Below are 72,089 nucleotides of genomic sequence, written 5' to 3'. Positions count from 1 at the left end.
CGGAAAAGGGTCAGCTTTGCCCCTTAACTATTAGATTTGATATAATATTGCCCCCCATCCACCTATTGGGCTAAATATATCTTTCTTGTTAAGGTTTTGGCTCACACATGCCCTTTAAGTTAACATCCCATTTCAGATTAAAAATCAAAATTATTTTTAATGACATGGCTTTATCCTATTGGTTGATTTAAAACCCACCCCAAATATGTCCAACCCACCCACCCGTTTGAGACCGACCCGACCCAACTCCTACATTACCCACTAAACCCTATAACCCATCAGCCAAATACACTAATACTCCCCCATACGACAGATAGTCCTCTGAAAATTAGGGTTCTTGTTGTTCTTCTTCTTCCCTCTCTCAAATCTGAAAATCAGAGTTCTTACATCTTCTCCATCTTGTTTTAGCTTCAAAATGTCTGAATCTTCTTCTGCTTCTTCTGAAATTCATACGACTGATACTCCCCTCTCTGAAAATTAAGGTTCTTTTTGTTCTTCCCTCTCCCAAATCTGAAAATCAGAGTTCTTACATCTTCTCCATCTTGTTTTAGCTTCAAAATGCCTGAATCTTCTTCTGCTTCTTCCCATGACAAAAGTGAGAACCGTACATGTTATTGTAGATTGATTGCCAACCATACTGCTACGACACCTTTGAATGGTGGTCGTAGATTCTACAAATGTTGTCGTTATGAGACTAATAGTTGTCAATATTGGGAATGGCGCGATGAAGAACTTTTACCTCATGTGTCAATGTTTATCCATAAGCAAAGAAATTCGTGGAATGCCCTTCGTCTTGAAAGAAACAAGCTGAGGAAGACAGTGGATGATATGGTTGGGAGTAAAGCTGCAGATTTGAATAACGTATCCTTGGAAAAGAAAGTTTCAAACTTGGAGCAGAAATTGAAGCGATGGAAAAGACTTGCGATATGGTCATGGGCTATTTTTGTTATTTTTGTAGCTGGCACAATGATGTATTGAAGTTGGTGGCCTCTAATGTTTTGCATTGATGATGAAAAATTCCAACATATCTGCGTATTTTTGCGTTGATGGCACAATGATGGTCTGGTTGTATTAATGATGAAAATCTGCTGATATTAGTTGTTTAAACTAGTTTGGTTTGGTTGTTAAATGAAGAAAATATGTAGATTTTAATTGTTTAGATTGGCTGTTTTGATTGTCAAATGTAAAAAATCTACAGAAGTTGATGAGAGGAAACTGATGTTTGTTAAGTATGTAAGGACTGTTGGTCTATTTTGTTTGTTAAGATTTATGTTGGTTTATTTTGTTGGTCTAATAGAATGGTTCACAATTTGCAATAAACAAATTCAAACAACACAAAAGTGGCAATGGAGAGAATACGTGTTTTTGTTACCCTTTTAATAGTGTTGATTGTAGTAGGAAAAGAAATGCATAATGTTAGTGCAAACAACCCTTATGCTTGTTGGGGTGGTTGTTACAATCAATCTGGTATTATACCAAATAGCAATAATCCTTGTTATGTGCAGTGTCTAAGCAAGTGCATTCCTCGTTTTGCTGCTGAATATCAGAACTACTGCATGCGATATTTTGTAACCTACTAGCAAGAAAATACTAGCAATGATACCCATTACACTGTAGTTTACCAGAATTATACTTAACAATTTCAATATTTGAACTTTACAGCCATTACACTGAACTTAAGTCATTACACTTAACAGTTTTAATATTTTACCAGAAATGACTACATATAACAGTCATTACACTTTACAGTCACTACACAATAATGACTGTAATAACCAAAACAGTCATTACACAACTAATTCACCACTTAAACAACAAAAAACAAGGTCTGAATCAATCAGTACATAACAGTCAGATTACACAAAAATCATTTAACTACATAAACTACTCTAATGCTTGTCCTTTTTAGTCTTTAGTTTTCCAAAAAAATTTTCCTTTTTTGCTACCAACTGATTTGCGGACATAGCTGATTTGCCTCTCCAAGTGAGCTTCTTTGGTGAATAGGGCAGATTAGTAGGCACGTTAACACCATCTACATCTCCTTTGAAGCCAATCTTCCTAGTACCAATAGGTTCTTGATGCAACTTTCGTTGTTCAAGCCTAGTCTTAGCTTCAGATATCACCTTAGGCATCACATCCGGCTCTTCATCTTCATTTTCATCTTCACCCTCATATTCATCATCAACTATTGTTGAAGGTGCAACAGATACCTTCCCTTGAGCTATGTTTGAAGGTCCATCACATTGACTCACTCTAGGAGTAGGCATGAAAATAAATTCTGAAATTTGACTGTCTTGTGGTGCCGTTAAGGGCACATCTTGTACTGTTCGGGAGGTTCCTTCACCATTAGCCTGTAAGAGTTGTTCATTAAATGGTGTTTATAAATTAAAATTTGTTATCAGGTAAGAAAATATGTGAAAAAGACTATTACCAAAGGGCATTTTCTTATGTTGTGGCCTGTTGTATCACAGAACCCACATGTCATTACAAGTCCTTTTCTTAAAGCTGACCAACCCCCCCCCCTTCATAGCCTCATCTTTTCTCTTTTTATCTTTACCTTTGGTCTACCCACCATTTTATGTATTTCTGGTGGCTCCATTGCATGTTGTGACTCAACTTTTCAAAATTTCTCACCTATCACTGGCTGTAACTTATGCATGTATGCCAACATATAAGCTTTCTTTGAATACCACCAATGCACCTTGTTTGATGGATCTTGTTTGTCGTGTATTAAAGCTTTGATAGCATGAGGATATGGTATTCCTGTCAAATTCCATGCCCTGCAAGTACACTTCTTCAATTTCAGGTTCACTGTATGCTTGTCTTTGTCCTCAACCACTTCATATCCATAATCTCCATTAAAGATAACTTTACACTCTAATGCAATCACTCTGTAATCATGGTAAAGCTCATATGGGCTAATTTCTTCCCTCCAATTCCTGCATTCCTCCTCACGGTTCTTCAATAAATTCATTACCTACCATAAAAAGGAAGATCATAGTATAGTAATAAACAATTATAAAAAATTTAACATAAGGAAAAAAATTACCTTTAATCTAATATCTTCCAACATCTTGATTATAGGTTTAATTCTTGCTTCAAGAATCCATTTGTTGAATGATTCGGTAAAGTTATTGTCAACCATCTGGTTCTTGCATGTAGTGTCAAAGTAAGCCCTACACCAGTTTTGAGGAGGGTAGTGTAATAGTTCCCTAGCAGCATCTTCATGAATATCACCTAGAGTTTTCAATTGATCTTTGAATTCTTATTCATAGGTACTCCAAGCACACCACCACATTAACTTTTTCATCTTTATACCTCTCCAGTTTTTGCTCCAATTAGCTTCAATGTGCCTAGCACACCACCTGTGATTTGCTTTTGGAAGGACAGTGGAAACAGCCTCCAACAACCCCTACAACAATGGAAAATCATTTACAAATAAAGTATAAATTAAACATATAGTTGGAAAAAAAATTGACAAACAATTACCTTTTGCATATCCGACATAAATATCACTTTTTCACCATCTTCAAGCTCTAAAGAATTTCTCAGTAACTCCATAAACCACTTTCAGGTTCTACCAGTTTTTTTATCCACTACTGCCCATGCAAGAGGATAAAAATATTTCACTGAATCTTGTGCCATGGCCACCAGTATAATTCCCTTACATTTTCCTTTTAGAAATGTGCCATCTAGGCCTATAAGAGGTCTCAAACCTGCTTTCCAGCTTGTTTTCAAAGCTTGAAAGCAAATATACATCCTAAGGAACCTCCTTTTTCCTGCCAAAGCATCTTTAGAAATGTTTATCACCACATCAGAACCATAGTTATTGTCCCTCAATTCTTGAGCATAGGCCTCTAACCTATTGTAATCATCAATGAAGCTACCTTCCAATTTCTCTAGCACAAGCCTCTTTACTCTTTTCATCTTTGAATAGCTAACATTAAGTTTGAATTGATCCTCTAGGTCCAACCTCATGTCTTTCACCTTTTATTTAGGATTATTTTGGACTTTGTTCTTGAAATAGTGTGCTAAAGCTTGGGGAGTAGCTTTTCCATTCTTGTATGCGCGTTTACAAATATGCTTTGTTTTCAAAGTTTTTTTAAATCCTTGATCTCTATTATCCTGAGATATCAATAACTCAAAGGGACAACCTACAACACATATATATCTAACTCTACCAGTGTCACTCTTCTTAACCTTAAGGCCCTTCCCATTAGCAATTGCATAATACCCCACAATTCTTTTAGCTTCGGCCAAATTCCCAAAACTCATATCCTTTTCCAATTCTTTATACTTGTCTAGTTTGTCATTGACTTCTTTAGTCCTTTCTTTACAAAAGAGATCCAATTGATCATTATCATACTCACTAGAGTCATATTCATATGCTTCCTCTTCCTCACATGACTCACAATCAGTCCCAACATCTATAGTGACACTGTGAGGTTCATTGTGGTGACTTATGCTAGGAGCTGACACATGTTCTTCACCCTCATCAGTAGCAAAGAATTGAAGTACACTTAACTGGTTAGTTAAGAGTTGTTGTAGTGTTCTGATTCCTGAATCCCCTTCAACCAGAAAGTACCTACCTGAAGGCCCATTACTAGAAGTTGTTCAACCTTCTTAAAACCCACATTTTCAAAGTATTCCGAACAAATATCTATATAAGACAGCAAATCCACATCATAAGCTTGTAACAAGTGATTTAATTTTTTAATGTACACTATTTGAGGTTTCAAGACCTATCTGCCCCCATAATTCAAGATCAAGTCCACCTTTTGAACCATTCTTCGTTGAAGTCACGTGCAAGCCATAAAAAAGGGGAAATGGACCCATCAGACATATTCAAACAGAAAAATAAGGTCCAATTAATAAATTTCCAAGAACCCTAACCATATTTATTCAACAAAATCGGTAAAATCTTACTTGAAGAGAAGAGACTTTAAAAATTGATCTTCAACTTGAATTTTTCGAAAACCAGTTGCAGCGAGCAGCCATCGTAAGAACTCTGATTTTCAGATTTGGGAGAGGGAAGAACAAAAAGAACCTTAATTTTCAGTGAGGGGAGTATTAGTCGTATAAATTTCGGAAGAAGCAGAAGAAGATTCAGATATTTTGAAGCTAAAACAAGATGGAGAAGATGTAAGAACTCTGATTTTCAGATTTGAGAGAGGGAAGAAGAAGAACAACAAGAACCCTAATTTTCAGAGGACTATCAGTCGTATGGGGGAGTATTAGTGTATTTGGCTGATGGGTTATAGGGTTTAGTGGGTAATGTAGGAGTTGGGTTGGGTCGGTCTCAAACGGGTGGGTGGGTTGGACATATTTGGAGTGGGTTTTAAATCAACCAATAAGATAAAGCCACGTCATTAAAAATAATTTTGATTTTTAATCTGAAATGGGTTGTTAACTTAAAGGGCATGTGTGAGCCAAAACCTTGACGGGAAGGATATATTTAGCCCAATAGGTGGATGGGGGGCAATATTAGACCAAATCTACTAGTTCAGGGGTAAAACTGGCTCTTTTCCGTAATAATAATGACTGGCTTTGATGAAGGTTCTGCATATACAGGATTAACAAGTTTGTTTGTTTGGTATTGTTAGGTATTTTTGATAGTTTTTAGAACTTATGGATATCAGTCATCTTTCATGTTTTTTCAAAAAAAAAAAGTGAAATATGTTTTGAAAAATGATGTCCAAATAAATTTTCATATTCAAACCAAACTTCACCCAAATCAGATTTTTTAAAACGAATTTGAAAATCTATGCCGAAACACTAGCTTAGATTCTAAAGAAATTTAACCCAATAAGTTGGTGTGATAACTCGATGTGAGATGGCCTTTTCCTGTCTTGACATAGGAAAAAGAGGAGGTAGCTTTTTCTTTTCTTAATGTAAAATTGAAGATGGAGAAAAGTGAGCCACTTGGGATATTGTAGTTTCTTATTTTGCTGTATGTGAATTGAAGCGTGAAAATGAAGAATTTTTTTTTTAGGTATGAAATTGAAGATGGATATGAAATTGAAGATGGATTTTTTATTAGAATTCTTCAGTTATAATTAATGTATTCACACTGTATTACTGTGTATAACGACCTAGATATATTATTTATACATGGTTATATGGTGCAGATTTATTATTTAAATGTTATATATAGTATATATGTGATGTATAATAAGATATAATGATATATATGTAATGTATAATGGTATATAAAAGTGTATATATATACTTGTATACAACATATTATACATATTTTAAAAATAAAAAATAAAAAAATGAAGAGGGTTCTATGGTAGCTTGGGGAAAAGGGTGAAAAAATAACATCAAATTCAATATAAACATATATTGGCTAATCTAAGTGTAAATAATTATAGGGCTATGCGGGATGTAAATTATTTGTTTGGGTTGTATAATTGCATATAATAACACCAAAAAACTACCAATACTAGCCCAACTCATAAAATGCTATCAATATTAGCCTAACTAACTATTTGTATGTTTTTCACTCTTTCTTCTATCTCCTCTCTCTTCCCTCTTTCTCACTCACGTCATGAAATTAATTTACAAGTGAATATTAGTTAATAAACTCATATACTCATAAAGTTGAGAATAAAATTACTTTTGGATATTGGACTAATATTGTATATCTTCTACTAACTTCACAAACTTGTCTTCTGAAAAGGAAATATTTCTTGTAAACTACCAAAAAAGGGTCACGTGCAAGCATACATTGCAATTAAGTTAATCAAAATTTGTAAACGAATGCCGCTTTAAAAAACTCTCTAAGAAAACTCATTAATCATAAGAACTAGTATATACTACCATTTTTCCCTGGCATTCATTTGAGCGCATGTCACGATCCAAAACCAAACCCGTCGTGATGGCGCCTATCATAGTACTAGGCAAGCCGACTATTCAGACATTTCCAACACTCTAAATCTTTGAAAGATGCGAACAACAGTTTAATTAAAAGAAAATCTTTTAAAAGCAGGATAGGAAGTCATAACTCAATACATAATCTCTCCCAACATCGGGGTGTCGCCGAGTACATGAGCATCTACATAAAGATAGAATCTGGTACACCGTCTAGAAAATAAAACTGAAAGATAAGGGAGAAGAGTCAAGGTTTGCGAACGCCAAGCAGCTACCTCGATGATCTCCGAAGGTCTGGACTCCGCAACTCAGCAACCGCCGTGACCGAAAGCACCTGGATCTGCACACGAGGTGCAGAGTGTAGCGTGAGTACAACCCACTCAATAAGTAACAAATCTAACCTTTGGACTGAAAGTAATGACGAACTCGGAAGGTACAGTTCAATATAGAAATAACAGTACAGAAATGTAGGCATGTTTTCAAGTTCATCAAGTAAACGCTCAATACAAGTAAAATAGATCAATTCCGAACGATATGAGGGATATGACATTTCTATACCTACATGCCAGTGTGCATGCTGTATGTGATACACTACAATGGAAGCCTCGCGCATTCACACTCTCAGAGTACTCAATCACTCAGTACATTACAGGGCAGGTTCAGCCCGGGGAACTCCATCCCAAGGATAAATGTATAAGGCAACTCCATGCCCGGGGTGCTCCATCCCAAATATGAATATATAGGGCAACTCCATGCCAGGGAACTCCATCCCAAGTATAATATCCACTGCGCCCACTATAGGGGTGCAGGCTCCGAAGGGTCTCCTTCAGCCCAAGTGCTATAATAAGCCAGATCCACGCATAAGAAAATAAAAATATGTTGCGGCATGCAGCCCGATTCCTTAATTATCACTCACAATCAGGCCTTCGGCCTCACTCAGTCATTAATCTCTCCATTCTCTCGGGCTCACAACGCTCATACTAAGCAACCCTAATCAATAATACGAGATGTAATAATGTATAGTAACAGAGACTGAGATATGATATGAATGATGAATACGACTGAGTACATGACTGCAATTAAACAAATAACTCAACAGCAAGAAACGACCACTGTGGGTCCCAACAGTACTGGCATATAGCCTAAATATGATTTCTAGCATAAATTACAGCTCAAGTTCTCTAACACATGGAGTACGGTAAAAGTATTCTGTTAAGGAAGCTACAAAATTCTGTGAAATCGAATAATTCACAGTTTACACGGTGCACGCCCACATGACCGTCACCTAGCATGCGCGTCACCTCAACATCAATCGCATAACATGTAATTCGGGGTTTCATACCCTCGGAACCAAGTTTAGAAGTATTACTTACCTCAAACCGTGCAAATCTCTACTCCAACATGCCCTTGCCTCGCGAAACGGCCTCAGAATGGCTCGAATCTAGCCACAAACAATTCAATACGATCAACTCAAGCTATAGGAATTAATTCCATATAAAAATGCTAAGTTCTTAATCAAAATTCAGAAAGTCAACTCAAAAGTCAACCCCCAGACCCAGATCTCGAAATCCGGTAAAAGTCAGAAAATCCGAACACACATTCAACCACGAGTCCACCCAAACCAAAATTACTCAAATCCGATACCAAAATCCCGATCAAAACCTCAAAATTTGCCCTAAGAACTTTCATCCATTTCCCCCCAATTTTCCACCCCATATCACTAAGTAAGAATCACTTACCCCAATCACCCACTTGAAAATCTCTCCAAGGATCGCCTCCCTCCGAGCTTCCAAAATTAAATTTGTGTCATGAACTCAAACCCTCGTTTTTGAAATATTTAAGTCTCCCCAGGTGACCCTTCTTCGCGAACGCGACCCTCTTCTTGCGTTCGCGCATCAAAAATCAATCTGCTGCCCAAAAGCTTTCTACGCGAACGCGAGGCTCTACCTACGAACGTGATGCCAACCGACCCCAAGCTTCGTGAACGCGATCCCCATTATGCGAACAAGTAGACCAAACGCGTGGGGTCCCAGTTGCCTCCTCTCCTCTTCGCGAACGTGGCCCCCTTCTCGTGTTCGCGGAGCACCACCTACCCGGACCTTCGCGAACGCGGCTTCCCCTTTACGAACGTGAATAACAAATCTTCACATGACTCTAGATACCCTTCGCGAACGCGGGACTCGCATCGCGAACGTGAAGAAGGAAACCAGACACCAGAAATCTGTAGCTTCAGCCATCTTCCAAGTCTAAATTCCAATCCGTTAACCATATGAAACTCACCCGAGGCCCTCGGAACCTCAACCAAACATACCAACAAGTCCCAAAACATCATACAAACTTAGTCGAGCCTTCAAATCACATCAAACAATTAAAACGACGAATCGCGCATCGATTCAAGCCTAATGAACTTTTAAACTTCTAACTTCTACATTCACCCAAATAGCATCGAACTTCCTCAAAGTTCGTGGGAGCCCAACTACAAAATCCATGGTGATACGCTCCCATTTCCACTCCGGGATCTCAAGCCTATGAAGCAATCCACCCGGTCTTTGATGCTCATACTTCACGTGCTGATAGATTAGGCACCGAGCTACAAACCCCACTATGTCCTTTTTCATTCTCATCCACCAATAATGTTGCCGCAAGTCCGGATACATCTTCGCGGCACCTGGATGAATGGAATACCGCGAACTGTGGGCCTCCTCAAGAATCAGCTCACGTAGCCCATCTACATTAAGCACACAAATCCGACCTTGCATCCTCAACACCCCATCATCCCCAATAGTAACATCCCGGGCATCACCGTGTTGAACCATGTCCTTAAGGACAAGCAAATGAGGATCATCATAATGGCGCTCTCTTATGCGATCGTATAAGGAAGACCGAGAAACCATACAAACTAGAACCCGACTGGGCTCCGAAACATCTAACCTCACAAAATGGTTGGCCAAGTCCTGAACATCAACTGCAAGAGGTCTCTCCCCAATAAGAATGAATGTGAGGCTACCCATACTTACCGCCTTTCTACTCAAGGCATCGGCCACCACATTAGCCTTCCCCGGATGATACAGAATAGTAATATCATAGTCCTTTAGCAGCTCCAACCACCTCCGTTGCCTCAAATTTAGATCCTTTTATTTGAACAAGTGTTGGAGGCTCCGATGATCCGTAAATACCTCACAAGACACACCGTAGAGATAATGTCTCCAAATATTCAATGCATGAACGGTGGCAGCCAACTCCAGATCATGAACAAGGTAGTTCTTCTCATGAGGTTTCAACCGACGCGAAGCATAAGCAATCATTCTACCCTCCTGCATCAAGACACACCCAATACCGATCAGAGAAGCATCACAATACAATGTATAAGAGCCCGAAGCTGAAGGCAAAACTAGAACGAGAGTTGTGGTCAAGGCAGTCTTGAGCTTCTGAAAGCTGTCTTCACACTCATCCGACCACCTGAAAGTAGCACCCTTTTGGGTCAATTTAGTCAAAGGCGATGCAATAGACGAGAAACCCTCCACGAAGCGATGATAATAACCGGCCAAGCCAAGAATGCTCAGAATTTTCGTAGCTCAGGACGGTCTGGGCCAACTCTGAACCGCCTCTATCTTCTTCGAATCCACCTGAATCCCCTCACTGGACAACACGTGCCCTAAGAACGCCATTGAACTAAGCCAAAACTCACACTTGGAGAACTTGGCATAAAGTTTCTCCACCCTCAATCGCTGCAACACAATCCTCAAATGCTGGACATGCTCCTCCTGGCTACGAGAGTACACCAAGATATCATCAATAAATACTATGACAAACGAGTCGATATAAGGCTGAAATACACTGTTCAGCAGATGCATGAATGTTGCTGGGGCATTGGTCAGCCCAAAAGACATCACAAGGAACTCATAATGACCATAACGGGTCCCGAATACTGTCTTTAGAATATTCGAGTCCCGAATTTTCAACTGGTGATACCCAGACCTCAAATCAATCTTATAGAACACCCTCGCTCCCTGAAGCTGGTCAAATAGATCACCAATGCGCGACAAAGGATACTTGTTCTTGATAGTGACTTTGTTCAACTGCCTATAATCGATGCACATCCGCATAGTACCATCCTTCTTCTTCACAAATAGAACCGGTGCACCCCAAGGCGACACACTAGGCCTAATAAATCCCCTATCAAGAAGTTCCCGAAGCTGTGCTTTCAATTCCTTCAACTCAGCTGGTGCCATACGATATAGAGGAATAGAAATGGGCTGAGTGCCCGGTATCAAGTCAATACCAAAGTCAATATCCCTGTCGGGCGGCATGCCCGATAGGTCTACAGGAAATACATCCGAAAAGTCTTGCACCACCAGAACATAATCAATAGTAGGAGTATCAGAACCAACATCCATCACAAAGGCTAAATAAGATAAGCACCCCTTCCCAACCATCCGTTGGGCCTTCAAATATGAAATCACTTTGCTGTGAACATAGCCTAGAGAACCTTTCCACTCAATCCTTGGTAACCCCGGCATCGCCAACGTTACAGTCATAGCGTGACAATCCAGAATATCATGACATGGAGACAACCAATCCATACCAAAGATCAGGTCGAATTCAACCATATTGAGCAACAAAAGATCAACTCTAGTCTCCAATCCCCCAATAGTCACTACACACAACTGATATACACGTTCCACAATAATAGTATCGCCTACTGGCGTAGATACATGAACATATGAAACTAAGGACTCACGGGCATATCCAAATAATGAGCAAAATATGATAATACATACGAATAAGTGGAACCAGTGTCAAATAATACAAAAGCATCTTTGTGGCATACTGAGACAATACATGTGATCACTGTGTCCGAAGCAACATCATCTGGTTTGGCAGGAAGAGCATAGAATCGGGCCTGGCTGCCACCTGATTAACCTTCCCCCTCTAGGGCAACCCCTAACTGCCTGAGCCCCACCCCGAGCTGGCTGGACGGGTGGTGAAGTAACTGGCGTTGAAGTCGTAGTCTGACTCATCTGCTGAGCTGGACCTCCCGAAAGGCGGGGGCAATATCTCTTTATGTGACCCCGAATCTCCACACTCAAAACAACCTCGCTCGAACAATGACGGCAGTTACTAAGGCGGACCCCAAGAACCAAAATACCCGCTAGAAGAACCCGATGCAAATGAACCCTGAACTGAAGGAGCACGGGATGAACTCTGAGCTGGAAGAGCGCTGCGAGATGACTAACCCGGATGGGCACTTTATGAACCATGGCCAGATGATGCACCATGATGAGCTGGACGAGTCATCTGAGCAGGCCTATAAGGACGACCCTTGCTGTGGTAGGACTGCCCCTAGAAGGAACACCACCGAAACTACCCGAACCTCGAGGCCTCTTGGCCTCCCTCCCTAACACTCCTGACTACGGACCGTCTCTATCTGCTGAGCAATATCAACCACCTCGTCGAAAGTAGCACCAGATACCATCTCCCGAGTCATAAGAAACTGCAACTGATATGTGAGGCCATCAATGAACCTCCTAATCCTCGCTCTATCAATAGGAACCAATCAAACTGTATGACGAGCCAACTCTGAAAAACTCATCTCGTACTGGGTCACAGACATGCCATCCTGGCGTAGCTGCTCAAACTGTCTGCGCAACTCCTCCCTACGAGACTGCGGCACGAACTTCTCCAAGAAGAGAACGGAAAACTCATGCCATGCAAGTGGTGGTGCACTGACTGGCCTGCGCCTCTCATAAGCCTCTCACCATCTGAAGGCGTCCCCAGTAAACTAAAAAGTAGTGAACGAGACCCCACTGGTCTCCAAAATACCCGCCGTGCGAAAAATTTGTTGGCACCTATCCAAGAAGCCCTGGGCATCCTCTGACTCAGACCCACTAAATGATGGAGTTTGAAGCCTCCCAAATCTCTCTAGCCTCTTCTGCTCACCATTAGTCATAACGGGACCCACCTGGGCCTGAGCAGTTACGACCGGCTGGGCTGGTGGTACCCCCGGTGTCTGAAGTCCCTACATCACCTGCTCTGGAGTACGGGCAGCGGAAGTCTGAGTACCTCTCCCATCCCTCCCTCCCCCGCGCTTGAGAAGTAGTTACTGCGACCGGAACAGAAACTGCCTGAGCAAGGCTGATGCATACAGTCAAAATCTGAGCCAAAGCCTCCTGAAGGAATGGAATCACAATGGGCACAACTGGTGCCTGAGCTAGCCCCACTGGCTCAACCATATCTGGTACCTGCTCCTGAGCTGGAGCAACTAGTGGATCTGCAGGTGCTGCTCTAGCTGATGTACGAGCTGCACCTCTGCCCCTACCGCGGCCCCTACCGCGACATCGGCCTCTCATGGCGCTAGCCGGTGGTATTAGTGGATGTCCATCCTATCCGGTAGTACGTGTTCTCACCATCTGTGAGAAAATAGAATAACAGTAGTTTAGTTACCGTAATCAACAAATCTGCACGACAAGAATACAAGAATGTGAAGTTTCCTAAGGGTTCGGCAGCCTCTCGAAGATAAGTACAGACGTCTCCATACCGATCCGTAAGACTCTGCTAAACCTGCTCATGACTCATGAGACCTATGTAACCTAGACTCTGATACCAACTTGTCACGACCCAAAACTAACCCGTTGTGATGGCGCCTATCATAGTACTAGGCAAGCCGACTATTAAGACATTTCCAACACTCTAAATCGTTGAAAGATACGAACAACAGTTTAATTAAAGGAAAATCTTTTAAAAGAAGGATAGGAAGTCATAACTCAATACATAATCTCTCCCAAAACCGGGGTCCAGACTCCGCAACTCAGCAACCGCCGTGATCGGAAATACCTGGATCTACACATGAGGTGCAGGGTGTAGCGTGAGTACAATCAACTCAATAAGTAATAAATCTAATCTTTGGACTGAAAGTAGTGACGAACTCAGCAGGTACAGTTCAATATAGAAATAACAGTACAGAAATGTAGGTATGTTTTCAAGTTCATCAAGTAAACGCTCAATACAAGTGAAATAGATCAACTCCGAACGATATGAGGGATATGACATTTCTATACCTACATGCCAGTGTGCATGTTGTATGTGATACACTACAATTAAAGCCTCGCGTACTCACAACTCTTAGAGTACTCAATCACTCAGTACAATATGGGGAAGGTTCAGCCCAGGGAACTCCATCCCAAGTATAAATGTATAGGGCAACTCCATGCGTGGAGAACTCCATCCCAAATGTGAATATATAGGGCAACTCCATGCCAGGGAACTCCATCCTAAGTATAATATCCACTGCGCTCACTGTGGGGGTGCAGACTCCGGAGGGGCTCCTTCAGCCCAAGCGCTATAATAAGCCAAATCCATGCATAAGTAAATAAAACACATGTTGCGGCGTGCAGCTCATTCCATTAATTTATCACTCACAATCAGGCCTTCGGCCTCACTCAGTCATTAATCTCTCCAGTCTCTCGGGCTCACAACGCTCATACTAAGCAGCCTTAATCAATAATATGAGATGTAACAATGTACAGTAACAGAGACTGAGATATGATATGAATGATGAATACTACTGAGTATATGACTGCAATTAAACAAATAACTCAACAGCAAGGAACGACCACTGTGGGTCCCAACAGTACCGGCATATAGCCTAAATATGATTTCTAGCATAAATTACAGCTCAAGTGCTCTAACACATGGAGTACGGTAAAAGTGTTCTGTTAAGGAAGCTACAAAATTATGTGAAATCGAATAATTCACAGTTACGGTGCACGCCCACATGACCGTCACCTAGCATGCGCGTCACCTCAACATCAATCGCATAACATGTAATTCGGGGTTTCATACCCTCGAAACCAAGTTTAGAAGTGTTACTTACCTCAAACCGTGCAAATCTCTACTCCAACATGCCCTTGCCTCGCGAAACGGCCCCTGAGTGGCTCGAATCTAGCCACAAACAATTCTATATGATCAATTCAAGCTATAGGAATCAATTCCATATAAAAATACTTAGTTCTTAATTAAAATTCAAAAAGTCACCCCCCCGGGCCCACATCTCGAAATCCGGTAAAAGTCACAAAATCTGAAGACCCATTCAACCACGAGTCCACCCATACCAAAATTACTCAAATCCGATACCAAAATCTCGATCAAAACCTCAAAATTTGGCCTAAGAACACTTTCCTCCATTTCCCCCCAATTTTTTTACCCCAACTCACTAATTTAATGATGAAATCAAAGACATAAATATGGAATTTAACCAAAATTAAGTAAGAATCACTTACCCCAATCACCCACTTAAAAATCTCTCCAAGAATCGCCTCCCACCGAGCTCCCAAAATCAAATTTGTGTTATGAACTCAAACCCTCGTTTTTGAAATATTTAAGTCTGCCCAGGTGACCCTCTTCTCGCGTTCGCGTAGCACAAATCAATCTGCTGCCCAAAAGCCTTCTAGGCGAACGAGAGGCTCCACCTGCGAACGCGATGCCTAACTGACCCCAAGCTTCGCGAACGCGATCCCCATTACGTGCGTAGACCAAACGCGTGGGGTCCCAGCTGCCTCCTCTCCTCTTTGCGAACGCGACCCCCTTCTCGTGTTCCCGATGCACCACCTACCCAGACCTTCATAAACGCAGCTCCCCCTTCGCGAACGTGAAGAACAAATCTTCACCTGCCTCCAGACACCCTTCGCGAACATAGGACTCCCATCGCGAACGCGAAGATGGAAACCAGACACCAAAAATCTGTAGCTTCAGCCATATTTCAAGTCCAAATTCCAATCCGTTAACAATCTCAAACTCACACCAGGCCCACGGGACCTCAACTAAATAAACTAACAAGTCCCAAAACATCATACAAACTTAGTCGAGCCTTCAAATCACATCAAACAATGTTAAATCCTCGAATCGCGCATCAATTCAAGCCTAATGAACTTTTGAACTTCTAACTTCTACATTCGATGTCGAAACCTATCAAATATCCGATTGACCTCAAATTTTGCATACAAGTCACAAATGACACCACAGACCTACTCCAACTCCCGGAACCCCATTCCGAGCCCGGTAACCATAAAGTCCACTCTCGATCAAACTTTCAAATTTTCAACTTTCGTCATTTCAAGTCTAATTCAACTACGAACCTTCAAATCACAATCCGAACACACTCCTAAGTCCAAAATCACCCGACGGAGCTAATGGAACCATTAAAACTCCATTCCGGAGTCGTTTACACATAAGTCAATATCCTGTCAACCATTTCAACTTAAGCTCTCAACCTTAAGGCTAAGTGTCTCAATTCATTCTGAAACCTTTCCGAACCCGAACCAACTACCCCGACAAGTCACATAACAACTATAAAGCATAAAATAAATAGTAAATGAGGGAACAGGACTACAACTCTTAAAATTACCGATCGGATCGTTACAACGCATCTCTTAGTTGAGAAGCTCCTCAATCTTCATGACTTTGTGCCATTAGAAAGTGCGCTATTAGAAGCTCGTCTATAGATAATTTCTTGCATAAAATATTGCCGGTTGCTTGAAAGTGAAGAAAATGAGCGAAGAAACTTTGAGCTTGAGTTAAAATGTTTGAAAATTTATAATTGTGCTTTGTTTTGATTGAGTATTGTCGGATTATACTAAAAATATTAAGAAGGTCAGAAATCTCAAATTTGGGACGATTTGGTAGAGATAGTTTAAAGGAAGAAGATGAAGTTTCTGCATATATAACTATGTATCTTCCATGTATCCCATATGCATCCATTATGTATCCCATATATATCTATGTATATCCATGTATGGTTATGTGTGCGATACATGTGTCACAAAGAAACTTTTAAACTCGATTTTAATAACAAACTTTGACTCTAAACCAGTTCAAATCACCTCTAATCTTTCTCAAATTTTGTTAATTGTCTTGTCTATATTATTTCAACGACGTCCAGCCATATCCATCGAGAAAAAATATTTTTCCCTAGGTAATTTATATGTTGTATGTTATTGGTCACTTTTTGTTGGCAAAAAAAATGGTTAAATAACATTCTATGTCTAAAGTGCTGCGAAGTATTGCAAAATATGGTACATTCATGTAGTTCCTCTGCGTAATTATATCAGTATTAATAATTAACGTTGATACAAAAAATTAAATATTTTTTTGGTAATTCGAAAATCAAATATTGCATTAATTGTATAAAGTTCTATACCAAAAAATCAAATTTTGACTTAATTGTACATAGTTTTAATATTATAAATGAAACATTATATTACTTATACAAAACCTTATACGAGAATTATTTTTCTTTAGCTAACCAATCAAATGAAATCTTAGTAGTAAAAGCGAAGTCGAATGTTACCCATTGCCAAGCAAAACTTACCCCATCAAATAATAGAAATAAGGGAAAAGAGCCAAATATTCCCTTCTATTTTGATATATTATTCACATTTATCCTGCGTTATACTATCATGTCAAATCTATCCTCGCCGTTAGCAAAGTTTTCAAATTTACCCTCTAAACTAACGGAAAGCCCCAAATCCCTTCTATTTACTGCAATTCTTCCTCACAAATCAGTCATCTCTTTCGTGTGATCCACCATACAAGAAAAAATATCCATATTATAGAAATAGGAGTGTGGAGTTACAACATAATTATTCCCCTTATCTTTGATTATGCTCAAACCATAAATGAAAGGCAGAATTCACAGTTTATGGGTATGTTTCCAACGGAATAAGGATGAGTGAAATACCATAGATAATTTGGAAGAGATTTATTTGATTCTTCAGGTGGTGGAAATGCATTCGCTTATGAAGTTGTTACTAATATTTACTATTTTTATGGACTACATGCATAACAAGGTCGTAGGTATCCATGTAAATGCATTCCCTTTCAGATTTGGATGTCATTTGATGCAAATTTTGCTTGCGCATGCACTTTTGCATGAAATTTGTGACATATGATTCTTTAGTATTGTCTAAGAAATCCTAAATAAAATAATTTGTTTAAATTTATGTCCAGCTTCAGAACATCCTTTCAAAGGAATATTTACTAGTGTTCTCATGCCTGGAGGTGGCGAGTTTGTTGAGTCTTCCTGCTCAAAATAATCAAGTGGAACAAAAAATTAACTTGTAGAGGATATTTTCTTTTCTGGTAGAGCACACGTAGGGATAAGTAATTTGTGAGAAAAAATCATAGTAAATAGAAGGAATTTGGGATTTTGGGGCTTTCCGTTAGATTAGAGGATAAATTTGAAAACTTTGCTAACGGTGAGGGCAGATTTAATCAGATAATATAACGAAGGGTAAATATGAACAATATATCAAAATAGAGAGGTATATTTGGCCCTTTTTCCAAGAAATAATGGGTCGTTAAAAAACGGAACCGAAGCTTTTGGGTGAAAAACGAAACAGCCGACAAATATAAGGAGCATTTTAGCATATCACTCAAATTTACTGCCTCTCGTCGAACAATACCCTGGCAAAAGAGGGGGAAGCGCGCGAAACTAAGAAATCAAGTAGAAGTACAGAGAAAAGAAAAATATAATACACCGTCAAAAAGTAGAAACCTTTTGAGTTGGAAGCAGAAAACAATGGCGAATGAGGGTTTCGACGATGAATGGGACGCAGATTTGATCGACAAGCTCGTCCAAGCCGAAGAGCTTGCCTTATCCATCGCCACTCGGCAACATTTTCCACCTCCACCTCCTCTTCCGCCGCCGCCGCCGCAACTACAACCGCTAGGTCCGCAACCGCACACGGCAGTGTTCGCCGACGTCAGCTATTCGCCTCCCCGAGAGTTGTCTCAGAGAGTTCCAGAGTTCTCCAAGGTTTTCAATCAGTCCTCCGATGTCAACACTTTCTCCGCTGCCGCTGGCCGAGTCACTATCGCTCCTCGCGGGTCCCACACTGCTAAAGAAGAAGAAATCGATAATTTGAAGGTTAGATAATAATATCATAATACTATAATATGTTCTTTCGCCAGTCCATTTTTGTATTCTATAATGTTCTTTGAATAGATTGGTTCTGTAGTCATTTTGCTAAATGTCTTATTGCTATTCTGGTTTTTTTTAATTGCAGAAGGAGCTCGATCGAATTTCAAAACAGCGGAATTTTCTGGTAAGCCATATGTGTGGTGGGTTTATGATTTAGGTTGTGCTCAAATACATTTCTGATGAAAATTCCCGGTAGGTAATGATCTTTTGCACCCATTCAGGAGCAAGAGTGCATTGAGTTAAGAAAGGAAAAAGAGAAGAAAGAGAAGGAGCACAAGCTTGCTCTTTCGAAGAGTGTGAACGTGTAAGTGCTTAGTAGAATTTGTGTTTGACAGTTAGTTGCAAAATTTGAATGCGGTGCTTCTTCTTCTAGAGCAAACCTGTATCTGACACATAATAAAAAGCTGACCATAATTCCTCGAGGTTAATGTGTGTACCACATAAGATAATAAGGTGATAGCCTGATCTGACAAGCAATAAGTAGACATATTTTTTATTACTCGAGTTAACAAGATTCCTTTTCTTTGAAAATTACATGAAAAATCTTACAAGTTCTTCTTAGCCTATATTTTTCATAATGCTATTGCTTAAAACTATCCTTTTAGTCTAATTTTCATTGCAAGTTATGTTAACTTTTTTGTTTCTATGTTACTTAGACTTTAGCTAGTTAATCTGTACTACTGCCATAGTACCTAAACGGAGGTGAATTCAGACTACAAAAGAAGTTACTTTTAATAACTTTTTTAGCTTTGTAAAATGAAAATTTGTCATTTCCTCTCCCCTTTTCGTCCTGCAAACAACCTCTTATCGTTTTGACAATATTCCAATCTCTTTACCACATTTGATGGGGTACGTGACAAAGAAGTATAATGCATGGATGTATTTCAGAAGGCAGAAATTTACGTATTATCTCAAAATTTTAATGTAATAATAAAGATGTTAAAAGCAAAAAATATAAGAAATATACACATTAAGGGTACAATATATCTTGAAGAACAGAATACATAAATTTTTAAATTTCTTTTACAAATGTTTTGGAAGAAAAGATATCAAATTTATTTATCAGAATCAGTAACATCTTTCTCTAAGAATTTTTTGATCAAATGGTACAAAGATTCTTTTTTTTTTTTAAACAAACCATGTTCACATGTGTACGACCTACTGCTAGTTGACGATTTGAGTGCCAAACCTTTTGCAACTATACTGGTCCTTTTGAAATTTTTGGGGAAAAAATGCATATATTGCGTGTTCAGGGAACTCTGTGATGCAACATCATGCTCTTTCTCATGCTTTTTGGTGAAATTTTTAACTTCTCAGTTAGACTCTAAAAGGAAAATAGAAGAGTTTCAGTGAAGTTTGCTTCTTGCTGTGTGTAAAAGTTGAAGACGTCATAACATTGAAGAAGTTCTTGTCTTTGCTGATATGCCTCCTTTTGAGTTGTATATTTGTTTGCTAATTTCCTTATCTATTGACATTTGGCTTTTTGCATCTATGTTTTTCTGGAATGAGAATATTTTCTAACTGTTATGATTCTTTGCACTGTGAATGGGATTAATCTCATTTTAAAATTATGGTCTTCTCTTTTGCTCCGTTTCCTACCAGCCTTGAACTCTTGACCTAGTGTTGTGGAGTAAACTCCCTCAACCGCTATGACAAAGAATGGCCAGTAAAATTATGGTCTTCTCTATGTTTGCAGAAATACAGATTCGGGCGTCAACATCCAACAAGACCAAAGAAAATCCTTAGAATGCCAAAATGCACGCTCTACGAATGATCATGTTAGCTCCAGCACAAAAGTCGGTTAGTTCAAATTGGGATGTGGAAACAAAATCAATCATTGGTTATGGTTCCTGAAAATTAGTTCCTTCCTGTTCTTAAAACTCAACCATTCTTCATTGCCTGTTGAATCATAGGTACAATATCCTCTAAAGATGTTGGGATCCAGACTGAAAAGCATGATGAATCTATCAGCTTATCAGCGGAAAGCGATTTATCTGCTACTTTTTGCCGTAGAAACAAGTTGTTGGATGTATGGAACTTGTCTAGTGGCCAAAGATTAGGAAGGCTTCTCATTTCGAAATTGTATGCAACATGTGAAGTTGATTTCCGTTTCCTTTCTGGATACCTGAACGTGAGTTTTCCCTTAAGGACAAGTTTGGAGTCAAATATTTCTTTGAAGGATAATCTGCAGTACACTCATTCTGGTGAGAGTGCAAAAGTGTCTCATCTTTTCTCTATATTGACCAAGGTATATGCATTAAGTGATATCTCTTTTCACTTTGACTGTACTTCACCTTCAGGTTCCTGCTTCTGATTATTTTTGCTTCTCAAGCGTGCATGCTAACAATCATTAACCAAACGATAGATCTGTCTCAATGTCTCAGATTGTTTTTGTATGAATTGGTATTCCTTATCTCTGTTACCCAGTTACTGTTTACCTTCCACTCAACCAGGAAAAAGGAAGTTAAGTAATTGGAATTTTGATTTTTCCTATTTTCACTTGCTTGAACTCTTCACCTCATATTCTACACTTTTGACACTTGCTTTAGTCATGCATTTATCTAAATTAAAGGCAATTGAACTCTTAAGGGACGCAATTAAATGATACTATTATGTTGTGTCGTGTGTAGGAGTCAAAACTAATAAAGGGTTTCTTGATAAAGTTGAAATTAAGTTGAAACTTGTTAAAAATATAAATTAATGTCTATTAAAGATTACAACATAATGTTTAGTTTGCATTACTGTTGATCGTATAACTTTTTTTACAAAGTAATAAATTTCATTAATAGAAGGGCAAAAACTATGCTTGTGTACAAGAAGTATACCAAAAAGTAGAAAACCTTATAAAAAGACATGATTCTCTACAAATGACTTTCAATCTTAACATATAGGAACCTTGTGGTGCCCCAAAAATAAATAATGGAAAGAGGCTACTCGTCAAGTGTTCTAGATCTTTTTCTACTTCATCTGATACGAACTAATATACGCGGAAGCAAGAAATTGATAAACAAACAACAATCAAGAAAAGATAGCAAATAGATCCAAAATTAGAAAGGGAGGGGGAGAGATTTAGAATAAAGAAGGGATAATCTAACAATTAAAATAATATTTAATCAGTAGAATCAATACAAGGAAGAAGAGACATGAACTCATACATGGATCCACACAATCGGATCCATCCAAGCGAGGTTCAAAGAGAGATACAAGGTAAAACCTTAACATTAAACTAAACCTAACATAAAGAGATTTCAACGTTCAAAGTGAATAATCTCTCAATTCATCTCAAGCAATCTACCCTAAAAATGGAAATAAGAAGTTATTTATACTAGGTAGGTATTTGAGCTAACAATGACCCAAATACCCTGAAGCTAGTGAGAAAATTAAGTAGGGTTAAATAACAAAGCTAGCCCAAATATCCTTAATTACAAATGTAGCCACCAATCTTCTAACTTGATCTTTTAAAACACTCCAACGCCATGATGTTGATTTGGAATCCTCCTTGTTAAGCATGCTAACATGGATTTTATCACCATCAAAAGCGTTCCTATTTCTCTCTCTCCATTCAATCCACACTAGTGCTAGAGTAGTGACATCCATGCACTATGTCTTTTCTTCCGTCTGCTGAAAGCGCAACTATACATGCATAGTTTCTTTCACAGTGCATGACAATACCCACTCAAGTCCAAATCACCTCAAAATTTCCCACCACAATATAAGACGCTAACCGACAATGTAAGAGGAGGTGATTCATGTCTTCCCATGATTCATTACACATGAAGCACCAATTAATATAAGTAATCTTCCTCTTCACTCAAAATCTTCCCTCTCATAGTTAGTCAAATAAAATATACTTTTCTTGGTATCTTAGTGATCCATAATGAATTATATGGAAATGCTAGCTCCTTCCTAAACAGAAGCTTCTCGTAATAGGACTTAATAGAGAAGATGTCGTTTCCCCTTTCCCTTATCTCCATACATCGTGACTACCTTGTGAAAGTTTTTTACTATGAAGCAAATCAAGCAAAAATAATTCTTTCACCTCCCAATCTTGCAAGTTCCTCCTAAACCTCAAGTCCCACTGCACTTCTCTCCATTGTAGGCTCAATAGTTATTGAACTGGCATCTCCTTTTGACATGAAATACCATGCATGTTCGGCCATGTGATTTTTGGATGTGTAAGTTCCGCACCAGTCACCACCAATGTCCCAAAAAAGTTACCCTACTCCCGTTGCCCACCCTGAATGAAATGTTCCCATCTAACTCTTCCCACCCCTTTAAAATATTCCCTATAGCCCATAGCCGTAGGGAGTGAGACATCTTTTGTCCTCCACCCCCTTCTAAAACCCCATACTTCTCTGCAATCACCCCCTCCTAAGAGCATCTACCTCCACTCTAGATCTGTATAGCCACTTTCCTAATAACGCCTTGTTAAAAACTCTTAAATCTTTTATCCCAAGCCCACCACAACATTTTAGTGTAGTGACAGTATCCCAATTTGCGACGTGACCTATGTAGCGGATATGAACGTGGGGCTTGATCAGTGTTTTGGATAGCGTGCGGCGGCAAATAGCGACGAGGGTCCGCTTCACTGAGGCGAGAGGCGCGCAGCGAAGCGCTCGCCTTTTTGATGTGAAGCGACAATTTATACAAAAACATAAAATATTATATATATATAAAACTAAAAACTCAATAACAATAATAAATATATATATATATATATATATATATATCAATTCAAAAGTTAAACTCAATAGTTAGTCATAGTAGATTCATAAACTAAAGTCTAAAAGTGTAAAACACGCAACATCTATTCTCCTTCAAGATTTTCAAATTCTAGAACTTCATGAATGTTAGCATTATATTGGCTATCATCTTCTTCATCCTCGGAGTCTTCATCATTTAGGGACCGGCTTGAACTTGCTGCTCCTTTTCCCTTGTAATTTGAACTTGAAGAACTCCCTCTAAGACCATAGATATTCTCCTTAACTCCGGCCGCCATAGAAACAGTACCCCAATCAAGATCATCTCTTACATACACTTGTTCTTCTTCATGATTTTGGGGGGCTCCAGTTAACCATTCATTTGCCTCGTCAATGTTATCCAACAAAATTGGATCAATGGTATCGCGAGCTTCATAACGTCGCCTCAATGTTCTATTGTATTTAATATACACTAGATCATTGAGACGCGATAACTCAAGCTATTCCTTTTCTTGGAGTGAATCTGCGCATAAATTGTTTAGATTAATTAATAGATACTAATAATAATACAATATAGAATATTTTAATATAATAAGTCTGCTTCTTACATGCTCAATTACGCTCCAATTTCTCTCGCATCCGGATGCACTACAAGTTAGGCTTAGTATTTTGATGGCAAACTTTTGCAAGTTTGGAGTTTGATGTCCAAATTGCATCCACCATTCATCTATAGAAAAATATTTTAAAAGTTATTAAGTATAAAGCAAATAAATTAAATTAAAGCTATAAGGATATCTATATTAAAGTTAGTTACTTGGCGACCTTATGTGTCTGGCTCTAATGGCCGCCTGTAAACCAAAAAGGCCATCTGCTTGTGAGTACCTACCAAACTCCTCCCCTATTTGATCTACCATCGCTGAATCAGGGACCAACTTCTCAAGACATTGATGGTATCCAACCCAAACCTCTGAATCCAAAGCGTCATCTCTAGTGTTCTTGTAAAATAATCCTGGGTTCAGAAGATGGCCTGCTGCATGCAAAGGTCGATGGAGTTGATTCGACCACCTGCTATCAATAATCTCAAAAACTTTCTCATATTTCCTAACATCTCCCTCAAATGACGCTTCAATAGTCTCTTTGGCTCTATCCATAGCTTCATAAAGATAGCCCATTGATGGTTTTCTCTCCCCATCCACCATACGAAGAACCCTAATCAAAGGACCACCAACTTTAAGAGCCCGAACAACGTCATTCCAGAATGATGGAGAAATAAGAACTTTGGCAACTTCTTTCCCCGCAGCTTCCTTTGCATATCTATTATCTTTCCATTCATTTGAAAGAACTAGCTTTCTCAAGTTTTTCTTTTGCAAGTAAAAACTATACAAAGTTAAGAAAGCCGTTGCAAATCTAGTCTTGGCCGGTCTCACCAAATTTCTTTCATTTGTGAATTTCCTCATCAAATTCAACAACAACGGCCTCTGATTAATGTAAGAATATATCTTGACGGCCTTAGTGAAAACTATAAAAGTAACAATAACAATTTTATAGTTAATAATTAATAGGACATAAGTATAAAACTATAAATAAAGTTAAAGCTTTAAAGATAACTATATTAAAGTTACCTGAAGCATATGGGTTTTCCTTGAATATGTCACCAAGCATCAAGTTGATACAATGGGCAACACATGGAGTCCAATAAATGTGTGGATACATAGCTTCCATCATCTTACCCGCACTAACATTCTCACTAGCATTATCGGTAACAGCTTGTACAACATTTTCCTTTTCAATTTTATCAATAGTCTTTCTAAACAAGCTGTACATTTTGCTTCCATCCGTAGAAGAGTTGCTAGCATCGTAAGATTCAAGAAAAACACTCCCTTTTGGAGAGTTCACCAACACATTTATGATCATTTTCCCATTCCGCGCTGTCCATTTATCCATCATAATGGAACATCCAAACTTGTTCCATTCCACTTTATGCTCCTCAATAATTTTGTCTATCTTCTTCACCTCTTTTTTAAGATGAGTTGCTCTAACTTCATGATAGCTAGGAGGCTTCATTCCTGGGCCATATTGTCCTACGACCTCAATGAATTTATCAAAAGTTTTGTAGTTAACACAGTTGAAAGGAAGCCCTGCATCGTACATCAATGCTGCAAAGGCACTTACGGCGCGATCCCTCAAAATCTTCTTGGCTTCTAAACCTGAACTAGAATCACCTTTTCCCTTTTCTTGTTGTTTTGCCGAGAAATAAAGATTGAGAGGACCTTTTGTCACAGTACGTGCCGTGGATGACCCACTAGAACTATTTGAAGATATCTTTTGAGTTTTATTTTTTGGGGGGAGGTCCCATTTGATCATCTTCATCCATTTCATCATCTTCATCAATTAGATTCACCGATGCTTCATAATCCATTTGAGTTTTTGTCACATTTTTCTTATCAACAAATGCTTTTACTTACTCCCTAACCTCGGGCGGACAAAGAGGACATTGTACTACATTTTTAAATCCACCTATCAAATGTTGCTTGTGACGAGTTATTCCACCATGATATGTTTTTTCACAAAACACACATTTACTTGCGGATCTTGATGAGCCTTTTATAGCATAATTCCAAGCTATATCATTTCGTTTATTACTATCGGATGACGCCGTTTCAATGCTGTTTTATAGAAAAAAAATCATCAAATCAATATGCAATTAATTTTACTCTATAAGACTATAAGTTTATAATTGAAAAAATATGGCAAAAAAAAACAGAGCCTAAAAAGAGACTACTGCTACTGCCTCTGCTGTCGAAAAACAGACCCAAAAAAAAAAATAAGGGAAGAAGAAAGAGGAAGGGAAGAAAGAAAGAAAAAGCCCCTGCTCTGCTCTGCCTCTGCTCGAAAAACAGAGCACAAAAAATAAGACAAGAAGAAGAAGAAGAAGAAGAAGAAAAAGGAAGAAAGAAAGAAGGAGTTGATCATTGAAAAGAAGAAAGAAGAAGAAAAAGAAAAAGAAAAAAGAAGATGACAACAATGGTCGAATCGAAGTGTCGACTGTCGAAGGAAAAAAGAAGAAGAAGAAGAAGAAGAAGAAGAAGAAAAGAAAAGAAAGTAACATACCTGGTTTACTGTGCTGATGTTTGATTATGGAGAAGATGAATCCCAAGCCCTAATTTTTGAAGTTGCTTAGTTGTATTCGCTGAAGGAGAAGAAGTTAAAACCCAAGTCCTAATATTTGTATTTTACACTGTCGCTGCCTTTTTCTTCTTTTTCTCCAAATAGCGTTGCTACGCTATGCCTCTCGCCTCGCAGCGCCTCTCGCTACACAGGCAGGGGTGTACGCTTTTTCAGAATCGCACCGCAACAGACCAAAATAGCGCTACTGCCTCGCGCCGCTTCGCCACACGCTATTAGCAACGTAGCGCTCGCTATTTACAACACTGGGCTTGATACACAAGTCATCCCAACGAGAGGAAGTTTCAAGTATCTGGTGTTAGTAATTCAAGGTATTGGGGAGATTGATGATGATGACACACATCGTATTGGTGCGGAATAGATGTAATGGAGGCTTGCATCTGGTGTTTTGTGTGACAAGAATGTGCCGCCTAGACTTGTAAGTTCTACAGAGTGGTGATTAGACCGACAATGTTGTATGGGGCGGAGTGTTGGCCAGTCAAAAACTCTCATTTCTAGAAGATGTGAGTAGCAAAAATGAGAATGTTGAGATGGATGTGTGGGCATACCAGGAGATACAAGATTAAGAATGAAGATATTCGGGACAAGTTGGGAGTGGCATCCGTGGTGGACAAGATGCGGGAAGCGAGGCTGAGATGGAAAGGGCATGTGAGGAGGAGATGTGCAGATGCCCCAGTGAGAAGGTGTGAGAGATTGGCCATGATGGGCCTGAGGAGAAGTAGAGGTAGAGGTAGGCCAAATACGTATTGGGGAGAGGTGATTAGGCAGGATATGGCGCAACTTCAGCTTATTGAGGACATGACCCTGGATTGGAGGGTGTGGAGGTCAAGAATTAAGGTAGAAGGGTAGTAAATAACCAAGCATAGCTTTTTACCATACCAGTAGTATTAGTATTGTTTTTGTTTTCCTATTCTTAGAAATTTGTTATTACATGTTGTTTCTTTAGTTTCGGTTATCTTATCATCTTATCTTGTTGTTACCGTTTATTATTACTATTTTTTTTCCTTCTGTCTTTGAGTCGATGGTCTATCGAAAACAGTCTCTCTATCTTCACTAGGTAGGAGTAAGGTATGCATACACTCTACCCTCCCCAGACCCCACTTGTGGGATTAGACTGGGTTTGTCGTTGTTGTTGTTGTTGATAGTCTCCCAATTAACCTAATTGAAACTTCCTCTCTCCGCTTGGACCATCCCATAGAGAGTCCCATTGAAGTTTTTCCAACTTCCCTGTAACGCTAATTGGAGCATGTAGCAAAGACATGAAACATGTGGGAATGCTTGATATTGTACTCTTAATTAACATTTCCTTTCCCCTTTTGGATAAGTACCTTTTTTGCCAATCTGCGAGCCTCTTTTCTACCCTCTCTGTCACCGAGTTCCAAGATACTTGGTCATTATTAGATGCTCCTAGCGGTAGACCCATATAAGTTGTAGGAAGAGCCGCAATTTTGCAAATTCACACTTGTGCTAGAGCCTTTATATTCTCCATCTTGCCGACATGGATAATCTCGAACTTTCTGAGGTTGACCTTTAGGCAGCCATGTTGTTAGATAGTTCTGTGTAATTAGTCCTAGTCCCATATGTAGTAGGAGTAGAATATGTCTTAGTCCTATAAGTAATAAAAGTAGAATATGTCCTAGTCCCATATGTAGTAGGAGTAGAATATGTATTATATATAGGGCTCACTATAACCCTCAGGGGTTGGCCTGGTGGCAATTGACTTGAGCCTTGGGGTTTGCTCCCTTTCAAGGTCTCAAGTTCGAAACCCAGTGGGTGCAAACAATTTCTGAGGGCCATCGGACTGGGTAAAACCTGAATTAACCGTGGTGCACTTGCGGGAAACTCCTTGCCGAGGGCCTGTGCACCCCCGGGATTAGTCGGGTCTCAAAGAGACTTGGACACCCGGTGCAAATCAAAAAAAAAAAAAATATAGGGCTCACTATATCATTGTTAATAAAATAGATTTTTCTCCCGTGCATTCTCACACATGTCAACACTTGTGTAAAGTAAGACAATTGGGCGTTGTCAGCATCACAAAACACTAAAGTTTTAGCCGCAACAAAAGATGAGACACCCTCACAGTACCTTGTCCGCCAATCACTGCGAAAAATCCCCTTAAGTAATCCCCGGTCACCACTCATCCTACTCAACTCTTCCATCACTAAATTAACAACATAGGAGATAGCGGGTTGCCCTGTCTCGTTCCTCTTGAGCTACTGAAGAAACCACATGAATTGCCACTCACAAGGACAAAAAATCTGGCGGTTGATAACTTGATATGAAAAACTTGATCCATTTCCGCCATCTTGCACCAAATCCCATCTTCAACATAATGAAATCAAGGAACTCCCAATTAACATGATCATAGGCCTTCTCAAGATCCAATTTGCACAAATCCTAGGTTCGCTCACTTTCTTCTCGAATCAATCACTTCATTAGCTAGCAAGTGTTTCTAATATAGTAGTAATTATTAAGAATGCTTTCTATCAAGTGTTTCTCTAATATAATAAAGCTAAAATATAAGCGACTAAATGAGTTAAAATGTTTATATTTGAAATATGAAGTTCAGTAAATTGGACCTGGATGAGCTGTCAAGTCATATTCACCAGTTCTAGATTAGTGACTATTCAAGCTTCCCCTCACTGACATACAAATCTATAAACAGCTAGAAGGACTCTTAGTAAACGCTGGACTAACAGCGTACCAACCTGACTATGCCTTAATCCACACTAGTTAGTATTGCCTATATGAATCTTTTGCTTCCATTATGTTCTACTTTTTGCAAAGTTTGCATAAACTCCAAGAAATTACAATAAACTGAGATAAGCCTTTTCCTACACTCAATCTACACCATGTTACTTATTATGCAAATACTCTGCATGACTTACTTACCTTATTGTCTTAGTAGGGCTGAACTCTCATTATTTGTAGCTTTATTTGTGTCTTGTAGATTAATGATGAAATGGTGAGATTGGAAGATTTGTTAGAAGCATTGGTTGGTCTTTGCAGACTTAAAAATGTGAGATTGTAAGCTTATATATTTGTCATTTTTCCTTCTGTTTTAGTTGCTAATGTGGGAATTTACATTTCTAAACATGTAAAACTTTTGGCAGTACTTCATCAAACACTTTTTTATGGCAATTGCCATTTCTCTCAGTTAAGTGTCTTGATTAATAATAGTGGTTGCAATACACATGATAAAACTTGTTGAGTAATTCACAGGTCTGTGAAGCTGTTGCCATCTCATATATCTTGAAAGAAAAGGAGAAATTTGAGAAAACTGGCATCTTACTAAGCACTGTCATGAAATTTTGGATTTAGGAATTACTGATTTAGGCCAAAAGTTTCATAATGATTTTGAGAATCATTAAGTAATTTATACAGTCACCTTATGAACTTAAAAATGAAAAAGCTTACTTAATTGGTGAGAGTTTTGTGATTATTTCTGAAAATCTTAATAGCAAGTGATCTGATCCTTAGCTTACTAACTGAGAGTGGAATCTATTGTAACTTTCAAGTAGTCTTTGATTGAGGGATAAACCCCGAGTCCGTACTTTCCAGTATTATGCCTACTCCCCTTTCCTCTTTCACGTGGAAAGATATGAACATCCTTGTTGGACCCATGTTTCATCATGGAAATGTGCCTTTCACACTTACAGCGGTTTTGCATCACTGGACAGGCTGCTCCATGGGATTTTACCTTCTTTGTTCTACCACTTAGGTCCTAATGTTTTTTATACCCCTTTTCTATATGCAACTGAACATCTATGGCAGAATCCTCACCAAACTCCCCCTCAGGAGGATAGATATGGTGATTTGAGTAAGATCCAACGTAAATCCAATTTTTGATTCACTCATGAGGTCCAACCCACCATGACGATTCTCACCCCACCCATATATAAGTTAAATAACAGTGATGATCAAGAATCGAGGTTCAAGCCCTTCCCAAAATCACCCAAATTCCCAGATAACAAGTGAATTGTGGCAAGCAAGAACTACCATAGAAATCACAAGGATGCGAGGTGAGTTATTGGCCAAGGATCGTAGAACTATGCAAACAGCAAAAACTCTAAGAATAAGGGAAATATATAAATATAAGTATGCATTAATTACCAACGTTTTCCCTTAATAAAAGTACTAAAAGAATATATTTTATTTTATTTTTAATAATTCTTTTGAATTAGTACTGCATGTTATGTTGAAGTAAAAGGGAATTCGTGAAGCCTTCAATTTTATATCCTTCTATAGAAGTTAATTGTCAATAGCTTCATAACATTATTCATCCCATGCAGGTTGCTATAATTCATAGGTCTTTGCATATACTGCTAGAGGTTTTGAATTTCACTTTCAGTATGGAAAGAAAATTTGGTAAAAGGTATGTATTCGCTCTTAAATGCATGCTCTGCTGCCTCCATTCTGTTTTTGAGCTATTATCGTGGGTTCTTTTAGCATCTCTGCAGAAGAATCATTTGATTTAACGATCAAAATAAGATAAAAGAAACATTTGATTTAACCTGGGTTTGGGCGTTTGGCAACTGTTAAACTATACCGCTCGTGCAAGAAGCTTGCATTTGTCTGGATTCATGAGGAAGTTCAAGAAAAAATGGGAAACAAGAGTTAGAAGCTACTGACTATCATGCAAACCATTCTCTTCAGTCTTCTGTTCCTTCTAATTTCATGATGAATCTTCTTAAGGCATTTTGTTATTCTCTTGCTAGTGCTAGCTGATAAATCCCTTGTTGGGTTAAAACCCTTGCTTCTGTAACCAGAAAGAAAATAAAGAAAAGGAAAAGGAGAAAAAATGGTCCCTATCTTCTGATCCAGAAATTTTCCTTATATGCTTTGATTTGATCTTTCCAGTGTACTGTACCAGGGACAACATTGTGATGGAGGGACCTTCTTGTTGGGATAATGCGTCAGATCTGTACGAATATGGATATCCTGGAACTAGAGGACTGCCCCATGTCCATGATGAGAAAATATTTGATCAAGATCATGCTGATGGCCCGAGATTGGATACTGTTGATACTTATGCCAGGATAGGATTCACCAATTGTGGATCTAGCTGTTTGATATCTTCTCATTTCAACTATTTTCCTCTTTTTGAATTAATGTGCGAAATTATCATGATTCATGAGGTAGAACATGTAAGACTCCAGGCAGTTTCAGTCATGAATCTCATTGTTGCAAGAAGTAATGCGTACTTGGAGAGGGAAAAGTAAGTTCAACACCGCTTTCTCATTAATTTAGGCATATTTTTGGAGCTCTGTAATATGCTTAATCAATATCCTCCTTTATATAGGTATGGGACAGATATACCGTTCCAAAGTATTTCAAAACTATTGAAGAAGGGAGCTCACGTGCATGTAAAGAAGAAAGCTGTGCATCTTCTTCATATGCTACTAAATTGTGAGTGGACATATCTGTTTGGTCACGTGTTGGGTCACATGATTATATATCAATTTGATGTTATCTGACTTCTGGAAATTCTTCTTAGACTAGCTTACTGTACCTCTATGTGTAAAAAGTAGCTTTTACTGCTTGGCTACCACGTCTTGTTATTTATATAATTTTTTCTCTTCCAGGAGTGCCTATACCATCTTATGGACAAAAATACCAATACATTTTTTATGTTTAAGTTAAAAAATCATGCACCTTCTCCAAGTTTATTATGGAAGGAAGAATACCAAATTAAATTTTATTGTATGACCATGCACCACAGTGGTAGTTGTGGTAGATTGCTGTCTACAGTACGATATATTTTGAAGATGTAAAGGATATTGCTGAGATCAAATCCATCTCCAAATCACTATCAGTTTGTTTTTGCTTTGTGTAATGGTTTTCCTGACTATACTATTCAATAAATAAAGGCCCAAGAGTAATGGCCTCATTCTGCAGCTGTCTCGTGGAGGGAGATGGGGGTGGCATGGTTGATACCAATTCCAAGGATACTTCAACCTTTCCCGTAGTCAGTGTGATCTTGGAGAGTTTGGCAGAATGTATCACCTGCACTGGAAGTAATGCTGAGGTATGTTTAATATATTTTAGCTTTAATTATCCTATCTTCTGCCCATTCCTTATTTCGTATTGTTAGATAATCTCCTTTTGCTTTCATATAAGCAAATATTGCTTTTTTTCCCCTTCTAGCCAGCTTGACCCAACTGTTTTGTTTGCTTCAGGCAGTTGTATTCTGAGATGCATTCTTTTGATTAGAATGTGCGTATGCCACCACATACGCACATCTAAATTTTTATAATAGTAGTTTCTCTATCAGATTTTTATAGTTGTTGTTAAGGTTCCACAGAGTACCCTTGAGATCCTGAAACCAATTTGACGTGAGAAATAAAAAATAAAACGAGTTGACTTATGAGATAGATTACTGGTGTTTGCATCGATTATGATGTTGGGCGATCTAATAGAGATAGGGGCAAAAAGATTCTGAAATTCTAGTGTGACACAGCACAAATAGAACACTAAAATTATTAGTGTTATAAACCAAAACCCCCATGATTTTGGTATAGTGGTGAGAGCGCAACATGTGATGTATGAGTTAATCGCACATCAAGGGTTTGAACCCTGCTGCACACAAACATGTGGTATTTAAGTGGAGAAGGGTAGAGGGGCAAGCCCATTATCATCCGAGTTTAGAAAGTGGAGAAGGATAGAGGGGTGAGCCCATTTATCATCTGAGTTTAGAACCTGGCTCCGTTGGTCCTCAACATATTTCTCGGTTATCAAAAAAATATTAGTGTTATTAAAGGCCTACTTGAGGCAGCTTAAACCTTGGAAGCTAAATGAAGCCAAAGTTGGTCTTTTCACTCATTAATAGCTTAAATGTAGGCATCCTGTTGCTATGGCATGCACTTCAAAGCAACGAGCATTGTCTTAAAGAAGACAATACTAAGCAATAATACAAAAAGCAAATCGATTAATTTTTAAGGGTAGGTTATTACTATACTCCCTCGGTTGAACCTATTTGACTGAGCACGAAGTTTAAGAAAGAATGAAAGTCTTTTGAAACTTGTGGTCTAAAACAATCATTAGATATTTGTGTGGCTATAAATTATCCCATTAAGGGTAAAATGGGAAGTTTAAAGTTACATTGTTTTCAAATTTAGAAAAGGTTCATATTCTATTTGAAACGGACTAAAAAAGAAATAAGTTCACTCTTTTTTGAATGGAGAGAGTATATGATAGTGATCCCAAATAGGAAGTTAGAATTCAAATTTGAAAACAAGTCATTAATCTGAACTACAAACTTAAAACCATATTCCTTATGTCAAAGTTTGAAATTTAAAATGGTTTTTGAACGTAATTCACATGATATTTACTTCAAATATTGAGTATCCTTTTGGTTTTAGGGCTATGTTAATTAAAGGAGTTTATTGACCTAGAGAATATCTGCACATGGTGTTTATTGACCTAGAGAAAGCGTATAACAAGGTTCCTAGAGAAATTCTCTGGAGATGCCTGAAGGCAAAAGGTGTGTCGGTTCCCTACATTATGGCGATTAAGGACATGTATGATGGGGCTAAGACTCGGGTTAGGACAGTAGGAAGCGACTCTGAGCATTTTCCGGTTGTAATGGGGTTACACCAAGGTTCTGCGCTCAGTCCGTTCTTATTCACCCTGGTGATGGATGCGTTAACACACCATATTCAAGGGGATGTGCCATGGTGCATGTTATTCGCCGATGACATAGTTCTGATTGATGAGTCGCGAGCCGGTGTTAACGAGAGGCTGGAGGTTTGGAGACAGGCTCTTGAGTCTAAGGGTTTCAAGCTGAGCAGGACGAAGACGGAATACCTGGAGTGTAAGTTCAGCGCTGAGCCAGGGGAAGAGCGCGTGGATGTGAGGCTTGATTCGCAGGTCATCCCGAGTAGAGGCAGCTTCAAGTACCTTGGTTCGGTTATCCAAGGGGGAGGGGAGATCGACGAGGATGTCACACATCGTATTGGGGTAGCATGGATGAAGTGGAGGTTAGCATCTGGAGTCCTGTGTGACAAAAGAGTGCCACCGATACTCAAAGGTAAGTTTTATAAAGCGGTGGTTAGACCGGCCATGATGTATGGGGCTGAGTGTTGGCCCGTTAAGAACTCACATATCCAGAAGATGAAAGTAGCAGAAATGAGGATGTTGCGGTGGATGTGCGGGCACACTAGGATAGATAAGATTAGGAATGATGATATTCGGGAGAAGGTGCATGTGGCTCCCATTGATGACAAGATGCGGGAAGCGAGGCTTAGATGGTTCGGACATGTTCAGAGGAGAAGCCCAGATGCTCCGGTACGGAGGTGTGAGCAGCTGGTTGTGGATGGCACGAGAAGAGGTAGAGGGTGGCCTAAGAAGTATTGGGGAGAGGTGATCAAGCAGGATATGGCGAGGCTCCAGATTTCCGAGGACATGACACTTGATAAGAAGATGTGGAGGTCGAGTATTAGGGTTGTAGGTTAGGAGGTAGTTGAGTCGTGCCTTACTTCGTACCATTGTGGGACTAGCCATGTAGGGTTTTTGTCCAAGATAGCTAGTGGCAATGTTGTGGCTTACTATTTCGCTTTTCAGTGCATGTCCTATTTACTAGCTATCGCTTTTGCTTTGCATCTTTCTTCTAGATTTCATGGTGTTCCTATTTTTCTTATGATTGTTGTGGTGATACTAATATTTACTAATATTGTCTCCCTTTGCTTTGCATCTTTCTTCTGGATTTCATGGTGTTCTTATTTATCCTATGATTGTTGTTGTGATACTAATATTGTCTCCTTTTTGTCATTTTGTCTTTTTATTTTTTTGAGCCGAGGGTCTTTCGGAAACAGCCTCTCTACTCAGGTCTGCGTACACGCTACCCTCCCCAAACCCCATTAGTGGAATTTTACTGGGTTGTTGTTGTTGTTAATTAAAGGAGTTTGGAGATTCACTTTCCTTTTTATTTTACGAAATGGTCTTATTATTATTATTATTATTATTATTATTATTATTATTATTATTTTGCTTTGTACAATAAGAAACTTTGGCTAAAAGAGCAAATAGGGAAGCAAAGTTCCTTTTGTGCTTGGCAATGTCTAGAATTAGTAACATGTGTGTTTAAATTTAAAACAACCAAAGAAATAGGGATAGGTTGGTGTCGTTATGTGTTTGTTTGATCTAGGCTCGAGTACAACTTGAATATGCTAAATAAAGAGGCGGCGTCCATGCTTTGTAGGTTGACCTATGTGATCAGAGGATATATTGAAAAGACTGAATACATATGCAGCCCCTTAAGTAAATATTATTAAGGCTATGTTAATTAAAGGAGTTTGGAGATTCACTTTCCTTTTTATTTTACGAAGTGGTCTTTGTACAATAAGAAACTTTGGCTAAAAGAGCAAATAGGGAAGCAAAGTTCCTTTGGTGCTTGGCAATGTCTAGAATTAGTAACAAGTGTGTTTAAATTTAAAACAACCAAAGAAATAGGGATAGGTTGGTGTCGTTATGTGTTTGTTTGATCTAGGCTCGAGTACAACTTGAATATGCCAAATAAAGAGGCTTGTAGGTTGACCTATGTGATCAGAGGATATATTGAAAAGGCTGAATACATATGCAGCCCCTTAAGTAAATATTATTAAGGCAAGTACGAAGATGGTACTGCAAAAACAACTTTCCAACAGTACAGAAATCACCATATAGCAATTACGTACACCCATCTCAACAACAATAACAACTCAGTATAATCCCACACATGGGGTCTGGGGAGGATAGTGTGTACGCAGACCTAACCCCTACCTTGGGAGTATGAGAGACTGTTTCCGAAAGACCCTCGGCACAAGGAGATGAAAAAGAGGCATGGAACAGTAACAACATAGGTCAGGAAGATAGTACTAACGACCTAAAATTCAGAAAAATAAATGGAAAAGGCAATATGAACAATGGAAAGGTACTAGGAAACCGGAGCATAAAAATAGTACAAACACAACAAGTACCACTATCAAACTAAAGCAAGACACTAACAAACTAGCCTAACACCCACAACGGAGTAGAAAAACGCTCAACTACCTCATACGACCCTAATGCTCGCCCTCCAAGCCTTCCTATCAAAGTACACCCATCTCAATGAATCTAAAAAGTCTAAAGTAGAGAAGTCTTCTACTGTCTCTACTTACACCATTGACATGGCAGATGCTGTGCTTTCTACTCAATATTTAGTGCGTGGAATTGCAATACGTCAAGCTCTACCAATGCTTTTGCCGGAATATACAAAATTTGCCGACAATAAACTTTCACAAGAAAAAGAAGTAAAAAAATAAAAAACCACTACTGCCAATTCAATTTTCAAACAAACCACAAAGCAACACCCCGGAACCGACCCCAACTCTTCATCTCAACAATGACTCATAGGACCACCAAGATTATAGCTCGTCAAATAGACTCCACCATCCAAGTATTGCCGGCGACATTTTCAGTTTCTTCTTTTTGCCATTTTTTTGCTTCCTCTTCTTTGTCTGGCCATGCTTTTACAGATGTTGGCCTTTTTTTCAAGCCAAATCTGATTTTTTGTTGTCACAACTGCTTTTCAAAAGAAAATGATCTGCTCCATGGATCTGGTTTTTGACAAGAAAGAACAAATGCAACAAAGTAAGAGATAAGTGATAACAAATCGGAAATAATGGAGCTTTACAGGACATCTTTCTTTTCGGTCAACAATTATTTTCTTATAAAAAACCATTTTGGCTTTTTTGATGGCGTGTCGTTTTCTAATTGGTTTCATTTTCCACATCAACGGCGAGTAATATTCACGCACAGTAGTTTGTCAAGTATTGTCGAATGTGTTCAATAGAGAAAGTTTGGTTCGGGTTCAAGTGTTAAATAGGTATAATCCTTAGTTTAGAAACAATGAAAAATTGGGCAAGTTTAAGGGGCCGCATGTGTATTCAGCCTATTGACAACTTCTAGTTGATCATCATCCCCGTAAACCAATCCATATCAAGCTGTCTAAAATAGATTCATCATATCTATTTGTTTGTGTCAGAGTTCCGGCTTTGGGATAAAATTATTTCTAAGTATTTGACATCTATATTACGCAGACTCAGTTACGGGTACGTCTTCGATGCGGGTGTAGGTATCCGGTTCGGTAGGTGCTGATTTTATTAGAATAATTAAAGAATACGCATGAACAATCCATGCCGTACACACTCAACAGGGGTGCTTCTAGGTCAAAAATCTCGTAACATAGTCTGATATGTAGCAGTTGAAAACCACAATCCTGCTGGTTCTCCTGTCATTTCAGGTCTACTGGGGTGCTCATTTCTCCGCAGACGAATAAGAGGGAACAAGCTAAGATTTTTAATCTCCACCATGGTTTAGGAACTTTGTGAGTCAGGAAGAAGCAGTACTACAAAATACTTGTTCATGTCATGCATCATCTGCCACATTAATGGAAACATGATCTTCAAGACTAAGAAGAGATAGATTTTTCTCAAGATAAGTCACTCATCCCCATAGGAGTCCACTCGCCAACTGATAGAAGTTGTCAGCTTTATGGCGCGTGTCTAGTTCCTGCCAGTGCATTTTTAGCCATTTCTGAATTCATTTCTTTGTTGGACAAGATTATTTGTATGGAGTGCTTTTTACGTATTAATTTGGTCTTAAAATTGATCTGCATTATTGCTATCGTATTCTATCTTGAATTTTCCAAGAGTGGAATTTGCCCCTTTCTGCTTTCTGTTACCCTTGATTCTCTAATTTTTCAGGAACTACAGCTTCGGAGGCACACTATAATTTTGCTAGCTTTCTTAGCATCATCAGGAAAATGTGGTGTTGAGATTCTGTTAAATTATAGGCTTCCAAAAGGAAAGGATTTATTTGCAATTATTTTGCAAAGCTTCGTTCGCGATTTGGATCTAGAAGAATCGGATACTGCTCAGCAGGCTGAAGTATTCAAAGAGAGGTATCTTTGGGCATTTAAATGTGTGTTTGAGGTGTATTTTAGTCTTAAAAACATGCATGAAATGGAGTTGCTTTTCACACTCTACTCGTAGCTGCATTGATGTATACTCTATATAGCTGAATATTTCTTCCCATCCACCTTCCTGTGTGTGGAGTCCACCTGAATTCATGGAGTTTCTCATTATTAGTAGTTTTTGTTTTGTCTGTTTCTTTCATTTTCCGGAAAGACCTTGCAGATTCCAAATATATTTTAAATTTGATTTATTTATTTCATGTTCCCAATCTTCTTTTCTATATGTTCCTATTTGGCAGGACCTTGCTGATGCGAGAGGTACTCATACTCTTGAATAGACTAGTCTCACATCCCAAGTACTCCAGTCATGTTCTGCGGGCATTAACAAACAGTCGAGAGAAAGCAACTTTGACTGTTGATATAACAAGCAGAGTATCCAGTAAGCGCAAGTTCTTGTGGCAGGATGTTAGCATGACTCGGCAGATTAGGGAATCCGAAATCATAGATTTAGCTCAGGTGTTGAGAAGAAGAGTTTTCACGTTTCTTGGTGGCAGCAGCTAATGAAAGAGGCATGAAAACTTGATTGATCCTTGCTAGAAGTGCACTCACGCTTGAAGAACGGCTCATGGAAATATTCGAGTTATGGTACTTGACAGGATTGAGCGTGGAGCAAAGTTGCAGCTTCTATGCTGAAACCATCAGCACTGATCTGTTTGAATGGGTTTTTCAGCACAAGCATGCATTTTTCGGTCACCCCACTGTATAAGGTTAGTGTAATTGTAGCATTGTATCAGCTTCTATGTATATATTTTAAATGTATGTTTGTCATTGGCTGAAGAATAATGCTAGCAATCGCATTGAATGTATAATGTTCGTGCTTCGGCGAACTACCTAAACTTGTCATGTTTCAAAGCTCAATTTAATGCACAGATGAAGAAGGATCTACGGTTGAAGTCTTTGTCACACTAACCTGGGATCTACTCGTAATTAACGTGTTTTGGAATATAATGATCTCTGCTCAAAACAGAAATGTAACTCCATTTTGCCTTTGATTGTCAATTGAAAAGACAATGCAATTTTAAGGCCCATTCAGCTTAAAGAATGTTTATTATAATTATCAACGGTGAAAACGGTATCATTACAGATCTCCGTGGGTTATTCATTAGTATCATTACATAATTCACACTTTCTGAATTGCAGCTTTTCAAGCATTCCAACTGCTTTTGTGATCCGAACAAATCTTGTGATGAATTGTCGTACATTTACATCGAGAACCTTTAACAAACACCAAAACAGAACAAAACCTTTGAAGGAAAGTATATTTAATTTAATGATGCAATTGAACATCCTCAAGGTTGTGTACGTGTTATGAAGATGGTGGTGTATTGTTATGGTTTTAAGGTTTCGATGAAAGATATTTAGCATAAGATCGTGGATAGTCAGTCAGTCATGTTAGCCTCCAGTCACAACTCACAAGTACGTCTTCTTGGATTAAGCTTCTATAGATGAGTTCATTGGGGTACATAGTTTTATCTTTTATGCAACTTAAAGTATCGTTTCTTCCTTGACTTTCATGAATCCTTTTGGAGAAATGCTATAGTTCAAAATGACAATGCTTTAGGTTATTAGACAAAACTTTAACTTGCAAGCCACGTTCACTGCGTACCAATTCCCCAGGCCAAATCAAACAGGTTCGTTCTATAATTGTCTTCCCCCTTAGAGCCAAAACACTACCAATCACCGCAACTCCAGCTCCACCTTCACCTTTTCTTATTTAAGATTTTTCAAATTTGTCTTCTTTAAGCTTGATATTTTAAAAAGGCTTACTAAAAATCATAACTTTTGTTTTCCAGCGAATGTTTGGAAAAAGATGGGCAAATAGCCACTTCTTACATTGCTAATCTATCTATAATAATATAATATAATACTATATTAAAAGTAGGAAGCTCTAAACTAAAAAGTTGAATTACCAAATTACCCTTCTAATAATATACTAACATTTAATAATAATAATAATTAAATAAAAAATTAAAATGTAATTATTTATATTGTGTCTCCTCTAAATAGTTGTGTCCTTTCATATTAGTAAGTAACTTTTCAAACGTATTCCTTCAAATTTGTGTAACCGTTAGAAAGGTTAACAAAAGTGTTGATAAAATTCGAAATTTTCAAAATGCAGGGTGGGTTGGCACTTTGAGAATTATGAGTTCAATCAAAGTGGAATGCAACTTTCTTATGTTAAATAATTCAATTTATAAGAACTTTTTCTTTTTATGGTCAATAAAATTTTTATTACCAAGTAACATTCTGTACATACAACTGCACCTGGATTTCATCCAAAGATGTGAAGCAAAAATACTACTAATCACATCCTTAACTACCCGAGTCCACCAAGTTCATAGACTGCACTAAACATGATATTAATTAAGTCTTCCAAGAGCTGTATTTAGTCGGCTTCTCACTGACCCTCTATAGAAGACTTCTCGGATAATCCTCCTGATGATGGTCTCACTGAATTTCTTTACTTATACAAGCAATATTTATATTCTGCGCATATCAATACTTATTGTATTGTTTGAAGAAGCAAAATGAACAAACTGTCATGGTATTGGGCAATATAAAGTATTCTATGCTCACATATTATTACCAAGAAAATGAAGTAATGTGGGCTAATTTTAATAAATCCAGAAGATAGCTACCGAAACAAGTCAAACAAAAAAACAGCGAAGAAATCTTTTGAAGAAAAAAGCATACAAAGAGAGCAATTGCCATTATTACGATGAAATTATGGCAAAAACTGAAAAATATATAAAAGTATTTTAAAATATTATAAAAATTTTACATACTGTTATATAAATAATTATAAAATTTGTTACTCTATATAATTTGTCGATTTGGTTCATTTTAGTTAAATTTTGTTGAATCAAACCAAATCAAATAGTGGTAGCTTTTCAAAATTAAAAACCAAAACAAGTCAAAAATATATGATGGATTATTGAAGTGGTTTGGATAGATTTTTTGTTTAGATCAATTTTTCAATTGACTTTGAACACTCTTATCTTGAAAAAGTATTAGGTGGGATACACGTCATTACATGCATGTTTGTATCTCATAAAATCAAAATAATTATGTGTTTGTATCTCATAAAATTAAAATAAATATAAAGATTACATGTATCGGATTAGATTTTGATTGTCCATCTTCGTAGATTTAGATATACAAGTTATATACTACAATAATCAATATTGTTGATCCATAAAAATTTGTATTTTATTCTTTCATGTATACTTATTTACTCAAAAATTTGTTTTGAGTAATACTAATATTATTTTGCAAAATTATATAATACATGATTCGATATACACGTGCAACGCACGGGACGAGAAACTAATATTATTATAAAAGTGGGAAGCCTTAAACTAAAAAGTTGAAAGACTAAATTACCCTTTTAATATGTATATTTATGTATAATAATAGATAAATAATTATGTTACAATTCAAAAGAGCCAAATTTCGAAAAGCACCATATAGAGTAACCATGCATATAGAGAGAAATGTCTGATACAAAACAACGCAAGCACCGTTTGCAAAAGGCTTCGAAGACATTTCCTTGTAAGTGCCCACTGAGAACTTCCAATGGAATAAGTCAATTTTGTCAAGCCACCACTTCGTGAAAAGATAAAATAAAAAAATGTTTGAAGCCAAATGGCTTGCTCCATTCATACCAACACTTAGCCCCTAAAGCCTACAAAATAAATAGAGGTAGTAATAGTTCAAACAGAATTTGAAGCAAATCAAGGTTGTGTTTCCATTGGCTGAATATTATGATTTATGAACTTCCATAAGCAAATTGCTGAGAAATTACCATTAACCACTACTTGAAATGCTTAAGTACAACGATTTTAAATATCAAACAATAACAAGAATGGTGAATAGAAAGCAGGGAATTAATCGATAGAAGAAATTCCCTCATTGCTTCTTTCACACTATTTTGCCAAGAAATCTGCTTAGTCACACAATCACTTGGAGAGATTGGAAGAACTTGATGTGGAAACAAAAATCAGGTTCATTTTTCTGACTCAACTTTTTTATTTTATTATTGTTTCAATTTGAAAATCAATCTTCAATTTGAGATGCACGAAGTATTCACCTTCTTCAATTTAATTATGGTACTGATGGATACTTTCATAATGACTTTTATATCTCTTAGTATTTTTGTGGAGTCAAAAATGTCTAACTGATATTTTAATTAGAGTATCTCCTAAAAAGATTTACGGTTTTAGTGAAAAAGAAAAAGCAAATAGACATAATTAATGAAATACATTAGTACTGTGTTTTGCTGAAGTTTGTAAAAAATTAACACTTTGGCTCAAATAGAAAATTCTATCCCTATATTTTACGTAATAAAATAGTACCTTAAATCAATAATAATAATAATAATAATAATAATAATAATAATAATAATAATAATAATAATAATAATAATAATAATAATAATAATAATAATACCTTAAACAAAATATATCCCAATTTTGTTTTAATTTGATTTTTGATCGAGGAAGCATCATAAGAAGATATTATTTCAAATGATTTAGTATGAATAAAATCAAATTATTATATTTTCCTCTGATATTTTGTAGATATGAGTCCTTACTCTATTACTTTTCTTTACACTACTAATATACTTATTTTAAAGAGAAAATGACATTGTATAGCCGTTCTTAAAATAATAGCCGAAATGTATGTATATATATATATATATATATATATATATATATATATATATATACACACACACACACATTTCAGTATGTTATATATAAAAATATATAAATTGTATATACTTTTGCGACTATCGAATATAAATAGATTTGGCTACGGGCTAAAAGTGATCTTTGCCCTATTCTAAACAATACAAATGAAAACAGAAAAAGTGATCCGCAACTGAGTTCATAAATTGCTTCGGACGAACAATTTCATTATTTGCCAAACAAATTTGTTGGCATTCTTAATAATGTAAATATAGTCAAAGTAAGATTATTATAGTTAGTTAATTTCAAGTCCAAAGTATTTGGAAACGTAACATAAAAGATATTATGGTTATGTTACATAATTTTTGTATAAGATTGACATGAAAACACAATAGTGTAATTTGATTGTATCGCATGTCTGTAAAATTCATAGAGAAATATTTTCGGTGTATAAATTTAATATCAATAATTAACGGGACACGTTTCGAAAAACTAGTATATTTAAAACATGAAGCTCCTAAGTTAGAAAGTCAAATTACTTAATTGCCCTTTTAAAACCTAAAAGTACCAATTTTACCAACAAAAAAAAAAAGGATCGCAACCTTAGCCAATGGACGCACGGCAAAACTAAAAGACACAACGCTTAAGCCTACAAAGAACTCCCGGCTACCCAATGGTTCAGATTGAAAAAATTGACATGGTTCTGATTGAAGTTGTTCCTCCATGCCTTATTTTTCTTCTCACCAAGTCAATATTTTTGGGGTTTTAAACTAAAACTTCAAAACAAACTTTAGGTAAGTGATTATATTTTCTTTGTGCTCAGTTTTCTAAAGAAAGATTGTGCCGTCTTCCTTCTTCTAATTCAGTTTGAGATGTTTGAGTTCTATCTTTTAGAAGTTAAATATATGTACATGCATGGGTGTGCATGTATATATATATATATATATATATATATATATTGATTTATTTTTTCTTTTGAGTGGGTACCTGGATTGAGATGAGAAGTTACTATCAATTAGGTTTCTAATGGTTCAACCATTGTATTATAAGCAACACTCTTCCTAAACTATTTTTGTATATATGATGGTCTGGAGTATGAAATAACCGCAACTTATTCTTGCTATTTGGTGTTTTATAAATTGTTTAACACAACATGAATTTGCAGAAGATTGATTAATGTAGTTTTCTTTCCTGATTAGTAGTCATTCTTTTGTTATGATGTGCTTGATTCTTCCTTTTAGCTTTGGAAAAACGGTTGCAATGGGGGAGATGAAATCAATGGCTCACCAATACATTTAATTGTAGATATTTAGGGGCAAGGTTATATAAATAGTGGTATTCTGAATGAAAAATAATTAGAAAAATGTCAAACATTTCGTAGAACTACTTTATGTTTTGTATTATGACCGTCTATACATCTCAATTATTACTGAAATGTTGTTTCAATTACTGGATTTCAATTGCCAACGGATAGCTGCAAAAACAATTACGGCTTCATCACTGAGTGTTGTTTGTAGTTCTTTTTGGCTAAAGACTTGTATAAAATAAAATATATTTGATAATCTTGAGATTGGAGGCATAACTCTTGACCCATAATTTTTTTAAATGTGTTTTGCCTAATTGTTCTTTGTAATTTTTTTAGACAGCAGTTGTAGGCATGATATTTAGTGATAGTGCTTCGATTCTGAGACTATGTTGTAGTAACTTAATTAAGACGTGTTAAGTCTAATTCCATTTAAGAGATGGATCATAAGTTTGTGCATATATTATAAGTAATAATGAGAACTCAAAGTAATTTTTTTATATATATTTGCCAATTATAATTTAAACTCAAATGGAGAACGAGTATGTTTTGTTTGGTTTAGACAGAAACATAAATGATGATGCATGTTTTATTTCCTTTATATTCTTTAATGTTATTCTTTAGCCAAAAGATAATAAAGTCTCTTAATACGAGTTATTAGTTGGACATGGGATATGTGGCATGTTAACTGGAATATATATATAGTCTTACACAGTTAAACATTTACTGTCGTGTTTGGATTATACAAACTTTTTACTTATCTCTCTGGGGTTGCAAATTTATTGTATATGTTTGTGGATCACTGCAAATTTTGTTTCATGATCTTAGGTTCCTATTATTCTTTTGCTTAAAATTTTTAGTATTATCCTGGGCAGTAAAGTAATTAAAGTTAATTGACCTCAAATCTTTACAAAGAGTAACTTGTATATGAAGGTGTAGAGAGGTATCTTGTGTGTATCATAATTCAGAACATGTGGCAGAATTTGGTGCGCTACAAATAGTGGTGGTTGAAAAAGAATTTCAGAAGAGAAAAATTCATTTTGATAGGTGAATTCTGGTGTATAAATAGGACGAATGTGATTGTCTATTCGCATTTTTTCAGGTATTACTGGGTAGATTAGCTTATATAAAAGGCAATTGAATATTCTAATATCTGAAATTTTGATGACCGTATCTAAATATCAAAATTGACTGAATAATAGAAATTCCAAATTAGCAATGTACTTTTGCTTTTACTTCTATAAGTTGCTTGCTTTTCCTCCTGTTACATGTCCGTTTTTGTGTATGATTGATACATTATTTTTGTTCCTAATATATATATTTGCCATTATTTCTTTGTAAGAAACTCAGCTCCTTTAGTAAAAAATCCTTAATATTGGATTATACCTACCATAACATATTTTATATAGTTAACTTTATGTAAAATACATAAAGACCCCAGAAAACATGTTTCGGACGTTTCTTTACCCCTAACACATTTGAAGCGTGGCAAATAAAAAGAAAAAAATTTATAGCGCGTACGTAATAGAAAATAAAAATAAAAAGGTGGGGGCCATCTTCTTTCTCTTTCTTCTTCCTCACCCCCTCGTCCCTTTCTTCTTCACATGTAGTGCAGTAAAATTTTAAAGCTTTAGAGGAGCAGCAGAGGAAGCATTTGATGAAGATTCAAGCCAAGGGAGTGTTGTTGAAGCATCCTAAAGATCAGAGCGCTTCGGTGGTTTTCCGCCTGAGCCACGGCGAGTCGAGGCAGACGGGAACTTTCTTTTTACGGCTTGTGGTAAATCTATGAGGATGACTACAGTGTCGTATACCAAAGATCTGAGACGACGGATGGTGTGGAGGTTCTTGGAAGATCTTGGATCGTTTAGCGAGTAGGAGAAAGAAGTGATTGAATCGCGATTAAGCACATGTATTCTCCCGATCTGAAATCTAGGTGGGGTATTCTTGTGGTTCAAGAGTTGTAGCTGTTAGCTAAGAAGGAAGATCGACGGCCATTTCTGAGCTTGTTCAGCTCGACAAGCAGCGGTAATTTCCGACGTGGAAAAGAGAGAACAAATTACAAAAGATGGAAAATTTCTGACGTAGCGTGACATGGTGTTGACGTGGCGCGCGTGAAAATCACCTTATATTGTGAAACCGGTATTAGTGTTTCATGGACGAAAATAAATCATTCCAAATATGTTTAGGGGGTAAATACTTCCGTTGAGTTTAAGTGTTTAACCCAGTTTTTGGACAAGATCTGGGGGACTTTATGTATTTTCCCATAACTTTATGATGTACTTTAGCTATCATCTCAAAAGTTATTACTAAATTTCGGTCCTTTTAAGTTTGGTTTTTGGGATAGAATTAATGATTATCAAGGGCATTCCTATTTCGGGGAAATTTTTGAATTTATGAATGACCGAACAATTGCAAAAGCATTTGCTAAAGATATTTTTATAAACCGGAAAACGATCAGATACCGTCCCAGTCTCAACCAGTTGTAACATTTAGCCACTTTGTAATCAGTTGGACAAAAATACCTCTAAACTGAACACAAAAACCTCCGCTTCTTTTCTCGACTGTCAATTCTCATACCCAGCAACAATGGAGTTCTGTATTGTTATAGAAAGAATTTCATATCCATCTTGGATGCAATTAATTGAGGCAACATTCACAGTTTCTTGATCCAATCTTAGGATTGTTTCCTGCACAATACATATCCAAGTTTTATTTTTATGCATACCAACTAATAAAACTGACAGGGAAACTCATGATTTGATAATGGTATGGAACAATTATCATATGAAGAATAAACGTATTGGCCATTGATTAGAAGCTTCGTGTAATTAAATTGGACATGTGGAGTAATTAATTCCTCAACTGCTGCAGCGGTACTATACCTGTTGACGTATCTTGGTTCCTTCATGATGATTTTCATTAATTAAACAAAAAAAAGCTAATTAAAAACTGAAGGAAAGAGTCTTTGAGTTCGTGATTCTACCATTCGGAACTCAAGGATAGTGTCATGCAGGTTGTGGTTCTACAATAGGAAATTCGAGGATAGCATCACGGAGTTTGCGATTCTACAATTAAGAGTTAAAAGATATCGTTGTGGAGTTTGTGGTTCTACAATTAGGAGCTCAAGGGTAGTGTCATGGAGTTGTGGTTCTACAATTGGGAAGTCAAGGATAGTGTCATCAAGTTCGTGGTTCTATAATTGAGAACTAAGGATAGTATCATGAAATTTGTAATTGAGCATTCATTTTTTTATTTTTTTATAATAAACACGAAACAACTTTATTAATTCTGAAATAAAATATCATTACACGAGGAGTTGGTAAATCTAAACTAAGCAACTCCTAAATCAACTGTTGGGGAACACCTTCCAGTGGAGTATAAAGTAAGGTACTTCAAAGTAAAAGGTTGAGGAAGGTATTAATCCTTCCAGATAAACAAAAGCAATGACGAAAATGGTTAAACGACGAAGGAGTTCTTTCTCGTCCTAATTCTGAAGTTGACTAACTGATTTTTGTCATTGTTCAAAGCAGCTATTACCTTCATAGGTAAAATGTCAGTGCCCGTAAAGAAAATGAAGTTGCCTTTTTGCCTTAACTCTCTAATATGTTCTACCAAGAGAGCAATCTGCCAAGGTGTTCCAGCATGAATGTTTATAGCATATTGATTAAGACTAGGGAATCAGATTCAATTTTGACCTCCTTGTATCCATTGACAATGCACCACTCTAAGTTCAGCCATATTATTAGTGCATGAATCAAAGAAAATGGAGTAAGCTATAATTAGATCCCCATTGTGATTTCTCAAGCATCATATTCCACCTGCTAAGCCTAGATTTCCTTTGCTACATCCATCAGTGTTAAGCTTTAGGTAACCATCAGGTGGTTTAATCCATTTGACATGGATAACCTTTAGTAAAGGTTTGCATCTTTCACAGCATGGATCAAAAGTTTCTTAACAGAAGCTTTACCATTTCCATATCTGATAGCACATCTTTGTTTCCAAATTTCCCAACATATTAAGCATGGGAGGCAGTGAAGTAAAAAAGAGTGAACATTGTTCTTGGGCTTTGTAAACCACCAGTTGGAAAGAGTTTGTCTTAATCTGTTGGTAGTTTTCAAACCACCAAACAAGTCCCAAGCAGCTGATGCACCATCGCTGCTAATGAAAACATGCTCAATGGTTTCATATTTAGGAGCTTTACAACAAGAACACATAGATGGGCCAACAAACCCAAAATTTCTATTGATCTCATCAATAGGCAATCTGTTATGAATTACTCTCATCATAAAGAAAGATATTTTGAAAGGGATCCTTTTATACCAAATATTACTAGTAGAGTAGGTAACATTTCCAGATTGCTTGAAAAGATGCCACGCAGATTTACAGGAAAATGAACCATCATCGGTAATGGTCCATATAGGCTGATATAGTTTAGAGCCATCAGGAACCTTAATCAGAGAGATATTCCTAGCAATGGAACTAGGAAGAACATTCTCAAGAGCAGCAAGGTTCCAGTGACCTTCATGAATGAAGTCCATAACTGTCTCATTTCCTTTATTAGGGTCATTTATAAACTTGGCTAAGGAGCCATATTCTGACCAATTATCCCACCAGAACGAGGCCCTTCCATTAAAAAGTCTCCACTTAATATGTTTCTCAGCCTCAATCTTGATATCCATCATTCTTTTCCAAATATGGGAATGACCAGGTTTCCATAAAGAAGCAACAGGATGTATACTATTACAGTACTTGGCTTCAATAAAATCCCTCCATAGAGAGTTTTTGGTTCTAAGGACCCACCATGACTTAGCTGCAAAGGCCTTGTCTATGTCATGGATGGACCTAAAACCAGCTCCTCCTCCATTTTTATCAAAGCACATAGAGGACCAAGAGATCCAGTGATGTTTTTTACCTTCTTCTGAATTGCCCCAGAAAAAGTTACAACACTGCTTTTCAATAATTTGGAGTGTGGTTTTGGGGGGGTTAGTAGCTGCAAGGATGTGCATGGGTATGGAATATAGGACTGCCTTAATAAGGATAGCTTTACCTCCAAAGGACATAAATCTTCCATTCCAACCTTGAATTCTTCTACCCACTTTATCAGAAAGATCACTGAAGAATTCAATTTTCTTTCTTCCTAAGTAGATAGGGGCACCAAGGTAAGTAAATGGGAAGTTCTTGTTGGAGAAACCAGTGAGAGTTTTTATACGTTGTACTTGATTATCCTGTGCATTAGGATGTAAGAAAAAATGAGATTTGCTAAGGTTAATTAGTTGCCCAGATGTATTGGAGTAATCATCTAAGCATTGATTGATGATCTCAATAGAAGTAGTGTCAGTAGAGCTGAATAAAATAGTATCATCAACATAAGTTAAATGAGTGATACAAGGACCTTGTTTCCTCATCTTGTAAGGTATAAAGTCTTGGCATTGAGTAATCCCATTAAGCATTCTGGAGAGTAGTTCAGAGGTTAAGACAAATAGAGAAGGAGAGATGGGATCTCCGTGTCTTAATCCTCACATCTATTTCCATTTATGGCAATAGAATACCAGATATTAGAGATTAGTCTAAACACTAGACTAATCCATAATTCATTGAAGCCCAATCGTCTCATAACTTGAAATAGAAAGGCCCATGATACTCTATTATAGGCCTTTGACATGTCTAATTTAATGATAACATTGTCACCTCTATTATCCCTGCTCATATTATGAGCAAGTTCTTGAGTAAGCTGTGATAAACCTGCCCTAAATAAAGCCAGACTGATTGGGAGAAATCAGTCTTGGCAAAATCTTGGCCAGTGTATTGTTCAAAAGTTTAGAGATAATTTTTGAGGTCACATTAGCAAGGCTAATGGGCCTAAGATCAGAAAGTGACTCAGGATGATCCATCTTAAGAATTAGAATAAGGCAAGTATGGGTGATAAACCTAGATAATTCATGACCTGCAAAGAAGTATAGAACAAGGTTAATTAAGTCTGAAGCAATAATGTCCCATGAATTCTGGAAGAATAAAGCAGTGATATTCTAAACCAAAGAGGGGAGTGGTCGGAATTAACTCTTGGTAGGTGAGTTACTGAAGAATTGGAGTAGTTAGAAGCCTATCATTACACCCTATCAATTCTCTTCCAAATTCTCCTATCTGGAGCCCAATCATTACACCAAGTGAATTTCTCATGTCCAGAATGCGGAAGGGCAGTTGAAATCTCCACCATTATAATACAATCAATATCTTCCTGAAACACATGATCCATATCTTCCTTATACAGCATTCATATTAATTATCAAACTTCCTCAAACAGTCCATGTATACATGTATCTACTTTCCTAATACTACTATATAGTCGATCAAGCAAGGGCCATATATCAAATAAATACTATAATATCTTTTCCAACTGTAGTCTCATCATACAAACTTTTTAATCTGATCATCCAAAAGTGACTAGCCTGCCTAATTTGTAATTACCAAATTTCTCCATACGACATCTAAAAAGAAGTATTAGTCAAGCAAAGGACTAAATAAACACTAGCACGTAATACCTGAGTTGAGAGGGAAAACTGCAGGTTTGTGCTACGCTTTGAAACTTTTTCTAAGTAATTAATATTTACGACCCCCCCCCCCCCCCCCCCCCCCGGGAATCTTTTCTTGTTAATATTGCAAAATATCTCATTTTCCAATATTTTTCCACCTTTTGCCAAGTGAAGTAATTTGGAAGGTGTAATCATACATACATCACTTAAAAAAGCAAATAATAATAATAATAATAATAAGCGTATTACTACATTTGGATCCTTAAAAAAAAAAAATCTAAGCCAACTGTATGATGAAAACGAGTACATGAAAAGAATATTAAGGTACAAAAACACAATATTTCAAACTCATTATCTATGACAGGTTGAAGCGCCAATACATGAGCAAATATCTGTGAGATATCTCTAGCATTCTTCCCATAGTAATCCACTTCTCCATGTATCCGCCAAATGATTGCACGGAATGTCAGAATGATGAAGGGAGGAACTAATTCAATGGAGTTGTGCTGCTGCAACTCAATGACAAATTGGTAAAGATGATATTGCTTCTCAATCTTCCTCATCAGAATTGTCAAATTTAATTTTTGTAGCCTTTGGAGCATTTGCATCTATTTCTCTAAAATGAGCACCATAGAGCTTTGATTCCTGCAAACAGCAACTCAACAATGTAACAAAAAATATGTGCACTAGAGATTAGCAATACAAGGCAAGGGGAGAGTGGAGAAAAAGATTTAGTTGACCAGTTACTATTCGCATGTGTCAGCAAATTATATTCTTTGTTATAATCATTTGTTCATCACTTTTCACATAGACAAATTGTGCCAGCAAGAAGATAGTCGAACACAAATGTGATTCAGTGACATTGTATTCTTCCGGAGGTGATAGTAAACGATAATAACATAAGATCCAGGGCTTCCTCCTGCCCAAGGTCGATAACACACCATCCTCCTCTTCTTTTTCTTTTTGGATAAGTCATACCATGATTTTTCTTTTTCTGCCGATTCCATTTGCAACCAGAGCACATTGTAGATACAACTTCATTTTTATTATATCAGGAACTAGCCTATTCCTATGTTCAGTTCCTCATTTAATTGGGAAAAGGGCTGATCTTGAGGGTTCTCTAGTTCATCTACAACTACACTGCTTGTTGCCCTTCCACTCCCTGGAAAGAGTTCCTTCAAAATAGTTTCATTTTCCAGTAATCAAAGTGCGGAAACCTTCATAGCCCCCCTTAGAAAGCCCCTGCTCTTTCTTGGCTCAATCCAAGTACACATCTAAGATGTTTAAAGTAGATTGTCCAATATAAATCCATTCTCTTAAAAATTCTCAATCCTACAAGCTCCCCACAAGGAGACCAAGGTTCGAACCCCAGGAGACTGACACTAGATGAATTTTTCCCATCTGTCTCAGCCATGGAAGAAGAGTTGCCCAATACTTGTATACAATACTGTCAGGATTGCATAACTAACAACGCATGAAACACAAGACGCTCCATCAAAGTGAGGAAACAATTGAAGGGACAGAATTACCAAGTGAACCACAGGAAAACGAAATGAAGCGAATTTGGGAGAACACACTTGCATCCAAATCCCCAAGCATCACACTTAATGAAGAGCCTCTGTCATATCAAATAGTTTCAGGTGCCGTTCACCATGACTTTTTTTCTCTTTTTGGACAAGTCACCTTCAGCATTGTTTTTCCTTTTTTTCTCTTTTTGGACAAGTCACCTTCAGCACTAAGTTGCTCCGACATGGCAGTTTAGGTGCCGCACCCGTGTCGACATGACACTAGTATGGGTGTGGGTATGGGATCCGTACCGGATCTGGTCAAATTATTTTGGATACTTTGACCACGACGGACGAAAAAATTTGAGACGATATACAATTTAATTCCCGAAATCAAAACCAAAATTAGGATAAATTTAAATAAAATAGCATACCTTATCTAGGAAATCAATCCTTTTCTTATCTACAACTTGAGAATAAAAACGAAATTAACACTTTACAAGCTATACATAAGTATTCTCCAAAATTTATCATAATTTAGAAATATTTTTTATATTTTTATTTTTTGAATTATTTTTAGCCGGATCCTTATACCCGTATCCGTACTAGGATCCGTATCCACGAATCTTAGAATTTACATCTCGAAGGATCCGACTTCTAGATCCGCATTCATGTCGGACACCTACACCCGTGTCCGAGCAACTTAGCTTCAGCATGACTGCTATGACCCTTCACCCCAAAACCCTTCCTAGTGTGTATCCTTAGCAATAAAATATAGTTTATTCCAACACTAGAACATGTTAACTTTCTCATCTGAAATCTTCAACCCCTACAGGAAGTACTTTCCTACAACCGTCCCCATAGCACAAACATACTCAGCCACATGAAGTTCGCATCATCTGTCTATGCTCTAGAAGAAGACAATCTTACTCAAAGCCCTCTTAAGCCATGGCCACTGAATCCAACCAAAGGTGCTAATAGTGGAAGGAAAGCTACAACTTGAGGCCCTAGCTTCACACCAGACCAGCATGTCCCTATGAACCTGGCCTAAAGCTCCATGAGCAGGTACTGCTAAGCAACTTAGCACTGCACACTCACTTGTGATGGCTACCCATAAGCACAAACCGTCAATGATACCATTAGGTAAATGGTGACGCTACTCACAATATACAAACAAAAATCTTACCTTTTTCTTTACATGGGTTCCAAAATTAAGAAGGGCAGCTGGAACAACCTGTCCAGCTTCTCTGAGGACATTTATCAACTCCCCAGAAAGTCCCTATGAAATACAAGCTCAATAAGAACCAAAATAGAAAAGCAGTGGAGAAAACAGTACAAAAATAAAGGTCGGACTTCTGTTATAGAAAATCAATGAAACACTACCTTGTTGTCCTTAGTGAAGAATGTATGAGCTACACCTTTTTTACCAGCCCGTCCAGTTCTTCCAATTCTATGAACATAATCCTCTGTCGTCAAAGGAAAACTATAATTTATCACAACTTCAACATCCGGGATATCTAGACCTCGAGCAGCTACATCAGTAGCTATCTGCAGAAACATAACAATTATGTTTCAGTCTTCAGAACATTTCAACATTCGCCAAGAACCAAGTAAACACTAAGCTCATGAGCAGTCGGTCCAAATTATGATTTCTAGCAACACCAGAGCAACATAACTAGAAGTCACAGAAAGTTTCAGGAAGAGGATCATGCAGGAATGAGGAAGAAATGAAATATAGCAAGATATTTTGATGGATAAAAAATATTATGCATCCTCTTCTTTTGGGATGGAAGAGAATTGGCCAGAAACCAGTTATCCCAAAGGTTCAGTAGAGGAACGCCAGCTGGTATGTCAAACTACTGTGGAGCCCTTGCATTATCAAATGGTTATCAATTAACGAATAGGTGAAAACTCAGACCAACAACAGCAATTTCATGAGGAAGCATGCTCCAAAAGATGAGGCAGTATATTTGTCTGGATGAAGATTTTGGTAAGAAATTGGTCATCTAGATATAAACTCTGACTCTAATGCAGAAGCAGATAGTAGATGACCATAAGGTGAGACGTGTAGAAAATATTGACAGATGTGGAGTACCATCATGCATCATAGGATCACTCAGATAAACATCACAGTAGATCAGATATCAAATGTAGGATAGAAAATGGAAATAGTTCAAAGCTTCAAGAGATCTTGGGTCAATATAGGTGATAATGAAGAGAAAGCAAGCGATTTAACCACGACATTTGAAAAAACAAACTTATAAAAGGATGAAGGGGGCAAACCAACCATCAGAATTAAGGGAGTAAACTGATGTAAATTTGGATAACAAAAAAGAAACCCAAAAATACAGCAATTGTGCTTCCTAAACTTTGATTAAGTATTTGTATCAATGGTTATAGTTAAGAGCATCAAACGCATACAAGGGTTCTTTTTGACTTAAAGCTCATTTTCTTCGGTTTCTTATTTGCTTGATTAGTAGGTCGTATATGATTGCATCCTCTAAAGATGCTCCATAGTTCTCTACCTATCAATTGATAATAGGGAAGAAATGTGTACCATTAAAGGACAGCTTCCATCCTTAAAGAGTGACAACGCCTTAGTACGAGCATGTTGTTGCTTGTCACCGCTAATGGACACAACTTTCCAACCCCTGAAGCAAAGACACATTAAAGATTCAAAAAAGATGTAATCTAGACACATCTATGCAGCACAATACGATGAGCATGGACTATATTGCATGCATCAATTTTTGTAAGTGTCAAACTATTTCATGCATGTATTATCAGCAGGCGATTTGAAGCTAGGCATAGGAACTTAATGTCTTTCTCATAATTAAACAGAAGACAAATGGAATGACCTTTTCTGTAGCATAATTTCAACCCGAGATGCTTCCTTCTTGTACAAAACAAAAACCAATACTCTGTTCCTGCTCAAAGTTGACAATTTTTTGTAAGCATCCATTTTAATGAGTTAGAAAACATAATACCCAGGTTAACTGCCAAAACAGATACAAGTGATGCAACCACTAGCAAAAATATACTGATGATAAAGAACTGTATAACAAACCAAACCCACGAAGAAAAATTGTGCCAGACAAATTCTTTTTGCGTAATGAAGAAACTTTATTACCATTTGAGGTAGTATGTGCAGTTCTAAAAATGAAAAATCCTACCACTGGACATGAGGCCCCAGTGATAGAGTAAACTAACAGCAACTACTTCATCGCAGGTCTCCATACTACATATGCTCCTCAATTAGGATAGAAATTTACACTTGGCTAGCTTAGATCTTAGGCAGCCCCTAAAGAGCACATCTTGAATAATCAGCTTCACCATTGTTATGTGTCAGACAATTCAGACTGAAGAACTAGAGGAAAATGATACAATGAAAATCTTAGTAAAATAAAACGAATTCATCAAAAAAAAATTAGAAGAGAGGGAGAAGAGGGGAGGAGGGGGAAGGGGGGGATGCACTTTTCCTTGGTTTGAGAAACCTACTACCTCCATGTAGAAAAACGGAATCAATATTTTTAGATTACCCCCTCGCCTAGTCAACCATTTAAATAAACCGACGGCAATACCACTGTATTTAGACCAAATTAGCCAGCACGCATGAGCAGACTAATCTGTAGCAACCTTATTCTCAAGTCTCAACAGACACTCCTATCTTTCTCCATCATTTCCAAAATATCTACCCAATCTCTCTTCTCCACACCATTGCTCACGGTTTAAAGCTAAGATAAGTTCAACTTGCCTTGGACATGCACCACTAGCTATCCTATAGTCACCAGAAGTTTTACCATGACCATTACTGTCAAGCATGCAAGTTCCCTATTAAACACTCTAACGAATTGAATGCAACTCTTGGTAATATAACTGAACAAAGAAGTTGAATGCCAGGCACGTTCACTAAGACTGGTCACTGAAGTAAAAAGGATTCAAAGCATTGATTGTAACCTTTGGTTGTATCCACGGAGTAACAAGAGATTGAGTGAAAAATTCTCAACCAAAACTACTACCCATCATAACCAGTGTTGACTAGCAGTAGCATATTGCATGAATATCATTATCAATTGATTAGAGTGGGGTTTATCATTGATGTCAACAAGATACAATAAGTGCTCTCTTGAAAACTGGAAGGGAGATCAGATATTTAGCAGTAGAGATTTCTAGTTTATATACTTTCTAGACTTGTGGTATTTTTCCAGCAAGCACTGTAAACGCTCATCACGGGCTCTATCTTCCAAGACCTACAATGCAAAAGGAATGGACAAGTAATTCAATCAAAAGAAATGGAGATGATCATGTAAGTCTTCTCTTTTATTGTTCTTTGCATTTTTATTTGTGGTGGATTGGCTTGAAGGGAGGATACAAAATGTTGTTCATATGAGTTAGAGAAAAAAAACTGCAGATTTAAGAATTATTCTAAAAGCGTGATGATGCAGCTTACCTCGACAATTTGCATGACATCGTGGTTGGCAGCCAAATCTTCTGAACCTACAACTACCTGAATAGAATTCAATTTTAAGTCAGAAAGGGAACCGCAACAAATTTGTAACTATATCCCAAAGAGGTGAATCAGACCTTGATTGGATGAGGATCCATGAATTCTTGAGCTAATTGATGAACAGCCGGAGGCCATGTAGCACTGAACATAACCGATTGTCGAACTGCACAATTAGAGGGAAGTTGAATGTGTTCAGGAAAAAAAGTAAGTCTACTAAATTGAAACTCAATCTAGCTAACATCTAAATGGCAAAAACAAGGAGTGAAGCCCTACGATGTAACATGGAAGGACAAGGATAGCAGTCAAAAATACAAGTCCTAATACTCTAAGTTGCGCAGACTTCACTTTTGGTGTCGCACCTGTGTTGACACGATGTGGGTGTGGGTGTGGGTGTGGGTACGGGATCCGTACCGGATTTGGTCAACCGATTTTGGGTACTTTGAACAAAATCGACGGAGAAATTCAGGATAAATACAATGATTTTTTAAATCAAAACAAAAGCTAAACTGAAATTGGAAAAAAAGGAATATTCCGAATATAGAAATTTCTATGTCCGTCCTTTCTGTTTATCTCCTTTTGGGATTCTACTCTTGATTAATATTTTTGTCCTCTTGGAATTCCTTGTAAGTTTTTCACATAATGTCTCATAACTTAGAATATATTTTTATTACTCTAATTTTAGATATTTGAATTATTTTTAGCCGAATCCCCGCACCCGTGGATCCGTACCCCTGAATCTTAAAATTTAGATTATGAAGGATCCGACCTCTAGATGTATCGGACACCTGCACCCGAGTCCGAGAAACTTAGATAATACTTACACGATTCAAATTTTCAAAATCCCTTTTCAATTGATATTAAAAATATTTGTAGACATACAGAAGAAATGAAACCAAAAATCCACTCTAACATATAGCTGCACTTCATTTACAAAAGTATTGAAATGAAACCACAAATTACATGGTCGGGACAAATATATGTTTATGAAGAAAAAAAAGTTGATACTTGGAGTAAATACAATAAGTTGTGAAGGACAATCAGATGCAAAAGTTTTGCTAAAAAGAAACAAAAAATATATTACGACATGATAAATGTATTTAAAGAAATAATGCATTTAAAGAAATGCCTACAGAGCTCCAGCCTCTAGGAATTCAAGAAATGGAATCAAATGCAGATGTTATTCATACCAGAGCATGTTTGGCTCAAAATGGCACGGACAGCGGGTTCAAAACCTAAATCGAGCATCCGATCAGCTTCATCTAGCACCTATAGCAATATTAGTAACATGAATAAACGCTAAAACTTCTAGTGTCAGCAACCATAATATTTCATTAACCCAACAAGGATAAACTCTATCTTAACCAATCAAGGGATAGTACATAAAACTGATTAGAATGTTAAACCACAAAAGATTATTTTAAAAAATAAATTCAGTTTTTCTTTCAAAGAAGACCAACATGCACAGATACCTCACCTCAGAAAGCTCATATTCAGCAACTTCAAAAGTCTAACTAATTAGAAAAATCAAATAAAAAACATTTCTTATACACATTTGATGGCCACAACTACAGAACAGAAGCATCCTAACCATCTAGACCTAACTGAGCAAACAAACAAACCTTCATGAAGTCGTGCATACTCAAACTTCATCAAAGATCCTGAAAGTCCCAAACCCAGATAAATGGAGGACAGTAAAACACTACTCACCACAAAAGAAACCTCTTTTAAGTTGCATGCTCCCATTTCCATCATATCCTGCAAACGACCAGGGGTTCCAATAACAATATCCTGCAAGGCAGAGAATATGATCTGACGTACTGACAAGCAACTCCAGCTCAAAGAATCAAAGGTGTGTGAAGCATGCATAACATCCATCAAAAAGTCAAAGAAAGCAACAAAATAAAACATTAAATGGACTTAAAAGATAATTCACTATAGGATATCTGAAAAGGTTCATCATCTCGAGACTTATTGCAACAATAAATACAGATACAGAAATAAGAATGTTCTTACCACACCAGATTTAAGAGAAGCTTTTTGATGATGCTTATCGACTCCACCATATAGACAAACTGACTGCACGCCAGTAGGCTTCCCAGCATCGCAGAGAACATCTGATATCTGTTATGATGACATATAGCAAGATCTTTCAGATAAGGTGCATTTACTCGCATCAGCATTTTTTTATTTGAGAATACAAGGCAAAATACACATATTATTTTAACAAGAAAAAGAAAATGCAGGATTTAGAAGATATTTTAGTCAGAACTAAAAGACATCTAGGAATAAAACCAACATAAATTAGACCTTTACTGCACCTCCATTATGCATAATATGTGCTTCCACACTACCTAACCTTCTCTTATAGAGCTCATGTATCTCAATCAACACAAACTTGCTACTTCATTCTTCAATCCATGTCTCTTCAATGAACGCCTAAGAATCATAGCTTCTTGAAACAAGAACAGAAGGGAAGGAAAAGAAAACACACTTATAATAGAGGATCTCCTAGTCTTAGCTAGCTTACTAGAAGGAAGGGAGTGCTAAACCCTCACAAGATGATACCCTATTTTTATCCGTCCCTCACAAGATAATACCTTTCTGGGTCTTTTGGCTATGATCAAGTGCTAAACCCTCACAAGAAATTGAAAAACATAGATGATTTTTACGGCCTACGTTCCAATATTTTAGCAGTTCTCCAAGGAACGCAAAAAAAAACTTTCTCAAAGCTTAATCAAAAATGAAATGAAATGGCTTTTTATCAAATTTTGATTCAATACATTGACATTATATAAAATAAATAGAATGATGTAGAGATGGACCTGATGATGATATTGAAAAGAAGCACTTCAAAACAGCAAGAAACTCCAACCACCACTAGAGCTTTCAAACAAAAATTATATACCCTAATTTTTTTTCCCCACTATTTGTGAAGTTGAAAACAAAAAATATACAAGATTTTGTCTATGGTTTTGGGATGGACGATTTCCAATAAAAGAGTACAGTTAATGAAAATTTCTAGTGAATGATTTGTTTGTATCTGAAACCCGTACTCTACTCTTTTATTACCATATAAAACAACGAACCTAGGACATTTAATACCATATAGTTACTATAAAATAAAATATATCTAGGCAGCTCACAAAGATTATTGTGATATATGATTGGACAAGATTTCATTGGAGGTTGAGATTGAAGCATCTACTAAATTACGCATTCTCCAATTTCACCCTTTTAAGTTTTAGTAATACGAATTGTTAGAGTTTTCTTGCTGTTTTGGAGTGCTTCTTTTCAATATAATCATCAGGTTCATCTCTACTTCACTCTATTTATTTTATATAATATCAATTTACTGAATCAAAATCTGATAAAAGAGCAATTTAAAGACCATTTCAAGGGCCACTTTACTTTGTTTTGATAAAGTTTCGACAAGGTGTTTTGTTGTTAAGCTTAGTTTTATATTTCTGACTGTTTTTATCAACTCTACTTCTATGCTTTTTGTGATATGATAAGAATTGCTTAATAATAAGTTTGGGTTTTTAAACTAGTCATTTAGGGAAGTTGGAATGATTGGGTTTACACTGTGTTGAAAGATGAGCTTCGGCGTGTGTGTTTTGCCATTCTTTATTTTGAAACAGGACTACAAGGTTCAAATTTTAACAAATGACAATATTATTTTAGTAACTGAACCTAATGCAAGAAAGCAGGCAATTTTAAAGACAACTCAAGGTATAAATTTCAAAAACATACTTGTTGAGCTAGCTCCCTTGTAGGCGAAAGCACGAGGCAAAGCGGATTCTTAGACTTTTTACTCTTTCTCTTGCTCAGGACATGCATAATAGCCGGAATACCAAAAGCCAAAGTCTTACCTGATCACACAAAAACAAGACAAAATAAAACTAAAACCCCATGAACCATACTCCACGATTACACTAAATAACCACAATTGCATACCTGACCCAGTTTTGGCAATTCCAATGAAATCACGGCCATCTAAAAGAAAAGGCCATGAATGTGATTGAATTGGTGATGGTTTCTCAAAATTCTTGCAACATTCTAACACATCACTTGGAAGCCCTGAATCCACAAATTTTGCTAAAGCTTTGTACTTTGACTCATTAGCATCCTTACCAGTTACCACCACATTTGTACTACTTTTTTCAGAAAACTCAGCTGGCCCGTTAAAAGTTTCAACCTTTCCATTAGACCCACTAAGATTTTCACTGTTTACAATAGACCCTTCTTCTTCTTGGTTCTGTTTCTGCTTTCTCTTCTTCTGTTTCTCTTTCTTGGACTCTATAACAGCAACTTCTTCAGGTTCAGGGTCTTCGAGCTTTCTCTTATGTCTTTTCTTGTGGGATTTGGATTGAGAACCCTTGAGGGTTTTTTGTGGTTCGTCATCAGCTAACTGTTTTGCTACCATGGCTGCTCAATCTGTTCTATGGCGAATGACGCAAAACCCTAAGGTTTAAGGAAACTAATTGAGTTGTATTTGTAGTAAAGTTTGATAGTTCCAGTTTCCCGAATTCGCCTCTGTTTACAGTGGAATTACAATGAGAAAAACGATCAAAATGGTCCGTCATGTATTGAGATTGGTTCTTTTTAGTCCTCGACATATGTAGATTAACAAATATGGTCCTTGATCTATGAAAAAAGTACACTTTGTTCTTCATTTCTAAAAGTAACGATCTTTCCTCTTTCCCCGTTAAAATTAACTGCTCTTTTCACACGTTCTGCACGTGAGCAATAAGAAATAAAGAAATTCACATAAGTTTAGGACAAAAGAGAAGGGGAAAAGATTTCATTATCTGTTCTTTTGCTCATCGCTTTGCTTCCAAGTCTTAAATTGAGATCGCTCCAATTGAGGAACTATAATAACAAAATCAACAAACTTGTGTAATCCTTACAAATGAAGTTTTGGAGAGACAGTTTGTACGCAGATATTACTCATGCCTTGCGAAGGTAAAGAGGTTGTTTCCGATAGACCTTCGGTTCAAGTAAAATATAGTCACAATACAGTTTAAAAAGAAATACAGCAAGATAATAAGATAACCGAAGCAAAAGAAAGTAATAGGTAATAATTATAACCTAAGGATAAGAAAATACGAAAATAATACTAAAACTACTGGTATGACAAAGAGATACACTCGACTACCTACTAACTTTTTACCATAATTCTCGACTTTCACATCTTCCTATCAAGGGTGATGTTCTCGCTAAGATGAAGTTGAGTCATATCCTACCAAATCACCTCCCCCCAATACTTCTTAGGCCTGCCTTTACCTCTCCTTAGACCTATCAAGGTCAACCTCTCGCACCTCCTTACTAGGGCATCTATGCATCTTCTCTTTACATGTCCGAATCATCTCAGTCTCACTTCCCGTATCTTGTTTATCACGGAGGCTACTCCTATTTTGTCCTGAATGTCTCTGCTCCAATTGAGAAGCTGAAACGATAAAATGTGAACCAAAGGAATTGCAAAGCAAATAGCAAAAAGAATGCACTTGCTTACTAGAAAGTTGACCTAGTTGAAATCTCCTAATTATGTTGGAGTCTGAAAACATATTGCAAGTACATGGGTAATATTTAAAAAATTTATTAAACTAAAAATGGGGATAGAAGAAAGATTAAGTTATGGAGAGACACTTGGCTTGAATTGAGACTTGAGCGGATTGATGACTAATCTTGGGCCATAGAGTCGTGTTGACATCGATAGTGAGGTGACGCGCATGCTAGACCCCATATCGGGCTGAGTGGTATTGACAGGCATCTTACCAAGCGCCGTGAGAGTGTTGAGACTATGTCTGAGGGGCACTGTGTGCCTAGCACTTTTAATATGCTGAGATTTTGTATACTTGGTATTTAAACTGTGAAATTTATTGGTATGGCATGTATAACTAACATGCAAGCATAAAGTTATAGTTTTTCTCATGCTAACTAGCATTCGATGTCTCCACTTAATGTTCAGAGCTAGATACTACAGTTTTATCTTGTTAAATACGTGTCTAAGTGACTTCTGTGAAAGTTGATTCCTTGACTATTATATCTGAAAAAGCATGCATATTTCTTCTCTTATTGTATTAAGCTAAGCCTGTTATTATTTGAGCTACTTTTCTCTATATGCTATTGTTCTATTGTTATTGTTGTTGTTGGCTGTGGAAAGTGAGCATCAGGCCTTTCCAAGCTCGTCATTGCTTTTCACCCAAGGTACGTTTTACTACTTATTGAGCATATGGGGTCGGTTGTACTCATACTACACTCTGCACTTCGTGTGCAAATCCAAGTGTTGCTGATAGCGAAATTTGCCATTGAGTTGTATCTGGATTAGCTTGGAGATTTAGAGGTACCATTGCTATTCTGATCACATGCCTTAAAGCCCCTCTCTTTTATCTTATGTTCTTACTGTTCAGTCTCCCAGATAGTATTGTATTTTGTTCAGGCTTTGTATTTAGTATTCTATAGAGCTCATGCACTCGGTGACACCATATATTTTTGGGTGGATTTAAGTTGTAACTACATTTGGACTTCATTTATTTATATTATTTCCGCAACTTGAGATTTATTTCCTATTATTATTGAAGCTTACTTCCGCATATGTGTTGTTGGTTATCTAGCAAGTGGTGTTAGGCTCCATCACAGCTCCGGTAGAATTTTGGATCATGACAAGTTAGTATTAGAGTACTAGGTTCACATAAGTCTCACGAGTAATGAGCAGGCCTAGTATAGTCTTGCGGATCAGTAAGGAGACATTTGTACTTATTTTCGATAGGCTATAAGACTTTAGGAACTTTCCACTTCTTGATTCCTCTTCGTGCAACTTTATCTCGGCTTGAAGTCTATATCTTCAGTTTTTTCCTATTTATTTTGTACGCAATTTTGAGTACCCGGTATCAGTTGGGCACCAACGAGCTTTGATAATGATACAGACGTGGTGCGAAATGTTGTTACCTTGCGTATGAGGTTATACTACTCTTATCGCTTTGCGGATGAGTTGTCGTCTATTGCAGCCCTAGTGTTAGTATTGCCCACTGGTTTGGGGCTATATGCAATATATTGTGATGATTAACGTGGCGGTCTTGACACGATATTGGTGCAGAATGGTAGGATAATCTGCTTGCAGTAGCGCAGCCCCATGAGGAAGATTTTTCGATTCACAATTTGGAGTTTGGCATTTGTTCCAGAGGAGGAAAGGTATTGGACTATGGATATTCGGGCTTTTATTGATTGAGTTGTGAGATTGGATATTTCTGATTTTAATAGAGTCCTCGCTTGTGTTGTTCCGCAGTCATCCTTGTTTGAGCACACTAAGGATCGTCAATATGATGGTTTCTATTTGCTCGTCCTCGGGGACACGGTGAGCGGGGTAGTGCTAAGGAGATGGCCCTTAGTGTGGATGGTGTATTGCGATTTTATGGTCAGATTTGTATTCCTAGTATTAATGATTCGAGAGAGATAATCCTTGAGGAGGCTCGTCATTGTGGTATTCCATTTGTCTATGTTACAAAGAGGTATCGTGATTCGAGGCAGTATTATTGGGCAAGTTTCATGGTTGTTGATTGTTATGAGGTCAAGAATGAGCATCAAAGACCGAGTGATTTACTTCAAAAGATGGATATACTGATGTAGAAGTGAGAATATATCATTATGGGTATTGTGGTAGGGTTGCCACGGATTTCGAGGAAGTTTGATGTTATTTAAAGTCATTATGGACCATTGAGGGCATTTCATATTTGTGGCAACTTCTTGCATTTTTAGAGTTCAAATTTGATGAGAAGGGGTTAGCTTGAGCTACTAAGAGATTATGAATGTTTGATTTTCATCTTGGTGTGCATACCGTCCTGTGTTGGGAGGTATTGAAGGGTCTTTTAGTTATTCATTGGTAGGATGAAATAGATTCTTGCAGCGTGTGGATGAGTATAGACTCTGGAGGAGTTATTTGTTACATAACGTTGTACCGTGGTAGGTCATAAAGAGACGTTGATATGAGGTCACACGGGTAGTCTATCCCCTATGAGAAGGTTGGGGGCTACTTGATTTCTTATGAGGTTTCTATGAAGAGTTTTACCTTCTATATGGTGGGATGAATATGCTATGATATGGGTTCAGATCGCTTGAAGAAGATAGCATGACTTTCGAGGTTGAAAGTGTATTGGGTTGATAAGTTGGGATAACAGTGTGGGATCATATCAGTTAAAGAGGAGCAGTCATTATGGGTACATAAATTATGTGATTGTGGCTTAGAGCCAAGTGGGGGAGTCTACCGTCGGTAATTGGGTCACCTAATTATGAGTTGTTATTAATTCTGGATTAAGGGATGTTTGAGGGTTAGATATATTTTTAGGAGAATGACTTCGAGGATGATTCGAACAAGGAATTTTTTGAGTGCGTGTAGTATTTTACCTTGGTGATATATGGAGGTCGTGGGAGGACTCATGTTCAATACTCTTATATAGAGGTAGCGTGCAAAAGAAGGATTTGAGCGGTTATTTTCTTTTAGAAGTATTCATGTGCTAGCGGAGCACTAATCGTTCGGCATGATTGGTTATGTATTCGGGATTAGGATTAAGTGGGTGACTCTCGAGAAGTTTCTGATGGATTCAAGATTCTATATGTGGTATCTAAGGATTTTTGAATTTGTGTGTGACTAAGGATTCGAGGTTTTCGTAGGATTGTGGAAGAGACCTGGAGCATTTCTGTATTATTATCGGTTCTGCAAAGCAGTGTCTGAGAGATGGAAAAAATAACTTCAAATTCATAAAATATCTCTTTAGAGCAGGTATTTCGGTTTGAAGTACTATTTGATGTATAAGAGGGAATAAAGTGGCTCACGAGTCTTGGAACGACGAGATTTCATGTTAGGATCACTTGGAATGAGTTTTGATTGAGGTCCATAGTGTATTGGGAAGGAGTAGTATTGCCGTGAAGGCAAGTCATGAGTAATCGGAAGAAGTTGGGTCCGTTTAGCAGTGACTTGGGTCAGCATGGTAATAGATATGATCAGTTCCTTTGATATTATAGGGCTTTACAGGTGTTTTTGTGGTAATACTATTGAGTTGGTAGTCTTTGTGATTGGGGTGATTTAGACTGATGCAGTTCGGCTGGCTTAGTTATGTGCATGTGGTTTCCGAAGAGTTTGCGATGGTTTTGACCACGGCTTGCGGATTGATGTCTTCTAAAGGCATGGAAATTTGGTTGCGTGCTGTGATTTTCTCCTGGATTGAGCTAAGTAGAAAGTTTCTGATCGAGGGAGTGTGTATCCTATTGGAGATTCATAGTTGGTAATAGGATTCTTATATTTTCGCATATTAGCATGATTGATGCGGTAAGCTGTGTGGAATTGGAATTTAATGGACAAGGTTGCAGTTCAGTTTTGAAAGAAATGTTATGAGTTCTAGGCAGTGTGAGGGCTTTCAGATGTTTAAGAGTATGCTGGCACCATTTCAGTATCGCCTGAGAAGGGTGTGTTTTATGGAAGATTCATTGTGTATTGATTGCGGATGCTTGAGTAGCACTACAAGGATCGCATAGTTGGTAGCCATTGATGTTCAGATTTTGTTATGAGTGCGGAAGGTTATGGAAGTATCTTCCATGGGATGAATATGTATGTGTGACGTGTCAGTCATGTGAATGGGAGAGTTAGAGATCAAGTTTGGAGATTTTGGGTACTCTCGCAGTTTGGGGATTTTATTTCTGAGAGGTGGACTATATCTTTGGTTGCAGACCATGGAAGTGTATTCAGAAATTGACAACTGATTTGTATATGTCATGGTTAGAGTCACCGTGGACTTTTGGATGTCTATTGACTTAGCTTGGAATGACCTGAATCGGTTTGAGGCCCATCGGTAGGCCTAATGAGAATGTGTATTCTACATTGGATTAGATTCGCTCATTCAGCGCAGTATTTTCTATGGGTGTATCATTAGGCATAATATATGTTATTCATGCCTTGATCTATTTCATGTGTTACTTCCTTGTGCTATGATTGGTTGTGAGATGACTTGATTATTCACACGCATGTTGTAGTTCTGTTCAGACCTTGTAGCGATATTTGAGCGAGATGGCTCCTGAGATGTTGGTTTGCTTATTGCACCTTAGTCATGCTTGGCCTTTTTTGTAGCATTATGTTATTCATCTCCCCATGGTTATATTGATGCACTTTACGAGCTTGGTGTTGTTACACATGTGCTTAACGTGTATGAGCATTATGTCTCGACGGGTATCCTCGTATGGATTGATATATATGGATTAGGTTGCACGCTGCAACGGGGTTATGTTTCATATGATTCCTTGTGTTTAGTTTGTGTGTTTTGTGTTTTTCCCTTGAGAGATGGATTCATAACATTACACTCATATGGTTGTATCTGTTAAACTTGTTAAATAGTTCCCTTTTGTTTGTTTTTTTTCATTATTGATCATATTCGAGCAGTTGCTTGTTGACGCAAACATCATGTCGTATGAGGTTCTTGAGGGTATTTGATATCGTACTTGGAAACAGTGCTATCAGATTTTTGTCATGTATGTTTGGAAGAAGAATATCACTAATCAGCTCAAAATGTGGCAATGGTTCTTGTCGAGTGAAAGAACTCCATGACTTATTGATTTGATGGGTGGTTATGCGTTTCTACATATCTCTTTCATCATTCCAGTATTGTGAGGGTTGGAACAAGGTTTTTTTTATGTGTCATGAGGTATATTACCAATATCAAGTTTGGTAATGAGTAGCTATTGTGGTCGAAAGATGTTGCTATGGGCATGTGAGTTATGGCATACATCGTGTGGTTGCATCTTGGGAGTATACTTATGCTTTGATACAACTTGTTGAGATTTATACAGTGTGTGTGTGTGTGTATATATATATATATATATATATATATATATATGAATCGGATCAGAGAGGGAGCTCCGGGAGCAAGAATTTGGTTCTAAGGATTGTAAGCTAAGGTTGAAGGAAGAATTTCCAGTCATGATTATGTTGATGGAATTGTATGGATTAGGTGACGTGAGGTCACCCATGGGTATGTGCATGATGAGTTATTCAGTAATTTGGCGGCTTTGGAACGACTCTTGGCATGTTCGAGAATGAACGTATGTTTAAGTGGGGAAGAATGTAATAATCCGACCAGTCGTTTTAAGCTTTAGCATTCCGTTTCGGTGGTTTGAGACTTTGAGTAGCTTTATATGATATATTATGACTTGCATGTATGGTTGGTTTTGGTTTTTGAGTTGTTCAGTATTGATCTAGAAGAATGACTCTCGATTTGGAAGCTATAAGTTGGAATAGTTGACCAAGATTTTACTTTTGTGTAAATGGATTCGGAATCAGTTTTTTATGGTTCTGACAGGTTCATATGATGATTTTGGACTTTTACGTATATTCGGATTTGGAGGTTCCTAGAAGAATTCGACACTCTTTCTCGAAAGTTGGCAATTTGAAAAACTTAAGAGTTCATAAGTTTGACCAAGAGTTGACTTTGATGTTAATGGACTCCAATTGGTGTTCCGAGACTTTGGATAGTTCTATATAGTTGAATTGAACTTGTGTGCAAAGTTTGAAAGTAATCCAAAGTGTCTAAGTATGATTCATACACTCTTTTGAAAGAATGATGATTTATCAACTTAAGAGAAATTCTATTCGGTTTGAGCCTCGATTCTTTGTTGTGATGTTCTCATGGGTATTTTGAGGCTTTGGATAAGTTTGGGTAATGTATTTATACTTGTTGAAATGATTGGATGGGGTCCCGGGGGCTCAAGTGTGTTTTGGATCATTTGGTAAGAGACTAGTTAAGTTAAGGATTTTAAGTTTGACTACGGTCAAAATCGGGTCAAGACGATCTCTTTTCAGTATTTTGAGTTCGCGATCAGGTTCGTACCATATTTTATGATTGAAATGCATATATGATTTATATCCGGGAGGTTCCGAATGAGTTTTGGGTACTAAAACGAAGATTTTGCAATTTCTGAGTTTCTGGTGCAATAATTTAAAAAATACCGGTTATGTCCTTCAGTTCGTCCATAAATTTCAAACTTCCTTTAAAACTTCAAAATATCATATCTCCCTCATTTTAAGGCTAAATTAGGTGATTTAAAAGGCTATATTGAGTGTAATCTTGCAAGGATTATGTTGAGCTTGTCAAAAGTGAGTTTCGGAATCATCTAGCATCTGATTCAGGCTGGGACAACTGCTGTATTTTTTTTTTACTTATTTCGAGATTTAGTCACTTTTTCTCATAAAGTTTTGGAGCTCGGGAAGAGACAATTTTTGAGGAGATTTTCATCATTAATTTGTGGGTAAGTAAATTTTACTTAGATTTGGTTATATATATTGATTCCCCATGCATTTTTATACCTAAAACGTGTGGTTTTAAAGTGAAATTTGGGAGTTTTGTCAACAAGATAAGAAAGTATATTTTGGAGTTTTGTGCACCGATTTAAACTCAGATTTGAAAACTAGTCACATAATTGGAATCTTCGGGCTATGGTTCATCGGATTTTGTTATTGGTTTGGGATTTCGGGCACGTGGTCGCGAATTGACTTTTTGTTGACTTTTGGAAATTTCTTCAAAGATCGGTGCATTATGGATTGGGATTGCTTTATATGGCAATTGACTTCCATTGATGATGTTCGTCTTGGATTTGCGTGATTAGAGGGCTAGATCAACGTTTTGACATAGTTCTGTCACGCCCCAACCTCGGGGAGCGCGACTGGCGCTCAACCGAGTGAACCCGGTCGAGCAAGCCTATTAAACCTTTCCTACCCGACTCATTCATAATCCAAAAAGGGAACGCATCACCATTTGTAAAACAGGGGAGAGATCAGTTATATAAATATATAAACGTTTCTAGTTTATTTTTCCTTATATACATTATGCCATAGTTGAGTTTCCAAAATACAAATCGATCCAACGACCACCCCAACATACATACATGACCCACATAAACATCTACGGAGCCTCTAAGGGTACAAAAGATCAACATGACAATGTCGGCAACAAGGCCCCGGCTATACCTCAAAATATGAAAACTTATACAAAAGAAGGACTACATGACCCCAGGAAGAAATGAGGCTCACCAAGACTGCTGTGATGAGTGTGAGGGAGAGCACCACTATCTGTGATTAGCACTATCTGCGATGGAACCACCTACATCCATTCAAAGATGTAGCTCCCCCGGCAAAAGGGACGTTAGTATTGTCGAATAGTACTAGTATGTAAGGTAAACACCAATCTTAGTAGAATGAACAGTGAAACAGAGAGAAGACAGTCATAATAATCAATAAGTACTTCAAAGAAATACAAAGAAACACCAAGTAAGGATCACATAGTTTCCAATTCAATCTTTCCATCTTTTTAGGTTAATAATCTTTAGTGCCAAATCCACAACTCACAATGCCACCGTGGTTTTACACGGAGTCCAGTCTTGGCCCGACCGGCTAAGCCATCTCAAGTGAGACACATTCATATCCACAATATAAATCAATAATTCCAACACAAATGCCACCATATGTACAGCATGGCGTCCGATCTCGGCCCGATCGGCTAAGTCATCTCACTTGAGACATAACCTCTTTCAATTGCTCACTCAATTCACATCTCTTTCCCATCTTTCGTTATATGGCACAAACAACCTCATTTATTAAGTAGTTCTTGGCACTTGGGAACATTTTACAATTCAAGTCTTTCCCTTTTTATTCGTTCAAATAACATCATCATTCATGTCGATAAGTACCATCACATAAGGCATTTCACACATAAGGGAAGGAGCTTGGAAAATCATAGTTACGTTCTCAAATAGCATGATGACATAGTAAACATCTAAAACAATTGGGGAACATGAATCTTTCAACCCAACACACTAAGGCAAACAATTCTAGTATGATCAAGTCAGAACTTACACCAATTATCTAGACACCAGGAGTTCGATTCTAGGAAGAAGAGAGTTAGCCATACATACCTTAATTGCGTTTCTTTAGACTCTACAATTATCCGGAACCCTTAGCAACCTCAATCTATTTTAGCAATATACAAATTGAACCCAAAATTAGGAAAACGTTCATGGTTCTAGTTCACTTTTTTTCCCACACTCTTTATCACATGCATGCAAGATGAACCACCCTCATACCCATGAAGTATCACACTAATACCCCATTATAGCTATGTTTGAAATTAAGAGCTGGGGTGATAAAGTCTTACCTTTTGGGATGAAGAATTTGGTGCTCTACTTGAATATTTCCAAGCATTGAGTGATGGTTGAAGATTAATTGATGAGAATTAGGCCCTCCCTCTAGAACCCTCTCTCTCTCACTCTAGAAATATCAGAAATGAGCTTCAAAATAGACTAAAGGGGTGTTTTAACGGGATGGGGGTCGGGTTTTAAATTAAGAAAATGGGTGCCCCCACACAGGTCTGCGGTCGTATATGCGACCGCATAATGGTTATGCGGCCCGCAAAGTGACCGCAGAAATGGCCCTCAGGGGCCTGAACTTTCGGCCCAGGTATGCGACCAGTATGCGGTCCGCATACTTGTTCTGCGGTCGCATAATGCACCGCGGAACTCCCTCCGCAAAAACCTAAGAGGGATTATGCGACCGATATGCGGTCCACATAGTGGTTATGCGGTCGCATAATCGACCGCAAAGCTGACCTCAAATTGGCCAACTTATTGCTTCACTCTGCGACCATTATGGGATCCGTAGAGTGATTATGCGGCCGCATAATGGGCCACACAAATGCATTTTTCTGCGAAATATTTTCTTCTTAGTCCGTAGGGTACTGTTCAATCCAAAAAGTCCGAACTGCGACGCAGAAATCTATCTTGGCACCACGAAA

General features: G+C 37.5%; 2 protein-coding genes across 3 annotated transcripts; one reads left to right on the top strand and one right to left on the bottom strand.

Annotated features, from left to right (window-relative positions):
• The first annotated feature begins 18,337 nt into the window (after nt 1–18,337).
• Nucleotides 18,338–39,637, top strand: LOC104103729 (protein SENSITIVE TO UV 2). Of its 2 annotated transcripts, XM_070182379.1 has the most exons (12): nt 18,338–18,796; nt 18,936–18,974; nt 19,072–19,154; nt 20,547–20,650; nt 20,764–21,098; nt 29,687–29,755; nt 31,029–31,111; nt 31,610–31,954; nt 32,039–32,145; nt 32,607–32,764; nt 38,460–38,656; nt 38,968–39,637. In XM_070182379.1, exons 1-12 carry the CDS (start codon nt 18,449–18,451, stop codon nt 39,227–39,229), a joined length of 2,130 nt encoding a protein of 709 aa, XP_070038480.1. In that variant the 5' UTR covers nt 18,338–18,448; the 3' UTR covers nt 39,230–39,637. The 2 variants fall into 2 exon arrangements, with proteins under 2 accessions (XP_070038480.1, XP_070038481.1); XM_070182380.1 differs by lacking the exon at nt 29,687–29,755.
• Nucleotides 39,638–51,385: 11,748 nt separating this feature from the next.
• LOC104103727 (DEAD-box ATP-dependent RNA helicase 5) lies at nt 51,386–61,748 on the bottom strand. Its single transcript, XM_009611658.4, has 13 exons — nt 61,219–61,748; nt 61,015–61,133; nt 59,278–59,385; nt 58,972–59,052; nt 58,452–58,530; nt 57,342–57,427; nt 57,208–57,264; nt 56,940–57,007; nt 55,616–55,684; nt 55,315–55,408; nt 54,141–54,305; nt 53,944–54,036; nt 51,386–51,897 (listed from the first exon to the last, which is right to left on the bottom strand). Exons 1-13 carry the CDS (start codon nt 61,685–61,687, stop codon nt 51,802–51,804), a joined length of 1,584 nt encoding a protein of 527 aa, XP_009609953.1. The 5' UTR covers nt 61,688–61,748; the 3' UTR covers nt 51,386–51,801.
• Nucleotides 61,749–72,089: the final 10,341 nt, after the last annotated feature.

The sequence above is a fragment of the Nicotiana tomentosiformis genome, chromosome 8 (assembly GCF_000390325.3).
Source record: "Nicotiana tomentosiformis chromosome 8, ASM39032v3, whole genome shotgun sequence".
Classification (NCBI taxonomy): Eukaryota; Viridiplantae; Streptophyta; class Magnoliopsida; order Solanales; family Solanaceae; genus Nicotiana; species Nicotiana tomentosiformis.
The sequence above is the reverse complement of the archived record's forward strand: the minus strand, read 5'-3'. Positions and strand labels throughout refer to the sequence as shown.

Excerpts from the sequence above, each read along its gene's own strand:
- LOC104103729 (XM_070182379.1), top strand. The coding sequence starts at position 18,449 with ATGGCGAATGAGGGTTTCGACGATGAATGGGACGCAGATTTGATCGAC. Across the intron at positions 32,146-32,606 it reads TCTTCATATGCTACTAAATT|GCCCAAGAGTAATGGCCTCA; the intron begins GTGAGTGGACAT and ends CAATAAATAAAG. Across the intron at positions 32,765-38,459 it reads GCACTGGAAGTAATGCTGAG|GAACTACAGCTTCGGAGGCA; the intron begins GTATGTTTAATA and ends CTAATTTTTCAG.
- LOC104103727 (XM_009611658.4), bottom strand. The coding sequence starts at position 61,687 with ATGGTAGCAAAACAGTTAGCTGATGACGAACCACAAAAAACCCTCAAG. Across the intron at positions 58,531-58,971 it reads TAAAAGAGGTTTCTTTTGTG|GTGCTAGATGAAGCTGATCG; the intron begins GTGAGTAGTGTT and ends ATATTGCTATAG. Across the intron at positions 54,037-54,140 it reads TCTTCACTAAGGACAACAAG|GGACTTTCTGGGGAGTTGAT; the intron begins GTAGTGTTTCAT and ends TGTATTTCATAG.